Genomic DNA, 72,089 nt, shown 5'->3' with positions numbered 1-72,089 from the left:
GATGTTTTTGTAATAACATTAAAATTATTAAAATGAGATGTCATATATATAATAATTGAAACTAAATAATTGCTTAACAAAAAACATAATTTGAAAAATAATAAATTTAAAGTTAAAAAATAACCAGTGTGACATCCCAAAAATTATATATAGAATATAATACATCAGGACCCATCATTATAATAAGATTGAGCAGTTGAAGGATGTATGTAAGATTATAATATTTACAGTCATCCAAAGTGCTATAAAATTAAAACTTTATATACATAGTAGGTATCTCAAAATGATAGAAAAGGTCTAACATTAGTCCTGAGAACTAGGTGCTACAACAGAATTATAAAGTTTTTCAAAATGAAGTAAAACTCTAAGAAAGAAATCCTAAGAACTAGGTACAACATATGAACTACAAAGTTTTTCAAAATGTAAACATCTGAAGAAATTCTAAAAGAATCTAAGAGCTAGGAGCTGGGTCCTCTCCCTCCAAAGCCTGCTCCAGGAGAACATCCTCTGTCTCTGCTCACATCCAAAGTTGGATGATCATGCAAAAGGAAAAGCATACACATACAACACAAACAAGCAAGGGTGAGCTAGGTATAAAAAACATGTTATCAATCAAGTATTTCAAGCATGCAAGGACCATAACACAATACAAACTATGACCAAATGCATTTTATTGATACCAATGACCGACCACGTGATTTGACCATCCAAACTAGTATGAAATGTCGAGTTCCAGGGGTTTGTGCACTTGTAGTGGCCCTACTGCTTTGCAAAGCCATTTCCGAGGAGTTTCACCCGACCACACACAAGTGTAAGCCCTTTACCGAATAATAGGCCTCCATGTAGCACCTACTACTAGGACCTCCTGCTATTCTCACCAAATGACTCATCACTGTCTAATTGAGCCTGGATGGTCATTAGAATGTCAGGATAAACCCCATCCTGAACTCCGGTCATTCATACGGTCAATCACAACAACTACAGGACACTACCATGTAACCTCCCTTGAGGATCATGGAATTATGTCCATCAACCATACCTAGACAAAGAAAATGGCTTTGAAACCATCACCAACAGTTCCGGAAGGGTCCAAAACCCCCAGAACGACCTAAAGTACGTCTAAAACGGACATCCAGAACTCCCAGAACGTCAAAAACATCAAAAGTACTTAACCTGTCACACATAATTCGCTCAACGCACACCTTGGGGTGCGCTGAGCGAATTTTTCCTGCCACCAAGCCTTCGTAGAGCGCACAGAGTGCGCTAGGCGACTCTGCATGATCTGTAGCACCCTAAAATTGCATAATTGAGCAACTCTACCCTCCCATACCAATTATAATCATTTTGATGAACTTCTAGCACTCTTAACTTGATCTATTTGATGAATTGAACTTGTCTAAATGTTTATAACAACTATGAATTGATCTTAGAGTAATTTAGACATGAATTTAGTTCTAAAAAAAAAAACTCAAACTCTATAACTTAAGACCCCAAATTCTATTCTACCATTTTTAGGAAGTTTAGGCCAGTTTTATTGTAAGAATCCTTTTTTTTTAAAACATCTCTACTGCAAACACCAAGCCATTTTCACATTTTCACTCTCTCTCTAGAAACACCTCACTTCCATCCTCTGCCTTCTCTCTAATCTTAAGCTTTCTTGATCCAGAGAACTTGCAAATTGAAGGTGCCTTAGTGATTGCAACGCAGAGAACTTCATCTCCTACCGATCAAATTCTTCAAATTGACTGGTAAGTGTAAACCTCTTTCACTTTCATGAAATTTGAGTATTGATCATGCAATTGGGGTTGTTGCATGTATCTACAAACTTCCATCATCAAATTCTGACTTAAGTTAGACACTAAGAATTGCTCCTAAATTCCAATTTGTGATCTGTAGGCTTCCATAGAAATTCGGTGGGTGGCAAATTTGAAATTGGGTTAAGTTCTGTTAAAAACCCAGGTAAGGGAAGCTAGATTCTAAGTTCTTGATTGGAAAATAATGATATCATTGTTTGATTTTTTTTTTGGTAGAACTATTATATTTTTATGCACGTATGAATAAATTGAAGAATTACCTTACTGTTGAACCGAATGAAAAGTGCATGTGTGATATAGATGATTATGGTCTGTGTTTGGTATGAACTAATAGGTGATTAATTTTGAATTGTATGACTATGTGTGTAATGGGAATTTTATGGTTTAAGGGTGAGTATTCAGTTTCTNTAGGTTGTAAGCAAATGGCTAAGTTAACTTCAACATTAGAGTCAATTTAGGGAACTTGGGTAGTGATTTCGTGAATTTGGGGCTAGGAGTGGTTTTAGGNCATCTAGATCACTTAGATGAATCATTTTTGACTTGTNAAGAACCTTAAACNAGCCAAAAACANATTACAAGTGGTAGATTTGAGTTTGAGCTCCTAGGTGAATCATATTAGAGTTTTAGATCCAATTTCCTTGCATATCTCTTAGAGTTTTGAGTTAGGATGGTGTGTGAAACTTCAAACAAGTTAGATTCAACTTGTATTTCGAGTTAGGAGTGTCCAAAGTTCACCAAAAGGCCTAAAACAAAATTTAGGGGGTAGAGTTGCTCAATTATGCAGAAAAATCTGCATAATTCGCGCTTGGGCGCCATTTTCTGCTGTCATGTTTGTTTTTGATAGTTTGTGGGATTCCGGACTTCCGTTTTGGACGTTCTTTAGGTCGTTCTAGGGTTTTTGACCCTTCCGGAGCCATTGGTGAGGGTTTCCAAGCTATTTGAATTACCTAAGTATTGGTAATTTAAGATTATAAGGATATTTGTATTAATAAGTGATATTTTTCTGAAAATATGTAATTCTTGTTTTCTCTTCCTTTCTTGTGTGATGATCTAGGTATCTTTTCTTGTTTATTTTGTATGATTACTTCCAGTATTATGAGATTGATTCATGTTTGATTCTATAAGAAACTAAACTAATATAAAACATTCATGGTATGAAATCAAAAGTATGAAAGTAAGTAAAGTCAATGTGGAATGTAATGTGATTTAAGTACATCTCTAGGTGAGATCAAATTAAGTTATGAGAATGAATATAGGAAGCTCAATCTTGGGTGTCTCCATTTTATATGGGCCAAGAATGAGTGATTCAAGTTAAGTTCTGGAATGAATATAGGTAGCTCAGTCTTAGGGGTTGCCCTTAATGCTCTAATGACTATTCAATCTCACTTAGAGAAGATTAGTTCATGTGGTGAAGAGTAGTAGGGGGTCCTAGTCTTGGTTGTATCCATTGTATATGGTCCAAGGTGAGTGATAACGGACTAACCTTGTGTGTGGTAGGGTGAAACCCATTGGCAATGGCTTTGCAAAGCAGTAGAGGCCACCACAAGTGCATAACCCGCCATAGCTCGATATTCATTCCGGGTCCGCACGAGTCTAAGTCTAACACTATCTAATAAAACTATAACTCATAACTTATTAAAACTGTATTTCTGTGATTGCGATTACTTGTATGCCTCTTTTACTTTGTTTAAATTGTATTGGACTTGTATTCTTTTGAATTCTAGCTTACCCTTACGTGTGTGTTGTTTGTTTTGTCTGTGTTTGTTTTCTTTTGCAATGATCATCCAAATTTGGATGTGAGCAGAGATTGCAGAGGTTCCTTTGGAGCAAGTATTAGATGGAGTTGATGCCGCTGAGACTCCAGACACTGCTGAGTAGTTAAGACGTTTATGTTCATATGTATATACTTTAGTTTTCTTTTATCTCACTTCCTTTTGAAAGACTCTATGACTATATGTAGAGCTTTTACATTNCATTGTGGATGACTGTATTATATATACTTCATCTGACTCTACTCTTGACTGCTTTACTTTATTACATATGATGCATTCCACTCAATATGATTTATACACATATTTTGGGATGTTACATTTATGATCTTAATAAGTCCCAAATGACTTGTCTAGACTACTCAAACAGACTAATTATCCCCAATACCCCAACTGCACAGAATCACTCCCTCACTTCCCTTCAAACAACTTAAAATGCCTCCCTAATTGTCAAACTCCCTACTAAATTACTTATAATAGCAGAACACTTGCTCCCAACCTCACCTCACTACCCAATTGGTCACTGGAGAGGGTCCAGATGTCTGAATGCATTAGACTCACCTTCGACGCCAGCACATATGACTAGCCACAACTGACTGGACCAGGCCAGGGCTGCTTTATGATCAGGGATGTGCCAACTCAGGTTTTTAAGTCCCCTCTATCCTACCAACACAGATGCTCTCAACAAGTCCCAAATGATTTATTTAAGCTATCCCAATTGCTCTATGATGTTCTAGACTCCTACTGCCCAATTTCAATATCTCAGCTTCCCCACACAGTGATCTAAAATGCCCCAATCCCCTGTTCATACCCATAACAACAACTTTCTCAATTACTCCTCATTACACATTCCAAAATTTCAGTCAAACAATACATCCACATAAATTGGCATGTGTTTCACAATTTTATCATCAAACATTCATGGATTTCATGCTTCGTACTTACACGATAGGTACAATTGAACTCAAGCAGTACATACAATAATTATCATTCCATGCAGTTTTATACAAACGTTATTTTATAATTTCAACAGTAACTTAAATCATACCCATACACACAACAATTTACTGGACAAAAATCAGAAAGAAACAAACAAAAAGAATACCAACTTCCCTTACCTCTGGGTTGTGCTGAACAACTTACCCAAGACGTGACCCACACAGCAGTGTTCTTATAGACCCTACAAATCACCCAATATGTGATGGAATACAGCTCTTAGAGCTAGGATATACTGAGAATGAAAATAAAAATATGCAAGGCACATGCAGTCAACAATACTGAAAACCCTAGGTCCTAGAACAGTGAAAGAGAAAGGAAGAAACGCTTACCAGTCGGAACAGGAAACTGTTCAGTTCAAATTGAAGCTCTTGGTGTAGAGAGCGTTTGAGCACCTTCAATTCGAATTTTAATCGGTTCCATTGGCTGGAAAATTAGAGAAAAGGAGGAGAAAAATGTTAAAGAAAAAGGTTTTAGAGAGAGAGAGAAATCTGGTAAGTGAAGAAGAAGCTGAATTCAGGAGACCTCTTTCTAAGGTCAATGGATCTTTAGATTATGGACTGACTGTCCCAGCTTAAGGCCCAATGACCCTATTTATATTTTTCTGGTTCTTACAACCAAATTTAAAAATTATAATCACAAATCATATATTTTATTCAAACAATAACATTAAAATGTATAAAAAAATGTTACAGAGATTACATTTACCATATGCTTTAATAAATAATTTTATCAAACGCCTTAATTTTAGCCGAATCACTACTTACTAAAAACTTTTATTTTTGTTAAAAGGTACCTGGACATATGTTTCAAAAAATTTGTTAGAAAGGAATTGCGAAAAATTAGGAATTAGAGACATTAAATATGTGAAAAATAAATAATTAAAAGTAATTGATAAATGGGCAATGATGTTAAAGAATGTGAATTATGAAGGAATGATATAAATTTAATTTATAAATTATTGTGTGAGGAAAATGTTTTCAATGATAAATATCATGTGTAATTTTTGACAAAAGTTAAAATTAAAGTATGTATAAATTATTTGTAAATTCTGTTATAAAAAATAACTATTTTATTTACTAGCTTTAACTATATGAGAGAAGTGAACTTAATTATTTAATGATTTTTTTGGAAAGATTGGACAACACACAATCATATTTATCCATTCCCTAATATTTTTATTTACTCTATTTTTTTTCTTATCTTTCTTTCTCGTTAAACACGTTTTTTCCCTAAATTTGAAGTTCTTTTAATCTAGTTGAAAATCAACGTTTCAAAACTTAAAGTGTTAGGTTTTGTTTGGTAAGCTAAAATTTTAAGACGTTAAGTTTTCAAATTCTTTTAATTCGCTGGTTTTCATTTTAGTTATTTAACACGATATATATTTTTTAATTTTACGGAATGTTTTTTTTTTTTTTTTTTTGTCGTGAATAAGATGGCTACGTTCTCATTAAATATAAAGACACAAAATCACGGTTGAAATATGACATAGATGATATAATTAATATAAGGTGTAAATATTCAAATCACATGCCACACACCTATGACCTAACTATTAAATTAATTATCAAAAGTATCATGATTCATGTATGAAATAAATGTAGAAAATTATTATAGTGGATGGAATGATTTATTACTGTGGGTTGGGTCTATATATGGATATTAAAGGATATGATAGATACCTGAAAAACTTATTTACAATGAAAATAACATAATAAATATGGACATGTTTGAATTATTTAAGTTTATTTTAATTATTTAACTTTTTTTAGTTAGTTAATATGTTACTTTGAACTAATCACATAAATGTGTTTCGTATTCGTAAAAAGTTAATTATGAGTATGAAATTGATACACTATTTTTTTTTTCTTTACTTATTTTATGTATAAGATTATTTAGCACCCAATATCCATAATGAAAAAGAATATATATATATATATATATATATATATATATATATATGTATATCCTAAAACAACTTTATTCCAGGAAGGACAAAACTAATTATTTAATTTTTGTTATTGTTTTAAATTATAAGTGAAAACCAATTTTATCGTCTAATACATTAATACTAATTCGAAGCATTTACATTTCTAAAAGTTTCTCAACACGTTTTCTCAAACTTACATGTTTTTCAAATTATCTGTATTAAAATCTGTCCATATAACACATATATTATATAATTATTGCACAAATACAGACAAATATTCATATGACACATATATTATATAATTATTATACAAATACAAAGTAAGCTAATATGTTTGAAAACATAAAAGAGTTATTTTTTGAATATATATATATATATATATATATATATATATATATATATATATATATTGTTGTGTATAGATTGAAAAAATTTAATTATTTTTGTTTAATATATTTATTTTTTGCTGACAAAAGATATAGAATAAATTTGTTAATTGTAATTGGGAATATTTTTTATAAACTACTACTACTTTTTTTATATTAGAGTGGGAAGCGGATCACTTATTAAATGGAGAGTAATTTATGCGAATTAATCTAGCAGTGGATAGTTGACTAAAAAACATTTTAATAGTTATACTTCACATTGAAGTTAACATAGAAGAAATTGACAGGTAAAAGTTTCTGAAATAGATAGAAATATATTAAACTCTTTAATAAAATAACAATAAGTTATACTTAATGCTAAAAATATTTTTTTCCCTTTAACAATTGAATAAAAGTTATAAAAATTATCATTTCTCATTAATTGATTGATTGATTTTATATATGTAAAAAATTTAACAATTGAAGATATTTTTTTTAAAAAATTCTTAAGAGAATTATGACATTTATTACCTATGTCTCACTTACGTGATATTGTTTCAATGGAAATCTTTTCATGCACACACCAATACGTAATGACTTTACCAAAAACGAGATGAATAACATAAAAAATGAAAGGTTTAATAGGTTTGGAGGCCTTATATTTGGAGGTTTGTTTCAATTGAGTCCTCCAATTTTTGAAGTGATCAATTAGGTCCCTAATTTTGTCAATTTGAATCAATAAAAGCCTTTTTTGTTAAATGCAGTTAACGCCGTGAAGTTTTTGAACATGTGGCACGCTGACGCTTCCAGGTGGCATTGTTTCAATTGCATAGGTGAATTATAAAAGGGTAAAATCCCTAAATTAAAAGGGTGTCTTTGAAGGTGAAATCCCTAAATTAAAAGGGATTTCACACTTTTATAATTCACCTATGCACTTGAAACGGTGCCACCTGGAAGCGTCAGCGTGCCACATGTTCAAAAACTTCACGGTGTTAACTGCATTTAACGGAAAGACTTTTATTGATTCAAATTGACAAAATTAGGGACCTAATTGATCACTTTCAAAATTGGAGGACCCAATTGAAACAAACTCCCAAATATAGGGACCTCCGAACCTATTAAACCAAAATGAAAATATATTTTCTTCTTAAAATAAAAAGTAAAGGTATATATAGTAGAAAGAAGAAAAAAGTTTTGTAATATTAAGATCAGATAGTTTTAATTTGGGAAGGATAATGATATTTTGATACCATTTTTTGACACCATTTTGATACTGCATACGTGTCAAAATGTGGTTAGACAATTTCAAATTAAAAAAAGTTGAGAAAGGGTATATTTGGAAGAAAAAAACCAAAGTTTTTTTTAATTTAAAATCGTCTAACCATATTTTGACACGTGTACAATGTCAAAATAGTGTAAAAAAATGGTGTTAAAATATCATTTTCCATTTGGGAATGCAGAAGAGAAACATGACACATGGAAGAGTGATGATGATGATGAAAAAGCATGGAGGGTTGAGAAATTGACCAAGTCTGAATTAAAATAGTAAGTAAAAGTTGTTGAGGTTTCCAGCTCATAAGAATGGAGCATATGCATTGTGGAGGTAGTAATGAAAGTCAACATAATAACTCTCTCCATGGTTGATGCAGAAGAAGAAGAAGAAGTCACCAATGAAGACAAGAAACCTCGTAGTGTCTTCCTAGGAGAGAGGTTGCATTGAAAAGGTAAAATGTTCATAAATTAATTAGGTGTCATAGAAATTCTCATATGAGTCTTACCCAATTTTTTGAAATGAGAGGCATTCAGTCACGTCACTCTCTACCTGTAAGATTAAATTGCAAGCAGAATTATATGTTTGACTTTTGTGAGTAATATTAAAAGCCTGCAAAAACAGTTGTTTGCTGCTCCTGCTACTACTGCCATGCACACTCTCTTGTTGACCTTTGCTTCTTTATAACCTCTCAATTAATGCTTCAGATATTGCTAACTCTCAAAATTAAATACTTTCTTTCCTATTTTTTCGTATTTTATTTTATTAAAAAAATTAATAATGTTTTTCACTAAAGATCTACTTTTAAATCTGTTTTTATTTTGATTCTTATTTTAATCTCATATTTCCATTTTGTTTATATGGATTTTAAAAATTGTAGTGGGACGTCAAATTTATCTCCTCCTACAAGCTATTTTTAATATAACTGAAATCGTAAATTTTCAAGTTATTTGATAGTTATGTAACTTCTAACTGCTTCGCGCATATTAAATACTGAACTTTTAGGACTTTTTTTTGTTTGTCATTACCCGATTAATATTACACTAGGAGTGAGAAGCTAAAAGTTTATCTATTGTTCCTACAATATAATCCATCTAAAGTTTAATTAAATATCTACTTCATTTAAAATTTATTTTACTAAATTCAGATTTTTAGTATTGATATAGATTAAGAATCAAAATGAAATAACACAAATAGAAAGTTAAGATAAGTCGACCAAAATCATAGGTCAAAATAAATAAATTCATATCAAAAGTTAAAATGGATTCATCAATGTAAATTGATATGATTCAGCTTTTTAGTATTAATAATTTATATAATATATTATCTTTAATCTTTAATATTATTAAATTATAATATTATTTAATTTTTTTATATATATTTGTGTATTAAATGAAATAGTTATCTTACTTTTAAAATATATATTTAAAATTAAAATAAGATTTATAAAAACTTTAAGTTTCATTGGAATGAATTTAGATTTCCAACTTGTAAAAAAAAAAGGAAAAAAACTGTTTTATTAATTTTGAATAAAATATGAGAAATATATACAAGATAGAATCTATAATTCTCCTATTTTAATCTTATAAATATTCTATAATATTGTAATATTATTACTGTAATTATTCTATAATAATGTAACATTATTACTACAAATCACCTATAATAATAACAATATATTCTCTAAATAATCTTGAGATATGATTTATTTTCTAACACTCCCCCTGGAACATACAGATTGTATAAACAAAGCTTGGAATACATAAACAATTTGAAATATGTAATTTGTCTTCAAGAGTGTCATCGGCGCGCCATCATTCCCGCTGTTCACCACTATTGATGAACAACAAATTGCAAGAACAAATGAAGGGCCTGCAGCAACAAACTGCAGGGGCAAATAGTAATAGACCTGCAGTAACTACACTATCCTGCAGCGGCTGGAATTAAAAGGCTAATAGCCACAAACCTGTAGGGACTTAATCACCCTAAACAGCAACAAAACTTCAAGGGACTTAACTGCCCTAAACAGTAACAAGCCTTCAGGAAACATCTGTCCTCCAGAGGCAAACAACAACAGACCTGCAGGGACTATACTACCCTGCAGCGGTTGGAATTAAAAGGCTAACAGCCACAAACCTGTAGGGACTTAATCACCCTAAATAATAACAAACCTTCAAGGGACTTAACTGCCCTGAACATATGGGAGGTCTAACATCCCAATAATTATAGTATTAAACTATAATATAGTTATTACATTCTTGATATGATAGAACAGTCATAGAAACGAGGAATAAAAGTTTTCCTCAATATTCAAACCATCACTCAATTTTTAATCTTAATACATTTCAAACTTAAAACGATTAAAATAAGGATCTCGTCCATAAGAGCTAAACACTAGTCGATCCTCCATCTAACGCATTTTCCACCTACGTCCCACCACTTTCTGCTCACACCCATTGGATGATCATCGCCGAGAGAAACACACAACACAACAGTAACCACCAAACAACAGATAAAACAAGGTTGAGCTATTGCAACAAAATAACATGATATATTTAAATTAATAACATAATTTCTAACTGATAAGTCAAATCACTTAATAATACAATAAACACACCATGATCATTGTAAACTCAACCCATTCAAATAATCGTATGAATATCGAATTCTAAACAGGTTCTAAGCTTGCAGTGGTACTTTACTCAGATACATCATATCCTACTCTGTCCCCCAAAGTGGATCTTCGAATATGGATGCACCTACTTGCTAGCTCAATTATCTTATCCTACTATGTCCCCCAAAATGGATCTTCGAATATAAATACAAACACTGAAGCTACATCCTTCCTACTCTGCCCAACTTCTTAAGATGGATCTACGGTAAGGATTTCCCACTCTCCACCAAACTCTTATTATGTTCAAATACATAAATTTCACATCGAACATAATATAATACATTCAACACAAATTTCATATCCATTGAGTATTTTACAAAAATAAAATCAGCAAAATGTAATCTGTTTGATAAGAATCAGTTAAAAACACATCGAGTAGACTTCCAGGAAAGAGAGGTGTGTCACAGTGGACAACTGAACTACCAGGTCTTTCCTTAGCCAAAGTGTTCCTCAACTTGTTATTAACAAGATTCTTATTTACAGATTCAAAATAACAACATATAATATTAACGCAGAAATTCAAATAGTTATATAACAAGCACATAAGTTTTTCATTAACAATAATTGCACAAAATTTCAAGACATAAATAGTTATATAAAAAAATATATTTGATAATATAAAAACTTAGAAAGATTAGCTCTCATTACCTCTATTTCAGACTCAATCTCTTGCTCAGAATTTATTCCTCCGAAAACCCTCCAGATTCTCTACTCTACTAAAATTTTCTTCCTAACTCTTTCTTCTCTATATTTTTTTTTTCAAGATTTCTCACTTAATTCTTCCTCTCTTTGTGCAGAATGAGCTCCCCTCTCATGGCTATTTATAGTCCAAAAGTCTCACTATTTAAGTTATTTTTTTAAATATTATTTATTATTTTAATATTATTTTATTAATATTTTAATCACAACTTACAAAACCACTTGTAAATTTTATCCTTTTTAATCATGCAACTCAAAGATTCTTATCCTCTCATTATTTTTATTTTATTTTATTTATTTATTTATTTTATACATACATACATACATACATACATACATACATACATATATATATATATATATATATATATATATATATATATATATATATATTTTACTATTCACTTTTTTTTAATAAAACCTTCTAAAATAGGTTCTCCAAAATTTTGAACACCTCCTTATGAAATTACTATAATTTTCTACCTTAAATTTTAATAATTTTCTATTCAGTTATATTTTCTATACATTAAAATTATTATTACTAATAATAATAATACTAATAAAATGTACTACTATTCACTAAAATGAATATTTTTCCTGGGTTTTACAGGAGGCCTTCAGGAAACAACTGTCCTGCAGAGGCAAATAACAACAAACCTTTAGGCACTTCACTGCCCTGAGTAGCAATAGAACTTCAATGGACTTAACTGCCCTGAACATAAGGAAGGCCTTTAGAATAGAGAAGAAGATAGCGGAAGCAATAGAGGTAGGACTAGGTGTTGTTGCATCGGTGGCACAAGTGGCGAAGACGATGACCGCGAAAGTGGTCGGCTACGGTGGCCAGCGACAGTGGCTGGAGACGGTGGCTGGATGGCAATAACGGACAGATGCGAGACAAAAACCAGAGATTGTCCATTGAAATATAAAAGCACAGGTTGAAAAAGAGACTTCTAGGAGGCCGCCGGTGGCCGCCGCCACCAACAACAACAAAGACAAAGTAGAAAAGGATCAAAAAACAGAAAACATGCTCTGATACCATGTAAAAAAAGAAAACAGGTAAAAAACTGTCTTATTAATTCTGAATAAAATATGATAAATATATACAAGAGAGAATCTATAATTCTACTATTTTATCCCTATAAATATTCTATAATAATGTAACATTATTACTGTAATCACCTATAATAATAACAATATATTCTTTGAATAATCTCGAGATATAATTTATTTTCTAACACAACTTGGTCCAAATATTTAGATATTTACAACTTGATGCAAATATTTGGTTATGGATTTAAAAAAAAAATCAAACTACTTTTTTACAAGAAATAGATCTAGATCCAAGATGTAATGTACATATTTGGATCTCCATTGGACTTTAAAAAATTAATAAATTTACATTCGTAATTATAACCAAGATCACTTCAATGTCATGTAATTGGAATTTTATTTTTTTTTTAGAAGTGAATTTTACGTTTCATTTAACCTTATAAAATCAGAAATATTGTTATAATAGATTTTAACCATTGACTTTGATATCATATTAAGAAGTGCGGTTTAATGTCATGAAGTGTGATTATTTTTCTTTTTTAGGTGTTATGAAATGTAATTTAAATCTAACACAACATTACAAAACCATAAATCTCTCTGGGACATACTTTAATCAATGACTTTGATATCATGCTAAAAAGTATACTTTGATGCCATGTAATTAGATTATTTTTATTTATTTTTTTACCTGTTAAGAAATGGATTTTAAGTCTCGACCTTACGAACTCAAAATATCATTATGATAGACTCTAATAAATGATTTTGATACTATGTTAAAAAATATATTTTAAATTTAATTCAATCTCACAAAATCGACTTATAACTAAAGTTTGCACCTATTTATACATTTTTTATGTGTGTGTGTTAAACATAGGAATTTATTTTATTTCTATTGCTTAGTATAAATAGAACGATGTAAAATTACCTTCATAAATTAATTGAGTAATATACTCATCTTCAAAAAATAATGTTTGGTTTCATTCAATGATTTAAAAATTTTCACTTAAATTGCTTAAATTTTTGTAAATTTGTACTTAAATTTTAAGATAATTTCGTTTTCTGCCTAATCTACTCAATAAATTGATTTTTTTTTTCAAAAAGAAAATAAAAGTAGAAGTGTTTTAAATTGTGTAGTCTCTCTAACATTCAATATAAGAAATTTCTAACATAATAAGACAAACTAAAAATAATAATTTAATATTTGTTGTTAATACAAATACAAGTATTCATAATATTTAATAGAAAAAATAAACATTTTGTGTAAATTGTAAAATATCTTATAAAAAATACCATATATTCTTACAAACTATAAATAATTAAGTGATTTTTATTCTCTAAAAAATGAGTTAATATCTCATATTCCGTGAGAATTGAAGTTAGTGTATACACTAATTATCTAATTTCACTAGATAATTAGATATCTCATATCTCATTTTGTACTTTCTTTTACTATTTTTGAATTCTAAACTATTAAATACCAATAAAGATTTTATACCATATTAGATATTGCCTTTATGATAAATAAAATAGTGCAAAATACTCAAACTTATATTTGATACCCCAATCCCAAAAAAAACCCAATACATTTACAATTATAAATAACAAATGTTTATTAATCAAAATAGTGTAAATTTTATTTCATGATTACTATGAATAATTTAAATTTTATTAATATTATTTCCAAAAAATTTAACAACTTTTTTTGTTCTAGTTCCCTAGGAATTATCGACTTCATATTAAAATAAAGTGAAATAGTCTGAGGTAGAGATAAATGCCAAATTAATGTATTTATAAGCGTGTATTTCATATTAACATTATTCACGTGTATCAATAATATTTTGTCACATATACGAGAGTTAGGGGCGTGGTGGTATGATTCATGCAGTTTATCATTTATACGTGAAAAAGATGGTTTAGACCAATTTAATTTCTCTATATTTTATTTAATAATAATGGTTTTTCCTTTTTCTTTTTTCTTTCTTTCGGCCCGATTACTTTCACATGAAATGAAAGAATCAGTTGTTTTTTAAGTAGATAACTAACAGGTGCGAAAGAAAAATAAAATATTAAAAATAATTATTTATTATAATGGTTAATTTAGATATTAATTTATAAATTAAAATTTAATGATATTTATAATAATTTTTATATGAATAAAAGATTATAATTAATTTATGAATTATAATTTAAATTAGTTTCTGACATTAATTTTTGCTAATAAGGAATTAGACTAATTTTTAAAATTATGTAGTCAATGTTAGATATTATTTTTAACTCTAATATATATATATATATATATATATATATATATATATATATATTAATTTATAATTTTTTTATTTATAACAACAATAATTTTAAATAGGTGTTAAGGTGTGACACATGTTACTAAGGTATTAAGACGTGACATATGTTGTTAAGGTGTTAAGGTGTGACATATGTTGTTAAGGTGTGATACATGTTCTATTTTAAATTAATATAAATGACTTAACATGTCATATTGTTAAGGTTTGAGGTCCTTAATGTAACGCATGACATTGTCAATATCACATGGTAGGACAATGTCATGTGTTATTGTCAAATATTCTTGATTTCACTTTGATTTAGTTTGAACAATTTTTAAAATAGAACAATTGTCTCTCTTTTAATTAAGACTAAATTCATTATTTGAATAAATATTATACTAATTTTTATTAAAAAATCAATTTTTAAAATATTACAATTATTAAAAATGACATTTTAATTTATTACATTATTGTATATTATTCCAAATAATTTCGTAGGTATTTGTGGTAGGTAGTTTTGCAAATAACGAATGTTTTAATATCAGTTTATAAATGAATTAGATGCGAGTATCATACTATTTATATAAGTGGATATTCATATTTCCGAAAAATAAAAATAAAAATTTAATTTATATTTTATTAAATTAATTTAATTAAAATTAAAATTAATTTATGTTTTATTATGTTATATTTAATTAAAATTAAAATCAATTTATATTAATTTTATATTCTTTTTTTAATTTTTATTTTTAAAAACTTATTAAACATATATTTTTAAATATTCATAAGTTTTATAATATTCATGGATATTTTTAGGTGGATATTCCACGGATAATTTTTAAATGAATATTGAAATAAATATATTTTAATTGAATTTACAAAACCCAACGAAATAGAATCTAAATTAATATTTGAACATATGTTAATTAATCTATTTATGAGTGTATATTTTATATTAACATTACTCCCGTATTAATTATATCAATAATTTCTCTGATAAATATACACTGTGAGGTCTGTATTTGTTTGAACCAATTGTTCAATTTTGAATGGGAATTTCTTATACAAACGGAAAGAACGAACATGGAAGAACCAATTGTTGATATATATATATATATATATATATATATATATATATATATATATATATATATATATATATAATCTTTTTAAATCATTAAAGTTTTAGGAATTTTTTTTTCTAAAATGTATAATTAACTAATGTATTGTAATATTTTTTTTTTAGGACAGAGAAGAGTATTTTTATTTTACCTTAAAAATAATCACTCCTCATAAAATAAAAAAAGATGATTGGAAATACTTATTATAAGAATTTTTTTTTAACATTTATATTACTTAAATATTTTTAGTCAGTATTCCATAATTAAAAAAAAATGAAAGGGAGGGGATCACAATTACTAACCTAATTTTTGAAAAATAATCAACTACACAAGGCTATCATTCTTTTCCATATCAACATCCTAGTTTCACATTTCAGATTTCCTGACAAAAAAAAAGTTAGGTAAGAACAAATTTCAGCCTTTACTTAGATTTGATGCATCAATATACCGATGTATTGAATAAGATGCGTTAAGTGTTAGCATCTTTTAATATATGTTTATTATAAGTCTTGTGAATTGTGTATTAGATGTTTATTATCTTTATATGTATTTTTAATTTATTTGTTTTGTATATAAAATACGGATCTTCAAAAAATATTATGGAGGTTTCAAAATTTCATCTAGAAATATATATAAAAATTTGAAACAATCAAGTATGTATTATAGTTTTTAAAAAAAATACATATATAAAAATATTTATGTTTATAAAGAAAAAAAAAAGTGAAAAAATATTGGGAGGTCAAAGTCTCCTCGGTCACATAAACCACCATGCATATATAAATTTGCTTTGTCAAAAAAAAATACTTAGAATTATAAATTTATCTTCAATTTTAATTATAAATCACTTAATTTTTTTTATTGACTTTTTAGTATGATTGTACTTGATATAAAAATACAAGATGTTAAAAATCGAGACAAATTCTTGTTATATCTAAAATTTTGTGTTTTATATATATGCTTATAGAGTGAATAAATATACTTCTTTTAAAATATTAAGTTTTATGAGATAACCTTAGTGAATATATTTTGATTAATAAGTAAATATATGATTTACATAGTAAATTATAGGCTTAAATCCTTAATTGGTCCTCATGTTAAGAGAGAATTTTCAGTTTACTACCCGCTTTTAAAAATGTATATATTGGGTCTCCATGTTTTGCCATTTGTGTCAATTTAGTCCCTTTGAACCATCAATTTGTCTTGAAAATTGCAAGTGGACAAGTCATTTTGAGTTGCAGCATGTTTATTAACTGTTTGAACGTCTGGACACCATTCAATTGTTGTTACAAACTTGTTTGAAATGTCATTAATTCACTAAATTGACACAAATTGCAAAACATGGAGACTCAATATATACACTTTTAAAAGTGGATACTAAATTGAATATTTCTCCTAACATGGTGACTAATTAAAGATTTAAGCCTGAATTATATAATATAAAGAATGTTACACTAAAAATCACTATGAAATGCTTCAATTATAGATGGCATGGTAAATATATGATTTGAAAACTTGAATCTATTGAAGTTGAATACAAAGTTAATGTTTTCAAAGCTCAAATAATCTATATAATTTTTAAGTGCCTCATAAAAAATACTAATATTTGGATTGTCTTCGTCAAAATTTAAGTGGGGATGGAACTGACAACCTCTTTATTTTTTTTAACGAATATTTTTGTTTATTGCTGAGAAAACACGTGTTCTCATATTAATTTGCTATCCCTATTAAATGTCGGTTTCAGTTCTTGGTGTATTATTACTTATGAAATGCACATAATTTTCTATATTAATAACTTGTAATACTATATATTAATTTACTAAAAAAAGTAGTTGTCTCATGAATAAAGGTGGTTGAGTTTGTGTGTAAATTAATTCTCTAAAAAAAAGAAAAAAAAAGGTAGATTCTCTAATTGCGATTGTTCTTCTTGTTTCAGCACAGTATTTATTACGAGTGGTGAAGGATATAGTTATTAACGAGGAATTTTGATTTTTGGATACCTCAGGAATATGGTATCTTTTCACACTATTGTGATGCCCCATTTGAACAACTTGCTTTGTCAAAAGAAGTAAATAAAAAAAAAATATTTTTAAAATAAATATGGTTCTTATAATACAAATTATTAACGTGTTTGAAAAGTATGCTATTTTCATTTTTAAAACTATCCTATATATCCTAATTAAAGGTTTTGCTAAAAATTATTATTACGATAATTAAATGGCATGTAGACAAAATTTAGAAGCATTTTATAAATATTTTTTAACCTTCTTATGAATATTATTCATGACCTTTTTAGAAGTGCTTTTCAATTTATTCCAGTTAAATATCTAAACCATTATTAACACGGCATAAAATGTTAATCATGTTTAATTTTGTGTAAGTGTTTATTAAATAATGATTAAATTTTTTCATAAATCACTCAAAAAGAAATAAAAGAAGACAGTTTTCATAAGATAAACTTGTATGATATTCAGCAAAAGTGTAAAAAAGTTAATTTTACTTTAGGAAAAACTTTTTTTAACAACTTTTTTAACCATTTTTTGACAACGCATATGTAACAGTTTGTGATTGATCCGTTTCAAAATATTTTTTAAACATAAATTCAAATAAACTAATAAAATGATGACACGTGTCCCGTTGTCAAAAAGTGTTGTCAAAATATGATTGTCCCTTACCTTACGAGGATATTGACAATGATAGAGAGAAACAAACTTCTTACGTTATATTGATGATCCTTTTCTTATCCCGAATTCTCATAGTGGTAACAAAATCTTTGAGTCCACCATTGATGAAATATGGTAGCGCCATAAGAGTATCAAAATTTACGACGAAGAGAAAAGAAACAAAGATGCATATGTATCTGAAATGGATTCTGAAAAGATTAATGAGCGGTGGCCGTTTTTGTTTCCAGAATTGATGAGAGTCTGCAAACACAAAACCTCCATAGCTGAAAGAAAGAGAGGCAGCCATAACAGATAAAGCAGATAAGTGTCACCACCATTACAAATACGGAATGACCATTGAATCTAGCACTACTATTTCCTTGGATTCATATCACACTACAAACTTCCACTTAGGTTTGGTTTTTTGACCAAACATACGTAGCTTTCGTTTGGTTTTCCAAACACTCTGGTCGTTCAGACATGCACTGTTCCTAATTGCCAGCCAAAGCAGTTAACAAAATCTTCGATGCTACGTAGCTTATCTCTACTATCACTATTCTAACTCATTTTCATCTGTATATTTTTTGTATAAATTAATATGTATAAACTGTCATACTTGTGGATGTTATCAAGCCGTGTTTCCACTACTATTCGTAACTAAAATAAGAAAAACAATTTTGTTTTCATAAATTAAAGTTAGAAATTTTAAAACAAAGTTTCCCTGAAAAAGTTTTGTAGGGATACGTTTTTTAAAGTCTTTTGTGAGAAATTTTAAAAGGTTAAATGAGTAGTGAGTGATGATCATGTTTTAAGTTTAGTTTTAAAATTATTAGGAAAATAAATAATATTATTCTTTATCCTTCTTAATTTATTATCTTTTTAAAAATTACAAAATAGAATTTTCAAATTTGGTTCTTCACTAAGCTTCAAAATCTGGAATAGTGTGTTAAGTTGTTGAATTTCCACAATGTTCGGAATTCAAGTGTGAGTCAAAGTCTCACATTGGATAAAATGAAAAAGTAGAACAATATATAAAGATGAAAGATCCATTAACTTTGTCTTAATGTTTTGGATGGAGAGTGCTCTCAATCCCTTATATGGTATAAGGTTGGAGTCATATCTCATTGGTATTGTGTTTCTCCTTAATTAAACAAGTATTGCCTTAAAAACAATCACTTGACATAATAAGGTGATCACACTACAAGGAAATTCTATTTTTATCAAATAATATTACCATTTTATTACGTATTTAACTTAGTTTAGTTTGTTTTTAATTAAGATACTATATATAAAAGGTGTTTTCAATGAAGTTGTTTGTTTTAATTTCTTTAATTCATGGAAATTATTATATTCATTTGTGATGTATAAATACCTAATTTAGTGAACACTATTAGAATTTATAAGTCAATCGGGATATGAAGAAAGTAACAATATATATATATATATATATATATATATATATATATATATATATATATATATATATATATATATATATATATATATTTTATATATAAATCTTATTAATAGATTCTAAATCATATAAATTAAGAGAAAAAAAAATCAATGATTATTTAATTTTAATTTTATTAACTTATCTCATGTTATTGAGATATATATTTTTCAAACGTAAAATTAAATATTATAGATAGTTTGAAGAGATGATATGATAAATTCAATAAACACTAAATTTCATTAAGATAGATTTTTGGACTGGAAAACATATATTTATGTCTAACTCAACAACGTTATAAAATTAACTTGTAAATTAAGATACATATCCAATTATATATAGTTAATTAGAAAAAGTGAGATGTTCCATAGTAGGTACAAAGGTTTATTACAATTTTAGTATTATATATCACAATCGACTTACTTTACAAGATGAGTATAATGAAAATTAAAAAATTAAAAAAAAAAAAGAAAACCCTTAGCTTGTCCATAGTTGATCTTTGATTATTTTAGGTTTAATCATTCAATAAGTTTTTATTTTCGTGGGAAATCTCAATTTGGTTATGTTCTTTTTGAATTTCTCAATTGAGTCTCAATTTTCTGAAAATTGCAACAATTGGATCATTTTCGTTAAATTGGGTCCAACGACGTTAGTGTGAGTTTGACATGGCACACTGGACTTTTATCACCCCACCACGTCAGCATCTCCTTCAACCCTTCTCCAAACATAACCCTAATTCTCAAACCCTAGCTACCATGCGCCGCCATCGCCATTCTCGCCGACAACCATCCCCTCAACCTTCGTCGTGAACCTCCAAGGCCACCGCAAGCCCTTTGTCACTCTTGTCCTTCGTCAAACGCAAGCTTCTTCATCCGGCAACCATGGCAGCCCCACCATCCATCACCCTCGCCACTACAGCGTTGCCGCACTCGAACTGCAAGCCATCGTGACTTGTCCTCCTTTATCACCATCTTCGCAAGCTCTGCAACCAATCAATCGTAGCAAACAACAACAAAATCGAAACCAGAGAATTGCGATTCAGGAAATCTCGCAAGCGCCACCCAAACGCCATTGTGCCATCAACAGCGACGAGCTCCTCCTCTATTCGTGAAACCCTTCGCATCACCATCGACCTCGCACCATACCAATTAGGTCGTTGTCACCTCACAAGCTTCATTGTCGCTGCCATCCAAGCTTCGTTTATCATCAATGCGGACCTACAATTACCAAATTCCAGAAACCCTGCAGAAACCAAAATTAGAGGAATCACATCGTGCCACCACATTCTCGAAAGCCTCCTCCTTCACGAATTAGGGTTTCTGTGTTGCCATGTTTGGGGAAGAACTCGTAGTGGGTTTCATGGTTCGATTAGGTTTTTTGATTTGGGGATTTTTTGTATTAGGGCTCTATGATTTATAGGTTTGCAAGTGAAGCGAGGATTCGAAGAAGAGATGACGCTATGGAGGTTTCGTGCATGTTTGAGTGGTGCTCTGGCGAAGATGAACCGTGGTGGAGAAGTTGTGCATGGTTGACGAAGTAGAAGATGAACCATGGTGACTGCTAGTGGTGACGATGCATGGTGACTGACAGAGGAGTTGTGGTGGTCCGGTGATGGTGGCGACACAAGTAGGTTGGTAATAGGATTAAAGTTCTGGAGATGAAAGATGAAACTGATGTGGCAGGGATGATGAGGTGGTTGCCTCACATTGGTTTCCTCACCGCCATTAAGAGACCAGGTCGTGAGCCATCCACGTCAATTAAGGTGTCCCTACCCACGTCAGGTAAGAAATTCACTCCAACGTGCCACGTCAAACACACACTAATGTCGTTGGAGTCAATTTAACAAAAATGATATAATTGTTGCAATTTTCAGAAAATTGGGATCTAATTGAGAAATAAAAAAAAAACGGAATGAAATTAAGATTTGACGCGAAAATAGGACTTCGTGAATGATTAAACCATTATTTTATTTTTTTGAAAATCTGGTTTACATTAGTCCTTTTTTAGATACAAATTTGTTCAATGAATATATATATTTAAGTGCCATAAATGAAGGTCGTTGGTGGCAAAGATCCCCAACTGGAATCGAAAATCTAATTAATTTAACTCTCACGAAAGCATAATATTAGAATCATAAATTGACAGTTTTGCATGTACTTACATAAAAAAAAAAAAAAAAAAAAAAGTAAAACGTAAGGAAGACTGACAGTTAATCTTGCAGATTTGCAAGCAGATTTGACAGAGTCTTGAAAATCACTGTGATGGAGGGTTTTAAATGGGCACCTAATGGCATGGCTCTGATGTGGGACAGAGAGATTGCATTAAATAGAAGAGGTTTTGGTCCGAATTTATGTATTTATTATTGCATGGACTATAATCTAATTCCATGGCATTCTAATTAAAACTGTGTAAAAGTTGAAATGTAGTGGTGAATGAAGGAGAGGAGAGGAGACGAGCGAAGCTGAAACAGGTGAGAAAACGGTGGTGATAATTTCGTATGGGCAAGAAAGTGACTGAATTCTTAGCTGTTATATATACCTGTTGGCTCATCTAAACAAGGGTGAAGGGGAAATTGCTTCTTCTGTGAGGGGTTCAACAACCAACTACTTTTTTTTTTTTCTTGGCCAACAAATGCTGTTTAATGAACAATCAATTCTTGTATCAGTTCTTTCTCTCTCTTTCTCTCTGCTTCTGTGAGAAGAAGTTTTAATTTAAGAGAGCGAAGCCCACACGCTTTCATCCAACCAAACATAACATAAATAACTAAATAAGAAGGGTAATATTGCTAGTACTTCCCCTTCAACATCTTATTCTGTTGTCTGCCTCCATTTTTCATATGGCATTCTCCACTCCATTTAGGATACATAAATAGACAAACTTTTTTCTTTTTTCTTCTTCACCCTTCTTCTGCCTTCTCCATTATTCATCACCATTTTCTTCTCTTTCTCTTCATGCAAATGGCTGTCACGGCCAAGGCCAGATCCGCTTTGGCAATCAGTGGGAGGGTTGTCAATGAGGCAGTGAGCTTCGTCGCTTTCTGTGTGCTGGACCTCGTTGATTTTCTCCTGTGCTTTGTTTTCAAAGCTGTGGACTTGTGGATTGAGGCAGATTTCAGACCCTGCTATTGCTCTTCCACAAGGGAAGCAATCACCAGCAGCGGGAAGATCTTGGTTTCTGAGCAAGGCGGGGAATCCAAGATCGTTTCCCTCACCTCATCCAAGCTTCGGTTGGAAGATATCTCTGACACCCTTTACTCTCGACCCTCTTTGGTCTCCGAGGTTTCAAGACTAACCCTCAACGAGCTCAAGAGGTTCAAGTTGGAGGATCCTGTTCTACACTCCAGAAACCCACGTTGTTCCACATTCACCGTCAACACCACCATTGTCGAAATGCTCCAGGGCAAAATCGGAAGACAGCAACCTCACCAGATTCCTAGATGGTCTGACTGCGATTGCAAATACTGCACGAGTTGGATCTCTTCTTCATGCTCTCCTCACAACAACACCAGTTCCAAAGCCACTCTCTTTGTAAACTCCCATTGCCCAACCACAGGTACTAAATTCTGTCATCAACGTTAACCAACCATGTTTTTGATGTTCCAAACATAATCGTTTAATGTGGTTTTATATAGATGAAGCGGGAGATGACGTGGTGTTCATACACGGGTTCATTTCATCGTCACTGTTTTGGAGTGAGACAGTGTTCCCAAACCTTTCCAGCGCGGCTAAGTCCAGTTACCGGTTATTCGCGGTTGATCTTCTTGGGTTCGGGAGGAGTCCAAAGCCGAGCGAGTCAATGTACACGTTAAGAGAGCATTTAGAGATGATAGAGAGATCCGTTTTGGAGGCCCATAACGTCAAATCCTTCCACATTGTGGCCCATTCATTGGGTTGCATTTTGGCACTCGCACTTGCTGTCAAACACCCCCATTCCGTCAAGTCCCTCACCTTGCTTGCCCCAGTAATTACTGATTAATTACTAATTAATTACGATTTTTTTTTTAACTTTTCTGTGAAACTGATTTGTGAAATTAATTGAGCAGCCGTTCTACCCAGTACCCAAGGGTGAAGCGCAGGCCACACAGTACGTGATGAGAAAAGTTGCTCCGAGGCGCGTGTGGCCACCCATGGCGTTTGGCGCGTCGTTGGCGTGCTGGTACGAACACATATCAAGAGTGATTTGCTTGCTTATCTGCAAAAACCACCGTATTTGGGAATTTATAGCCAAACTCATCACTCGAAACAGGTAAACCCACTTCTTCTCTTTTTTCGTTTTCCTTCCAACTCTTATCATTCTCTTTTTAGTTGGCCTATTTTTGACCCTTTGCTTCTTCTTTTTTTCATATCACTAATTCTTTTCTTTTCTTTCAAGTATTTAAGAAAGTCATGACCTACCAAAAATAGTATTTAGTTTATTCAACTACAATTACGGCTTATTTCTATGTTAATCTTTTCTTAAATTTTTTATTTATAAATTTAAAAGGATTTACAAATTTAATTTTTCAAGATTTAATATATTTATTTCAAATTTTTAATATTTGAAGGTAAAATATATTAGTTTCTTTTAAATTTTAAACTAAAAAATATAAAAAAGTAAGTCTTTTAATGTTTATTCTTGTGTATTAATCTTTTAAAAAGCTATAATATACTTGTATAAAGTTAGTTTTTATTACAAGTTGTGAGCGAATTTCAGAAAAGTAAGTTTTATAAATGTCGACACTGACTTTTAGGATATAAATCAAGAATCAAACTAGGAGAAGAAATAATGTTTTGAAAGCCATATATTATTATTAACATTTATTGCAAATAAAAATTAAAGCGAGCCTAGTAAATTATTTCCACATTAAAAGTGTTACAAATTGGATAAATCTACACATGCTCTCATGCAAATCGTAATTAAGATTACATACCGATCATCTTATAACTACTTTAGAATGTTTTTGGTTGTTGTGTATATTGTTTGAAAGTATCTTTCTTTCATCTTACCATTTCTGTCGTCCATTTCTTTATAAAGTTAGAATTTCTATTTTTGTGCATTTAAAAAGTAACCCTGCTTAAAATATTAAGTACTTTTTATAATATCTTATTGCATTGCACTGTTTTAAAAAATTACACCATTACTCCATCAACTATATATATATATATTTGATATACATAATCATAAGTAGTAACAAAAACTGCCAAAAAACTATCTTGCTGTCATACTTTAAGCCATGAATGAGGGCAAGACTCATGTGTGGTGTGATGCCCAAGACCCTTTAAGAAGTAGAAAGGGATATATTTCAACCATGGAGTTATTTCATTAATTTCTGAGGCACACAAGCTCTTATTTATTCCAAAAAATAATTTAATTATTTTATTTTATTTTATTTCTCAAGATTAGAATGCTTATAGTGATATAATTGAATAAGAAGATTTTTATAAAATCATAATAAATGCACCGATTTCATAATTAATGCACCGTTATACTTAGTAAGTGAGATTTTTTTTTTCTGATTAGCATCAACAATAGTATGACAGACATGAGATAATTGCGAGTGTTGATTGAAACCTAGAACGTTGGTAATAACTAACAGTTGGGTTTGAGCAGTCAAACGTGTCAGAATGTAAGGACAGAAAAAGAATCAGATGGTTGCATTTAATAATGATTGGAAGAGATTGTTGATCTAACATATTAATTGATATTATTGTATCAGAATGAAGATGTTTTTGCTGGAAGGGTTCTTCAGCCATACACACAATGCAGCGTGGCATACCCTACACAATATCATATGTGGAACAGCTGCTAAAATAGGAAGCTACTTGGATGCTGTGAGAGAAAACCCAAAATGCAAAGTGACGATCTTCCATGGGAGAAAGGACGAAGTGATACCAGTAGAATGCAGCTATGAGGTCCAAAAACGGATTCCACGTGCAAAAGTTAGAGTTATCGACAACAAAGACCACATAACTATTGTTGTTGGAAGACAGAAAGCCTTTGCTAGAGAGCTTGAAGACATTTGGAACAGCACCAAACAAAACTAGATAATAATATTAATATATATATATATACATAATATTATATATGCTGCATGTCGTGTCAATGGTCTTACGACGAGTGGTAGCTACTGGATTAAATTTGTGTTTAAAGTTTCTCTGTGCCAACTCAAGTGTTGCTGTATCTTTCACTGTAACAAACAAATCTGTCTATTTAACAAGTGTGGATGTTTGGATCACAACCTTGTTCTAAACCAAAGACAACACAAATTTCAATAAAACTTATATCCAAATATATTCTACTCTTTTTTTTTCTGTCACTAATTTTTTTTTGTTATATATTGAAAATTTTATATGAATTAAAGATAAAATCAATTTATAATATAAATGAATACAAATTTTATTTTATAAATTAGTTTTAAATCTTAATATTTTGATAATTATTTTAATATAACAACATGATGTCTCATCATTTTATTAATTTTATTAAATTTATATTTAAAAAATATTTAAAACGGATTAATTACAAATTAAAATGTTATTAAAAAATAGTTGTTATAGAATTTTTTTAAATTTGGCCTAATTGAACCAAAAGTTATATGTTAAAGTATTATTTCTATGTAGTAAGGTGATTGCTTTTATTCTTCTATAATTACTAATTAACCTTCACAATAATAAATAAAGACAAACATTTTTCATCGCATTAGATTACTACTACCGACTTTTATTACTTACACTGTTGTTGCAGAGAGAAAAAGATAAAGTAGAAGGAAAAACTCATTCTGAAATTTTTTTTCTCGTACACATTCATGTGTTTTGAAATGTTTTCTTTTTTGGAATATATTTTCATGTAGGGATGTTTTTGAAAACTTGTTCCTAAAAATATTATATATTCGGAAATGTTTTTGAAAATTTTTTGTTCTATTTTTGAAAATTTTATTTATAAAATTTGTTATATATTACATATAATCAAAAGGTGATAAATGGAGCAAGTGGAATAGACTGAAATAGGTACTTCAACTCACCTACATGTCCTCGTCAGTTCTGCTTAATCTGTAAAGCTAGTACGATACTAATCAGTTTATATTTTTAAATAAAAAATTTATTAAATGTTTTAGGTTTACAAACTTTATATGAATTTTTCAAATTTATTAGTTCTTTTAAGAAAATCATATATATATATATATATATTTTGAATAAGTTTACTTGTTAGGTTCTTTTATAAACTCAAATAATTTAATAATAATAGAAAATTTATATTTAAGTAAAATTGAATGTGAATGTACTTTAGACTTTTAACTTTTTTTATTAATTTAAACAAGTCAATAAATAAAAGATTCAACTACTTTTTTATTTTAGAAAATCTACCGAGGAATCTAAGATTTTCAAATTGAATATTAGTTGGACAAGAGACATATTGATGATAGGCCAAAATATAGATTGAACTAACTTGTTTTAAATATCCTTAAATTGCAATGAACATTGAATGCAGGTTTAATCTACCAATGCTATCCATCAAATCTATGTTAGACCAAAAAAAGATATTCAAGCAGGCTTAAGTTGTTTATGCTAAATTTCAATTTTTTTTCAATTTTACCTATCTTGTTTAAGTCATAAATAAAACTAAAAATAGTGTATTTATAATTTTTCATGTGCATGTGCATATAGAAGAAGAAAAAAAAATCAATTTTATTTCTCGCAATCTTACTGATTTGAAGTATTTAGGCTCAAATGTGTTATTAAATAAGTATAATTTTCAAATAACATATATGATTTTGCCATTTGTACTCATACTTTGATAAAAAAATGTTGGGTTAAATATGCTTTTAGTCTCTCAAGTATTAGTGATTTTTGGTTTTAGTCCTTACTCAGAACATTGATGACATTTAATCCTTAGTATTGAAACATGTATCTTTAGTCCTTAAAAATGGACGGCGTCAAGTTTTTGTTGATGTGGCTAACGACCCTACCACGTCTTCTTCCAGCTTCACTGTGCACTTTCTGCCACGTTGGGCTTTTTTAACATTTGGATTAGCAATTTTCAGATTGCATGTATGTTGAGTTATCAGATTATCAATTAGGGCAAATTGGTTTTTTGCAATTGGGGAAAAGTCGTTTCTAGAAACAATACTCTAACCACTGTACTGGAAACCTTCTTCTCCAAGCATTGTTTCAAGGTGGTCGTGAAAGAAACGTTGGGTGTGAAAGGCAATGGCGCATTACATCAAGGTAAGTTGTCGTTTTTCGTTTATCATTGGTTGGTTGATTTTGGGAGTAAAGTTTTAATGTCTGAATGTAGGTCTAGAAATGGTGTTTGAAGTTTGTTTGTATCACATGGGAAAGTTTGTTAGTGATAAAGGGCTACGGTATGTTGGCGGAGAGGTACACGTGATAGTAGGACTCGATCCAGATCGTTGATCTTATTTTGAAGCAGTTGGAATTGTTAAAGAATTTAAGTATGATGCAGACTTCAAACTATGGTGGAAGGGGTCCAAGGAAAGGCTGATGAATAATCTGAGATTACTGAGTGATGACAGGGAAGCACTGAACTTGGCTAAGTATGCAGAGGAGAATGAGAACGTGGTAGAGATATATGTTCAACATGTTCCCAGTGAGGCAGTGGAAGTTTTGTTTCTTAGTTGTGATCAAGAGACACATGAAGGAAACATGGAGGGTGTGGCTGAGATTGTAGAAGAGGGTGGAATAAGTGTAGAAGAGGGTGAAATGAGTGTGAAAGAGGGTGGAATGAGTGTGGAAGAGGGTAATACAGCTGAGGAACATGAAGAGGTTCAAATAGGTGAGGAAGAGGTTGATATTGGTGAGGAAGAGGTTGAGATTGGTGAGGAAGAGGTTGAAATTGGTGAGGAAGAGGTAGATTGTGATGGTGGTGAGGAAATATGGAGGAATGTGGTTGAGGGGGAAGTAGAAGCTTCAGTTGAAGATTATCTGCATGAGAGTGAAGAAGAAAGAATGAATAATGATGATGATGGGTTTGGTGTTGAGAATGATAGGGTGGATGATGTTTGTAGAAACATTAATCCAGTTTTGGATAGGTGGAATGCAATGAAAAGAAAAAAAGAAATGTGTGACTAGAAGAGGCAATGTTGGGAAAGGTTCATTTGTAATGGATGAAGAAGTTGGAGACCATGAGATCAATGAGGAATACAACAATGATGAATTGGATTCATATTTAGAAAGTGATGAGGATGTGAGCTTGAAAAGGGGCAACTTAAAAAAGTATAGACAAGATGATATGAACAAGAATTTCATATTCGAATTGGGGATGGAATTCTGTTCATTGAATGAGTTTAAAAATGCACTAATGGAGCATAGTGTATTAAATGGAAAAGAGATTAAGTTTATGAAGAATGATCTGACCAGAGTAAGGGCAGTTTGTAAAAACAAATGTGGCTTTGTTATTATGGCTAGCAAGGTAGGAGGCAAGCAAACATTTAGGGTGAAAACCTTGGTTGGACAACACAGTTGTGGAAGAGTTTTTGGAAACAAAAGTGCAAGTGTAAATTGGATTGCACAAGTATTAGTTGATAGGTTTGTACATGTGGCTAACATGAATGTCTACCAAATCATTGATGACATTAAAAAGTCATTCAGTGTTGGTATCACTGCTTGGAAAACTGGAAAATTCAAACAAATTGCATTGGATTCTTTGGTTGGTGATGGAGAAAGACAATATGCTTGTCTATATGATTATGTGGGGAATTGCTAAGAGTGAAGTGTGGTACTTTTAAAATTAAAGTGAATCAACCTCAACCAAGTTTGCCAGCAAGATTTGGCTCTTTTTATGTGTTTAGAGGGGTGTAAACAAGGTTTTTTAGGAAGTTGCAGACCCTTCATAGGGGTGGATGGTTGTCATCTTAAGACAACATATGGTGGTCAATTGTTGATGATAGTTGGTCGAAACCCCAATGATCAATATTTCCCACTAGCTTTTACAGTGGTCGAAAATGAATATAAAGAAAGTTGGAGATGGTTTTTAACACTGCTTTTGAATGATATTGGTGGCATTGATTGTCAACGTTGGGTGTTCATTTCTAATCAACAAAAGGTATTTCAATTTGACTATTTTCCTATTTTTATTTTCTAACAATCACATCATTAATTAATGACCAATACATTTTGTATTTTATAGGGACTAATGACAGTTTTTGTTGACATCTTGGATGGAGTGGAACATAGATTGTGCTTAAGGCACTTGTATAACAATTACAAGAAGAGATTTGGTGGAGGAGTGCTGATTAGAGAGCTCGTGATGGGGGCTGCCAAGGCTACAACATTTCAAAAGGACTGGGAAAAGAAAATGGGTGAGTTGAAAACTGTTAACATTGATGCATACAATTGGTTGCTAGGTATTCCAACCAAGTGTTGGTGTAAACATGCATTTAGTACTTATCCTAGATGCGATGTTTGATAAATAATTTGTCTGAGTCCTTTAATAGTACAATTTTGTTGAGATTGTTGACAACACAATTTCTATATCAATCTAGTTTTTTATGATGACAACACATTGCTTAATAGCAAGTACATGTTATTGCTGCATTACATGTTCTTATGCTGATTAAACTGTAATATCTGTTGAACATGTGTATGTGTATGTACTATGTTACATGTTCTTGTGTTGATTGATTGATATGTTTCTGGAACATGTGTATATGCTTTAATGTGCAGTGTGCTATGCATCATCTCATATGTTTTACTGCACATATTTCAAAGCAAGAAATCACAAGCACTTTTACGAACTTATTCTTGTGCTATAAAGTTCTAATACAGTCGACTACATGACTAATAAATTCGACTAGGCTAAAACATTTGTACAGTTTTTGAGAATCAATGCTATGTGCTATTTTGAAAAGAAAAGAATTTCAAAGTGTTTGACATTATGATAGTCGACATCGTGTTTTACATATTCGACTGTATCTGTTGTTTGATTTGGAATTCTGTTATGCTCTTGCACTCTAACGACTATATTTTTAAAAGTTAGTTGAGCATTGATGACTTGGTCAACTGTATTGAATGTATTTTGTTATTTGTTGACCATAGGCTACTAAGTTGACTAAACTGTTATAACTGTATAATACAGTCAACTAAATTAGTAGCACATTCGACTGAGAATTTGACTGATTAACAGAAATCTATAAATAGACTGAACACTAGTTTGTTTAGAGACTTTTGATGATCTGACAATTTGATTTCTGTTTTAGATTTCTCTTTGGTCCAAGAATTCTCCAAGAAGACGGTGGTCATCTTTCTTGAAAGAATTCAAAGAGGAGATTCAATTGCGCATTCATTGGTTGATCAACATCTGCATAAGAAGGTGCTTCTGTGATTGATCGTGTAGGCTTGGCATCCTGTGAAGACTGCTGGAATTTTTTAAGAGGCTTGGCATCCTATGAAGACTGCTGGAATTGGACCTGTTGTGATACAGGGGGATAGTTCACTTGGAGGATTGTTCAAAGTGGTGTTGTAGATTGCAGAATAGGGTATTCTTGCTGCAAGTCTGATTGTGTTGTGCAACTATATTTTGGTTTTGGGTTAGAGAGGAGATTTATATTTTTGACGTGGAGGTCCTCTATAAATTCTTTGTTGTAAAAATCGTAACCATTATAGTACATTTGCTTCCTGGGATGGAAGGATACTGGATGTAGGCATTGTTGTCCGAACCAGTATAAAAATGTGTTTGCATTTCTCTATCCCTTAGCTTTTACATTTCAGTCGACTTTATTCTTTACGCAGTCAACTACGTAATTTTCGTTGCATACATATTCTGATTGCTTGCAATTCAAGAAATTTCAAAAAGCTTTATACTTTGATTTCAAGATTGCGAAAAGAAAGTGTTTTTGAAACAACACTAATTCACCCCCTCTTGGTGAAATAAAGAAGCCAACCTGTTTTCCAACAAATTTTACTAGCTAGAGACAAACCTATCATAACTATGATGGAATGGATAAGAACTTACATTATGAGACGGTTTGCAACACTTAGAGAGAAAGCAATGACATATCCAAGAGTTGTAATGCCTAGACCACGAAAAAGGCTTGATAGGGAAATAGAGAAGAGCGGAAATTGGATTCCAACTTGGGCAGGGGCTAAAAAATTTGAAATCACACACGAGTTTACAATGGATAAGTTTGTAGTTGACTTAAGTAACCATTCATGTAGTTGTTATAGTTGGGATTTAATAGGAATACCTTGCAGGCATGCTATTGCTGCCATAAATTACAAAGTACAAAACCCTGAAGATTATGTACATCCTTATTACAAGAAAGAAGCTTATGTCACTTGTTATGGCCTTGAAATAGTTCCAATAAATGGCCAACAAATGTGGTCTACTTCTAAAAACATCCCCTTGCTACTGCCTCCAATTTATAAAACACCCCCTGGGAGGCCTAAACAACTAAGAAGAAGAGAGGCAGATGAATATGTGAGCCATACAAAATTGTCAAAGAAGAATGCTATTATGAAGTGTAGGAGCTGCAACAAATTTGGTCATAATGTAAGAACATGTAAAAGGAGAAAGAACATCAATAAGGTACAAAATCATTCTTTTACAACTTCACTTAATTATTTTCACAGCATGGATTCTAGCGTCGCTTATTCTTTTTATAGAACACAATGGGCACTTTAAGTGCAGTAGGATCTGGTAGCAGGACGAGATATGAAGCAGAAGCACCTCCATCAACGTCACAAGGAGGAGGAACATCAAGAAGGGGGACTTCTCAACTAGGAGGACCTCCAACAACAGCACAAGCTGGACCATCATTCAGTGGAGCAAGACCTGTATCAAGTAACCAAGCTGGAAGAAGAACACCCTTAGGACTACTGGTGCACAACATATAGGGTCCCAAGCTAGTACCACTTGAAGATTTGATGTAGCAAGACCCTTATTTTAATGTATTTTGTTTTTCACACCCACTTAGGGAACAATAGTAGTGGGTAGTACTTTGATTACAGTGACTACTTTTAAATTGTAGCAGGATTTAGTTGGCAGGGACCACTTTAATTACTTTACTATTGATTGCACAATATTTTTTGTTAGTGGTAAGGGACCACTTCAATTACTTAATAGTATGGGACCACCTTATGTATCTCAGATTATAGTGTTAATTGATCTTTATTTGAATTTTGAGGATGTGTAATACATGGATTGCATTTGGGGTGCCTGTTTAATACTGCTGCAAATTAAAATTTTAAATGTTGCTTGTTGCTTTGTTCACGTGAATACTGAGTGATGACAGGAAAATTGGAGACAGAAATTCTTCTCAATTTTGATGTTTTGGGCAGGTTTGACAAAAAAAGATGAAACTCTGGTTTGTTAAATTGGGTATGGGGCTATGAGCTTAGCATTCTGCATACTTAATTTTCACATTCCAAGTCAACACGCATTGACACAAGTATTCAACCTCATTTTCTTCGTCATGCCTTCGGTTAAGTTAGCCTTCCTTATAGTTTATTTCTGGTATATTTAAATTGTTTCTCCAAATGCAACCTCTAACCCAGTTGCTCTTGTATCGGTAATACAAAAAAAAGAAACAGCTTCTACGTATATAATGTTTTGATTGCTTGTTCAAAGTAGATGTTGACCATTAAGTAAATTTGACTATGACAGTGACAGTGTCAGTCTCCTCCGAAACTTGGTCTTCATGTTGTATGATGAGATTATTTTTTCAATCTAAACGTCTTATATTATTGTTAAAGGGTTGGCATTTGAACATTTCTTTTGTTGATGCCTACTCGTAACAGGAATTTTAATTGCATATGTTATGGTAACATTAGATCAAGGAAAATTGTAATCCTTTCATGCAATTTTATCAGTCACTGTAATGCTTGGCTTGACCTTCATCAATGCTTAATTGTCCAGTGTTGTTGTTCATATCACTCTTCACAAAGTCAGGGCACACAACAATCACAGTACAACAATAATATGGACAAAAGCTCAATTTTATTCAATCATAATTCTTAATTACAATTCATCTTCAATAAAAACATAATACAAAAGAAAATGGTTAACGCCCATGACAACACAAACAAGTACAACATCATTTTCTCAACTTTCTACTCTTCTTCTAATTTCCTTTTCAACTTCTCTATCTTCTTCTTTAGATCCAGTACAACTTTATCATTTTCCAAACACAATTCAAGTTCTTCACGTTTTCCTTGAATTTCAGAAACTTCTTCATCATGCCATTCAAAGTAATTACAACTTAAATTACTCTATAATCAAAATAGCACACCATTAATAGAAAGTTCAGCACATGAACTGAAAGATTTAGTCACTTACTGCCCAGTTTCTACATCTATAAAATAGTCTGTTTTTGTTCTTCGCAGTAGTTGCCTTCAAAAGCAACAATGTTTCACCACAACCACACATTTGAGATGGTAACCGTGAAGATGATCCACAACTTTGCGACTTTGCCGAACCAATTGTCCTTCGCGTCCAACCATTTCCTGCATTGTCACCTTTCATTTCACTACAAGAAATAAATACCTTCATCACCTTTCGTGCCAACCCAAACCCTAAATCCCCAATCCTTAAATTCACACGCAGAACAACAAAACAATATGTATCAACTTACCTCCTGAAGAAGACAATCTCCAACCTTCAGATGTACGTCCTCTGCAACTTTCTTTGTCCCCAACTCAGATCACAAACAACAACCCCAAGCTTTCTTACAATGTCGTTTATAAAATATCAAGTCACCAACACACGTGCTAGAATGGTTAATCTCCTTCCAAATGTTAAAAAAGCTACGTGACAAACAATGCACAATGAAATTGGAAAAAGACGTGACAGGACTGTTAACCACATCAACAAAAACTTGACACCGTCTATTTTTAAGGACTAGTTACATGTTTCAAGGATTAAATATTGACTAAATATCAATAAATCAAAATTAAATAATTGAATCAATAGCAAATTAAAAAAAAATTGACTTTTATTTACGAGTTAATAAGTTAAAGGATTATAATATTTTATTTTTAGTATAATAAGTAAAAAAAGTCCTGATATAAAAAGTTTAATTCTATTCGATATAATCAAGATAAAGTAAGCAAGTATTTATTATTTTAGAATTATAATATATATTTATTAAAATAAAAATTGAAATGTATTTTGTATTAACAAAAGACATGCAATTATCTCATTTTTTTCACAAGTTTTCACCACATACTTGTGAGTTGAGTCAAGATAATTACTTTTAATAAATATATTTTACAATTATTAAATACAAAATACGTATTCAATTATCTTAACCTTAAATTTAAATAAAACTAACTAAATTAGTATATATATATTTTTTACTAAAATTGCATTTTTACTTATTTTAAAATAAAACATGCCGATATTTTCTAAATTTTTTTTTTCATAAAAACATCTTCCAAAGTTGAAGCTTATTAATTTTCTGTGAGATCAGTGCTTTGATGCAAGAGAAAAAGAACTTTACAAGAGAGAAATGCACAGCCTAAAAATGTTATACAACAAGAACTTTACAACAATAAATCAACAACCGTATATGAGTAACTATCCTATACATATACATTGTCCCTTACAAATCTACCACATCTACTCTTCCTTCTATACCCATACGGAGAGTGCTAAATTAGATTATCATATACCAGGCTCCCAGCGTCCAAGGGTGCTTTCCAAATTAGTATTTCCTAATCAAATCCAATTGTACATTCTTACTTCCTATTCAACCCAATCTAAAATATTAGTCACTTAAAAAATTCTACACCACCTTCTGCCTCAAGCATGAAGAAAAGATACAACTACTGCTACCAGTATTTACACAACTCAAGCTACCAAAGACTGCATGCCAACAATTCTTATTCTTGCAACACCAAACCTCAGATTTTAAGCTACTACATATTAGGCACTACCTGTCTCATCTGATGTACTTCCTGCTGGGCATACTCTGCCAACCTGGATTTCATCTTCACTGAACATGCTCTCTTCACTAGAATTGGAGAATGGACCAACATCCTCATCCGTTAGTGAGTCAGTTTTCTGTCTCCTCCTTACATCCTTCACTGCTCTTCCCTGAAGAGCAAGGCGTCTGCGTTTTCGAGCTTTACGCTTGCCTTTCGGGAACTCTTCCTTTTGCAACTCAAAGTTCTTCCCTTCCGTCTCTTTCCCAGTTCTTCCTTTTCCATATCCATTATCATCAGATTCCTCAGCCTCCAGCTTACGCCTTTTTCTATTAGAATTTGTCTGAAACATTCATTCATGTTTAGATTGAAAGTTTTCTAGACAGCACATATAGCAGCAATGTCATAGCAAGTAAACTAGGATAAAAGAAAGTCACTGCAACGAAAGACTAGATGAATAATATTTGGTTTAAATGTGTTAGCCCTGCAAATGTAGCAAATTTTTAGGGGTCATTAGGGTCGGTTCATCTGGTCAAAAACTCCTTTAGACAAGGTAGTGCCATCAACCCACCACAAAAGCACAATGAGGTGGAGGATATAGATAATCCTGAACTACAACAATGTGCAGTAGTTCCGCTTGGAATACTGTCATGTGATATTCTTAGTATAACTACAAAGGCTCCAAGACACTTTCATGACAAAAAAATACAGCAGCAAAATTAAAGTACCAGAGAAAAATGGGTGGATTCGGGTGTTTGTTCCATGAGGAACGGAAACTATTATTGGACTGCAGGGTGGAATTGGCTTGGCCAGCATGCTTAAAAAAGGTGAACAGCTTGTAACTTCTGAAATGAAGCTAGTTTCATGCTCTAATCCATCTCAGTCTTTAGCACCCGCTAAGTTGCTATACTAATGGTGTAAAAGAGGATCTTTGTGAATTGAGCATTATATCACACTATGTTTCAAGCAACGGGACCCGGTTTTGGCTAATGAAAAAGGAGGGAAAATAGAGATAATATACTGTAATAGAAGAAGAGGTAAAAAAGAATACCGAAACAATTTAGAATACACGGTCAACAAATTATAAATCACTTCCTCTCCCATCCAAATTCCCTCCATTAATGAATGGGAGACAAAAATAAGACAGGAGGGATTATGTATCCTTCAATTCCTCTCCCTTTCCCTCCAAATTTCTAAACCAAAAAAGGTAAAATAAAAAAATCCTCCTCTTCACTCCCTTAATTGCTCACTAAACAACAACCGGAAAGATAACATGCTTTGGGCAGGGTACAATTGGTGAATTTGATTATTGCTGGTACTTAGTTACAACTTTCAATTTTATAAATGGTCTGTGGCTCTTTTGAAAGATGAAGATAGAAGGATGATGAATTTCATTTGGATTGGGGATATTAATATGCAACCTCTTGTTTCTGTGAAGTGGCAATCTCTCTCTTCGAGTAAGCAAGGTGGACTACAGGTTCTCAATATATTTGAAGAAAACAAAGCTTCTGTACTCCGTTTAGCTGGGGATTTTGCTTGTAGTAATATGCCTTGGGTATTTTTAAAAAATAAATACGACAAAACTGCTCTCAATAAACTCTCTTCAGTTTTGGCCTGGCATTACCGATTGGTATGATTCTGTTTTGGGAAACACTCACTGTACAATTGGTAATGGGAAAAAGGTCAATTTCTGAAATGAAAGATGGTGCTTGAATTCTGCTATTTCAGATTATGCAGGGTCTTCCTAGTATTGAGAGGAAAAGTTTCGTCTCCACTGTGCTCATGCTTGGGATGGCAATTATTGGATGCTGCCTTTTTCTTTACAGCAGGTCCCAGGTCTTGATAAGCTCATTTGCTTGGCGTTCCCTTATTTGGAAGATTTTTATTCCTCTGGCTAAATCTCTGGTTTTGTGGAAACTCTTGCGTGATAAATTACCCATTGATAATGAATTTCAATATATATTTATTAATCTTTGTTCTACGTGTAGTGTTTGTAATTTGCAGGCTGAAAGCCCTCAACATATCTTTAATGACTGTCACGGGGTGTCAAGTTTTGGGTTGCAGAAAACTTTTCCAGGTTCGTTCTTTCGTAATAACTAGGATATTCTAAATTTCTTAAATGATGCAGTTTGCCAGTTAAAGACATTCATACTGCCGCTGTAACAAAATCATTTGGATGCTTTGGAGAATGGGGAATCATGCTAGGTTTCAACATAAATTGGAATCAAGATATGCTTTAAGCACTGTTCAATGGTATATCAGCAAGTCAGGTAATGCTTCTACAACTAGATGAGTAATGATATTACTGACTCTGCTATTTTGAAGTTTTTTATGTCAGGCTAGACCTAGGAAAGCTTCAAGAATTGAACAGGTTAATTGGTGCATGCCAAGTGTTGGGTGGGTGAAAGTGAACTCGGATGTTGTGGTCATGTTAGTGATGGTGGCATTTTTAAAGGGAGTGTTGGGGAATACATAGGTGGTTTTCTACTTATGTTGGCATAAAAAACTTTTTATATGTGCAGATTATGTCTGCTGTTTTTGCTATTGAGCTTGCTAAAAAACTGATGGTTTTAGGAGAGTGCGGCTTCAATGTGATTCCATCTTTTTCTGTCAAGTTTTTAATAATCCTCAGATGGTTCACCAAATACTTCGTGGGTGTTGGTTTAAGTGTTTTTAGTTATGTTGGTTGAAGTGTTTTTAGTTATGTTGGTTGAAGTGTTTTTAGTTATGTAGGGAGATGGACTTCAAACTTTCTCACATCTATCATATAGGCAATTGATGTGCTGATAGTCTGACCAACATAGGCATTGATAATAAACAAGATTTTGTTTTGTTTGTTGTTTTGCCTCATGTTCTTAGTATAAAATTCTTTTGCAACAGACACAATCTCCCAGACTTTAGGTTTGGGTAATCCTGTTCTCTATGGAGGTTTTTGTTTTTGCATGGGTTTGGTAAGGTCCCCCATGCTCTTTGTACATTTTTTTCTCTCTTTTTTTATGGTATTCCATGTGATGATGGTATATGATTGTTGAGTCTGGGGGTGTTATCCTCGTTGGGATGTAAAGTCTCATATCTTCAAATTGGTAGATACAGAACCACAGAGCAGGTTACACATGCCAGACATTTATACCACTTAAACATATATCACAACCTAACCAAAGTCCATGGAACAAACAGAAGGGAAATGGAGGACAAATTGCCATGATATGATCAAATAGAACTATCATATCATATATCGTCCAAAGTCAAATCTTTATGCAGAAGTAACAGAATCAAGTGCAACCAAGATTCCAATTATTCACAAATTGACTTAAGAGACTTTTTTATAAAACATCAAAGGGATGATTTGTTAAGTCACAGAATTAATTAAATCCCTGTTGACAGTTTTTGAAAATGAAATCTTCATAATTATTCAACGAGCAGTGTAGACAGTTGAAGATTGGTTACGAAAATTACATCCGTATACCTTTGGACCACGATCAACCAACCTTGCCCATTCTTGCCGGTTCCTCAAACAATCAAGAACAGCCTGGGAGTGACTTGAGTATGCGTAACGCTCTCCATTGTGTTTCCTCAAGTTATGCCAGTGCTGTGATAAAGCACAAGAAAAACAAGACACGTTGACGAACAACCCCGTTTTCAACACATGACAATAAAGAAAATTAGGAACCACAAAAGCAATACTAAGAAAGAAAGAGCCTTACCGGTAGCACAGCACTACAGAGTTCCTCATATGTCATGCGCCTGCCTTTGCTCATAATAATTTCATTGATTAAACCTGAATTTTGATAGCATTTATGTAAGAAACTATCAACAAATTGCTCAATAGACCATATTAAACTCAGACATTCAGTGTTTTCATGCCTACAAATTACAAGCTATGAAGAATCCCTTTCCCGTTTGAAATGTGCCGAAGTAAGTGATGGGTGTTTGAAACTTCTCATTAGGTGTTCGATTTAAAAAAAATATGATTTTGTTGGCTTGGACACTAAAACTGACACATGTATAATTTAGAGATTTGGGTAGACACTTCCATAGACAGACACAAATTAATATTACAACGATTACTTTTTTTATTAGTAGAAAAGTCAGTTTAAAATATATAAAATATTGAAATAATGTCTCTCACATCTTTTGTGAGGCTCATGATATATATGTGTGGTTTCTTGGTTTCCTATGTTTTAAAGACTGGTTGTGTCTAAGTGGCTACATAAAACTGCATGCTTCGTAGATTACAAGGCTGACCATGCCTAGACCTACATGCACATATAGTTTATGACTAACTATGAAAGAGTAATTTTTGCCAATAAAATCCAGGTATTTGTTGGGGAAACCCCCGCCTGCATACACAACAGGAAAAAAAGGATAGAACACACACAAAGAGACCACAAATCGAAATAGCGGGAGAAGACAAATTATCACAATTTGACACCTCTTACAAATGCCCACAAAACCATCTTAAAAGTGTTTCATTATTTCCAAGATTATAAATTCCTTAAAATGAAGATGAAAAACTCTCCCTAAATAACACACTTTGCCTAAAATCTCAATCTTCCTCTCAAAAGTTACAACGAATGCATCTCCAGGACTTACAAAACTTCTACTTGGATATGTGACCAACCCCCCTTTCAACATGGGGTGGTTCCTAAGAACCTCAATTTATAGTGGTGATGATGACTTCTGAAGACAGTTTGAGTAAGCGTTAATTAATTGTTTCTAATTTCTAAGAGTTGTGCCCCTAAAAATCACACCACACAAACTAGGAGCTACAACCTTTCACTCATTAATTTATTAATATTGAATTGAAATTGCTAACAATTCCTTTCAATTAAAATTTTCAAAACCACATCGTTAGCCTTTCCAACTTCCATTGTCGTGGGGCAAGTTTGCCATACCCTATCTGTGTTTTTGTTTTCAAATAAAGTTTTCATTGCATAAGATTTTATTTTCTTACCATAATACCTCTAATCTCAATATTCCTCTACAAGAATCAGTTGGTGGCACTTGTAATTGCACCACGTTTAGCTACCACCAATAGGACATGCCACTAGGCTTTCAAAAAAGACTTGACACATGGAGTCTAACATGGATCCAGCATCAACATCATTTTAATACTCATCTAATTGGTCACATGGTCATGCCATCATCTCGGATACCATTGTTGGGAGAAACCAAGATCAAAGGATAGAACATGCACAAACACACCACAAATAGAAATAGAAGAAATCACAAATTAACATGGATAGACACCTCTTATCTACGTCAACAAAATTATAAGTTTTTTAACAAACCTCAAAACCCTTCCACAAAATTTATCACCCTACAAATTTAAGTCTGATTCAAAAGTTATAAGAACAATTCTCTAACTCATAGGAGACTTTCTCTCATCCCTTCTAAACAACATGGGATGGTTTTTCTCATTTCAAGAATCTCTATTATAGTGGTGATGACTTTTGATACCATAGTTGGGGGACAACACACTGCACGTACAAAAAGATCAAAGGACAAAATGCAAACAAAGGCACTCTGCAAAGTAAAATTGTAAAATAACACACTACTGTGGTTCAACATGTTCTGCACACGTCCATGGAACCATCTCAAAAGTAAGATTACAAGTACTGTATCGTATCACCCAACAAATCCAAATCTCCCACTCAAAAATTACAAGAAATAAATAACATTATCTCACTCGCAAGAGACTCTCTCACATCTTTTTGGATTACTTGGAGATATGACCCACCTTCACCTAGGGACAATTCTTCTCATTCAATTTATAGTGATGGTAATGATTGTTGATACCACCGATGGAAAAAAAACCCTCAGTTTGTGTAACAAGGATCAGAAGATAAAAAACACAAAAGTATACCACAAACAGAAATAGCTGAAGAACAAAAATTAATGTGGTTTGATACTTCTCGCCTACAGCCATGAAATTGTCTCTAAAACATTTTACTATATCAAATATGTTTACATGTTTTCAAATTTGAAAATCCCTCTCCAATGCATGTATGACCTACAAAAATGAATTTTCCACTAAAAAGTTTCTAGAAATGATAAACATTCTCTCACTCACATTAGACCCTCTCACACTTCTCGTACTTGATAAATGACCCACTCTTCAACGTAGGGTGATTCTTTTCATCCCAAGAGATTCTACTGATAGTGGTTGTGATGACTTCTAAAGACTTTTTGAATAAGCACTAATTAATTACTTCTTACAATGCTGAGAGTCACCTCCCCTAGAATTAAAATTATCACGCACATAGCTAGTCATTTCCCTTATCCATTTTTCATACCTCAAAACTCACATGAATTAATGGTTGAAAATTTGGAATTGACACTCGTAATAGTATTTGTCAACGTACTTGAAAACTGAAACTGAAGTTTAGGTAATTCGATGAGTTTTAAGAGGCAAGCAATCAAAATTTGTAAAATCACCGTTTTACGGACGATCAATGTTTCATCTTATATAGTCCAGATATTAAAGAGCATAGAAACAAGACACGATTTAAAAAGCAAAATTAACACAGTAGCATTCATTATTTCCTGACAGGAAGCTACCAGGTAAGGTGTGATGAGCTGGCCTTCCAGCAGTCGCTGTATCATCATCAGAGATATTCCTAGGTGAGTTTCGCATGGATGATAGATTCTGATCCTCTGGAGGGGAGGAAGGATCACTGTTTGCTATTGCAGACGTGGAAGAAACAATGTTTTTTGCGATTGAGTTTGCTGCTGTCATAGATGCAGGGCCTTCTTCCCTCGCAGGAGCATCCTCCATATATGACATATCTTGTTTCCTCTGATCAGAAGAGGTTGGACCCTTCTCCTTCTCTACCTTTTTAGCTTCATCTTCCAGATCACGAGAACTGCCAGACCCATCTCTAGATGCATCCTTGTGTTTTCGTCTAGATACCTGTGCAAATTATAATTATAATGGAATCATCTTTATTGAAAAACATGTGAATTGTAGAAATAAAATTCATATATAAAAACATATTTATCAAATTAGTTGTTGTTTCAAATTATACCAAATAATGATCCTTTCCTCCACCTGATGTTCGCTTCATTAGCATGCTTGTAGCACTAGCAGAACTAAGCTGGGGCAAGCTACCTGCATGGCGTGCTCGGGGTACACGGGGTACACGGGGTGAACTATTCAGTTCTTGGTGCAGTAGCAGAGCGAGCTGCCAACAAAAAAACAACAGGACAAATTAATAGAGAAAAAGAAACAAGAAAGGATATTCTGTCGAGAAACTAATTTATATATTGATTAAAAAAGTAGAAGTCCAGCTCCAACCTCTTCATCACTCAACATTGAAGAATTTGATATTGGAGAAGGATTCGTTGATGGCACATGACCTTGGTTCAACTTAGAGGAAGTGGCAATGTTTGTTTGGTTAACTTTTTCAACTTTCTGTGGTGCTGAAGATGAAATCTTATTCTGCACTTGAACCTTCTGATTGTGCAATGATACATTGGACTCACTAGAGCCTGATATACTTGCAGTCTGATGTATCAAAGACTTGGAAGATACTGAAACGGAATCCCTCACATCTGAGTTTGCTTGCTTGGAGACAGAATTATGCACACTCCTGCTTGAATGCAATCCCTTTGAATTGGAATTCAAGGAGGATTTTGGTCGCTCTCTTACAGACTTCTTTGGATTGTCATCCCTGGCAACATTACTTGTACAGTTTTCATTCTTTATCTGAACACTAGAATCAGTCATCGCTCCATGCTTTGTAAAAGGATTAGCTGTTTCGGTATCTTCAGATTTGATATCATGATGACCCAATGATTTGGAGTTCATGGTTGACGAAGTTGGAGATGACTTTCCAACACATGCTAGCACTTTAGCTGGACATCCAAGTGCTTCAGATCTTGAAGGATCTTTAGCAGAATCTGAACCATCTTTGATTTCAGAAAATACCTTTTGTGTTTCCAAGGAACCTTCATAACCCTCCAGTTCTTGCTTTCTAGGACAAATATCACCAGATAATTCATTGGGCTTATTGATATAATCAGCAGGGATTACTTCTGATGAAATGTCAACACTGCCGACCTTATTTTCACATGATGGTAAACTAGGAACTGGTGCATCATTCACTTCAACATCAGATTTGTGATCAGATAGTTTTTCATTGTTTTTAAGATCACTGATAGGAGAAGGATGAAAAATTGAGGGCTTCTTAAAATTATCAATGTCGTCTTCCCTCTTCATCTTAACTTTGCATTTTGTAGAGCTTGTACGCTTGTTGCGTTCAAGATCTTGAGAAAATTGGTTATCTGCAAGTTCTGGTGCAGAACCGCAATAACCTTCTGTGTGAGGACTTGCAGCACTTCTGGCTACTAAACTATCATCTGCATTATCAGCTACTGAGCAATCCCCATCCTTGTTTATAAAAGCAAGAAATGTCATCCAAATGCAATGTTATGTCAAGTCTAAAGGTATATAGGACATGACAAAACATCCATAAAACTATGCGTGTACCTAGTAAAAATATTTTTAAGGGTGACAACAGCAAATAACCTAATGGCTCCCAAGCTGAAGTTTTAAGTGTCCCATTTTCTGGTAAGATTAAAAGATCTGAGTTCTGAAAAAGCAAATGCGTCCATGGAAAATCATATTCTTCGGGTAGAGAGAATAAAGGCCTACCACTTTCAGCCAGTACTGAAGTCAAGAGATATAAGATTTCTCAAATTTTATTTTCTTAAACCAAGAAACAAGTAGTCCCTTGATTCCTTTATAATAGCCGTTTAAGGTATTTTCACTCAATCATTTAATTTTTCTATTTTTAATCCAACTTTAAGCGTGTTACCTATTTTGCCCCTTTCAGTTTTCTTATTTCAATGTCTATATGTTATTATACTATCTCTCTTTGTTATATATGATATCTTGAAATTAAAAAAATGATACATAAAAAGGAACAACTTTTTTGTCAAAAAATCTGACAATTATAAAGGAATGGAGGGAGTAGTATGCAGTAATACACCTAGCAGGGCATCACCAATATTGATGCAACCATATTAAACATGGTATGGGCAAAAACAGAGCACCACTAATTGACACATGCTAATCACAAAACCTAAACTTGATTTGCATTCCAGCAGCGTAAGTAATGCATACCTTTTCTTTAGCTGAAGCATTTCCAACATTATTCTGCTTTAAAGCCGATGTAACAGCATCATCAGTCTTAGAAGACATCTCCACCACAGTAGGAGGTTTATGATTAGGCTTCTCTTCTGCTGGAACGTCTACAACAGAAACACCATGTCTAGTCGTGTCAGGATATAATGGTTCTGAAGAGTCCTCCGTAGTTGCTATGTTATTATTTGGCTCCTCCATGATGGTATCAACAGCCAAATAATCATCAGAAACACATTCTTGAACAACTGTCTCTTTTAAGTTTTTATTCTTTATGCTCCTAGTGTCAGCCTTTAAAATCTTTGGTCCTCTGTCCTCATAAAAGTCCACTTGTTTTGCATCACCGGTGGTTGTAAATACTAGTAACCAAAATCAAGAAGAAAAAGATAGAGTCAAAAAGCGCAGACGAAGGATGGCAAGATGCAAAAATACGACCATAGTTGTCACGGTAACATAATGAAAAAACAATAGAGATAACTTTTTCCCTGGTAACAAGTAATTCAACAGTGATACTAATAGGGAATCCTGAGCACAAGATCTCGACGAAGATATAGATATTGAAGAGAGTAAAAATCAATACAAAATGTTTTGAAAATACAGTCCACCACAACAATTGCAGACAGCTTTTTAGGGTCTTTGTTACCACAATCGCAGTAGCATCAATCCACAACATAAAGAATAGCATCAAAACCGCAACGAGCGCAGTTTAAAACCTTCAATTCCCCAAAATGACAATAGCAAATAGAAGAACAGCTTTAAAAGAAGGGAAAACAAAATAACCTGATTTAGAAGAATGCAGAGTTCTCCTCATGGGATCCACCTCTCTGTCAGAAGTAGTCCTAACCCGCTTCTTCCCGCTCCGGTCTTTCGAATTTGAAGACCTGAAATCCCCTTTGCTGCGCTTACTGTTATGAACAACAGGAGGTCTCAGCAGAGTCCTCTCCTTCTTCACCTCACTGCGGACACGAGGCGGCACATCCTCGCTTCCAAACTTGCCCGTTTCGGTTTCCTTCGCGTGACCAGATCTCGCATCAACAGAGGAAGGGTCCAATACAAGAGCCGCACCATTATTATCACCGTCTTTAGACAAATAAACAAGAGCCCCAGCCCCGTTTTTGTTATTATCTTGTGCCTGTGGTTGAGCTTCTGTTTGTGCTTGTAAACTCTCGTTAACGTTATCCATATCATCATCGTTATCGCTCCAGAAGGGAAACTCCTTGTACTGGAAATTAAACTTCTTGGGAACGTACCCGCAGGCCTTCCAGAGGTGAGGGGAGAAAATCGAGGACACGGAGGTGGCCGAAAAGATGGAAGGGTCGCCTCCAGGTGGGCCCTGGACGTGGACCCGCTCCTGGATGGGCTTATCAGTCCAGAGCCTGGGCCGAGAGGGTAGGGCCTTTTTGTTGTCCATGGAGATGGTTTTGGTGGGGAGTTCCACGAGGAACTGTGCCACCTCGGTCTCCTCCGGGTTGTTGTTGTGCCTGGCCTTGCACTTGTCGCAGGCGAAGGTGTCGTCGCCCTTCACGTACCGCGAGCAGCGCGTGTGGACCCACACGCCGCACTCGTCGCACTTCACCATCTCCTCGCCGTCATCGAAGGTCACGCCGCAGATACAATCCACCGTCCACGACCCGTCCACCCACTCATCCGGTGGGTCAGAGCTCTGAGGGCGATGCGATCGCCCCCCTTTCATTCTGCCCGCGCTGATTGAGGGCGCAGAAATGGGGAGCGAGTTCGGCCGGTGGGGGTGGCGTAATTGATTCGGCGTGCAGGAGATGAAAGGAGAAAGAAAGAATCTACGCTCTCACTGAAACTGGTAGCAGGGGACGCACATGGAGATGGCGAAGGTGAAGAAAAAGAATGAAAGGGATTTTCGGGCTGGGTATTCTGGTATGTGATAGTTGTATTTGGACCGGATTCAATTTAGCCCGACCCGTGTTTATCACCCATGCATCATCTCATTCCATTCTGCTCTCCATGACTGAAAACAAATACTCTTAAAGAATTAGAAATTGTTATATGAAAAATTAAATAAAAACTCGTGCTTAGAAATTATTTATAAAAGAAATCAAATTGAATTCAAAAGTAATTAATTATCATGTCTAAAACACTTAGAAAAACAAAATATGAATCCATAACACGAAAATTTGATTCATTTAACAAAAAGCATCTCTCTCTTTAAATATTAAACCAAAAATATGTGGAATATCATTGATTATTAAGTTTTGGAATTAAAAATAGAGATGCTGTTACACTGATTTTATTTTTTAATATACAGGTCATTATTAAAAATCATAATTAAAAGATTATAAAAACTGTATTTCAATTTGTCTTCTATATTTATTTGATGATTGAGATATTGAAAAATAAAAACTAAATAAAATTATTAGAGGAAAAAATTGTGTACGCTAGCTAGAGGAAAAAATTATGTCTTCTATACCAATAATGTTTTCTTTTAATAAATTCTCCAACTAAGAATTTACAATGCAGATGATTTATATAAATGATTAACATTGTAATAAAAATTTGGATTATTATATAAATGTGTGTTTGTTTTGGTGTATTTACTGGTATAAGAAAAATAATTGCAAGTAATCATATGTTCGTATTTGATGATTCGTGGACGATGATTTGTAGGATGGGTAAAATATTCACCTTCGCTACGAATAGATAATTTGCGAGTGAAGTTTATGGATGTCAAACACTTTTACAAAAATGTCCATATGTGTATGAAGCTGCAATACTGGTTATAGTAGGTTGGGACAACAAATTCCATGGTTTGATGAACAAATTTCACGGTGCATATTTTACTTATCTCGCATGGTGTATATAATTTTCTTACTGTGGTGTTTCATTGACATTTTTTTTCTTTAAATTTAATTTAAACTAACATATGAGAACTTAAAATACATAATATTAGAGTTTATATATGTTTTAAAATAATGAGACCGACTATTTTAATTTTAAAATAATTCGTTGATATAAATATAATTTTTTAAACTTGTCTAATTATCTAAAACATTATTAAAAAAAAAAATTCTTTGTGTTCCCTCCTTCTTCTTTTCTACAAAACCTAACTCTTCGATCATCTGATTGATGATCATGAACTGCCTAGGAGATCATAGTAATGCAATCCCCATTATCTATTGAATAGTTTCTAGTTTATAGCAAGTAAGTTTTAGTCTTTATTTCCTTTCACTCTTAAATTGAGACCATGCTTGGAAATTTCTTCTCAAATGTGTCTTTTGATCCCTTTTTCTAGTTCTTTGTTAATTTGAGGTCACAAGGATTCACTCTGATCACAATTTGGTGATTTTTAGGCATTTTTAGAGTTCATTGTGCTTGAAGCAATGATCGTGTTTAGAGCTTGGTAGTTCTTCTCAAGGTAAGGGAAGTTAGTATTTTCTTTTAATTGAGTTATGAAGTGTAAAATGGTAGTTAGTAGTATGTGAGTTGAATGTATGTTGAATGATATGCTTGAAATGAGTGTTTCGATAATAAGTGTGTTTGAATAATTGAATCTAGTTACATGATTCTGGTCAAATGTGATTATTAACTTGAAAGTTGTTGTTGTTGTGAAATTGTTGGTGATAAATTGGTTAATGTATTGAAAAGAAATTATATAGGTTGAGTTATGAACTATTTTGGTCAAAATGGGAGTTTTTGGCAGGTAATTTTTAGAAGTAAGGGTATAAAGGGATAAACAACAATGTGAGGCATATTGTAGAGTCAATTAGAACTTATTAATAGTGTGATTTGATAAAAATCCAATATATAAGTGAGTACGAGTCAATAATATGGTTTAAGAAGGTTTTTAGGCATAATTTAAGGGTTTTGGAGAGTGGGAATTTGATTTGGTATGTCTCGGGAAGGTTTGAGTGTTTTGGGGTTTATCTTTTAGTCGTTTGTGTTTGTTCAAACCCATAAGTGGTTTAGTTACGAGCTAAACTTGTAGAATTGAATTATGGTCTCTAAACTGAGTTTTTTTTTAATTTGAGTTAGAATCTTATTGTAAAAAGAGTTTAAAACTAATTTAATTTGGTTCATACACTTTTGGTTAGGTTCATTGTAGCTTAGAATTCCACCTAGGAGTGGTAGAAGTTGGTAAAAGTGATTAGGATAGATCATGAGAGGTTGAGGGTTGCAAATTTTGGTGTTGTAGAATTATGCATAGTGGCTAGGCGAGCAAAAGGGGCTTTTGTGAGTTTATGGGAGTTTTGGTAGTAAGTTCTAGTGGTTAGGCGAGACAACTTGTTGGGCTTGTGGAGCTTGTTGTTTTGGCTCTCGTTAGGCGAGTGAAAACTGCTCGTTGGGCGAGTTTATTAGGTTTATGACAGTGAGTTTCAAAGGTTAAGCGAGGTAGCTCGCTAAGCTTGTGAGTTTGTTGTTTTGGCTCTTGTTAGGCGAGCCTGTGTTCGCTGGAAATTTTGTTTCTAGCGTTGTGCGAGTGGGTATGAGTCATTTGGGTGTTTTAACTTCCTTTATCTTATGTACATAGTTTTAAATGGTGTGATGACTTATCTTATGATATGTGGTATGAGTTGGAACACACACTTGAATTGAATGAGGTGTGTAAGAGTTATAAGGAAAAATCTTAATGGTTGTATTAAAGTGTTATTGGTATGAATACACGGAGCTCGGCCTTTAGGGTTATCCTGACACTTTAATGATAATTCATTCTCAATCAGAGACGAGTGATCATGTGGTGAAAGTAGCAGGAGGTCTTAGTATAAGTGCTTCTAGTATGGCCTAAGACATGGTATATACTAACCTTGTAAGTGTGATAGGGTGAAACCCATTGGCAATGGTTCTGTAGAGCAATAAAGGCCACCATAAGTGCATGACCCACTATAGCTGCATATTCATACTAAAATTGGATAGTCCAGTCTAGGTCTTTGACATTATTAAGATGTTTGTTATGTTTTATGTTAATTGTGATGTATGCATGACATGTTAATATATTTATTATGATTAATTTTATATCACTAGCTTACTTTTGTTTGGTTATCTTGGTGTGCTTGTGTGGACGATGATCATCTAATAGGTGTGAACAGAGAAAAATGATGTGACAATAGAGCAAGCATTAGGTAGAGATGGTCCAAAAATATAATAGTTTTAGTATTTATATACTCATTAGTTATCTTTTATCTATGATGGTTATAAATAACTAATTTTATATACTTACTTTTCCTTAAATTCAATCTCTCACAGTAAATAGACTTAAGAGAAAAAGAAAACTACATTTTTTATTCATTGTTTTAAAATATATTATATACAAAAGTTAACAACTTTTTACTTTATGTACAGTGGTTATATACCCTGCATACAATATAAAAAAATGTTGTAAGCAGTAATCAAAATCGATGTACTTAATTGTTGTCTTTTCTGAATTTTTATTTATTGGAGGTAGTATTTAGGTAATACATTATATTTGTTCATATCTTTTTTATTATCATTTAATATTATTATTTTTTATATTAAGTTATATATCATAGGTTAGCTTTAAATTATACGTTCATACCATATGGAAAAAGTCTCTTTAACAATTTTTTTTTTTACAATTTTTTAACAACGCATACGTGGTAATTTATAATTTGTGATTGGTCCGTTTTAAATATTTTTTTAGAATAAATTCAAACCGATCAATAAAATGGTAACACGTGTCTTGTTGTCAAAAAATTGTTAAAAAAGAATTGTTAAAATATCATTGAAATGGACTTGTTGTGTTGTTTTATAATTCGTATTTTTTTTTGAAAATGATCAAAAGGTACTTGGAAGAACAAAAAGAATAAAAAGGTAGTTTGATATGTGTAATGGACTCATGAAAATACATCATTTAATATTACTTGTTACATGTTGATGAAAATGTGGACCTGCTTTGAAGATAACATTTGAATTTAAAAATTATATAATGTAGAAGAAGGATTTATGAAAGTAGTTGAATTAAATAATTGCTTAAGCGTGTTTCATCATTTTTAATGTAATTTTTGTATTAATTTTTATGTAAACATTTAATCTCAGATTTTACATTATCATAATAATACATAACAATAAATTCCATAACATATAATTTACATTTTCATCTTTATTTGATATTAATATATTTCCTCATATTAAATATGAGAACGACATCTTTTTTTTCCTCATCGGTTTTCGACTCTTAATATTCATAATTTTTTTTTACTTTTAATTTTTTCTCATTGGACTTATGGCCTGTTCTAATGTTAAAGTTTTTTTCCGCAACTTAATGATTTTGTTGAAAGGAAGTTGAAAGATATTTATGTCAGAAGGAAGAAAGCAAAAAACAACAGAGATATAGAAATGAGAGAAAAAAATTAGAATTGCGAGAGATGAAAAAAAATAGTGAAAATAAATATATAGAAAAGAAGATGAAATAAAAAAAATAGAAATAAAGAGTTGAGAAAAAATGAAATTCATAAAAAAATCAAGAAAAAAAAAAGAAAAAGAAGACAAATAAAAAGATGTCAAACAAAGAGGAAATAAAAAGTAATAACAAAGTTTATAATTTGAAAAATATGAGAAGAAAACCAACTAATTTGCATGATTCTTCGATGAAAATACGTAGCTTATTAATAAAAACATAGTTTGAAAATAAAATATGAAGCTCAAATACACATGATCTAAAAAAATAATGAGTAGAAGTTGGAGTAGTTCGACTAAATGTTTGTTTATGTTCATTTCAATAGTTTTAAATGTTAGAAAAAACAATGTAAGAATGTATTAAAAATGATAGTATGTTCTGAATAACAAGATTAGTTTATTTTTTTATATTAAAAGTTTAAATCTATAAATAAAATTTCAGATTGCAAGTTTTATTATCTAAAACATACTTTAATTCTAAAAATTGTCCTACTATTTAGTATTTCTTTAAGTTTTCTCATTTTTAGTTTATCAATTTGAATGTCAAATAACATCAAAGTGATCACAACAACAAAATCTTCAAGTTTGTTTGATCAGTTATTGTAAAATAGTAAATTAATTTTTGTTTTTTCTCTTAGTTTATGAGTTTTTCCCATACATGTGAGCATTACTTTGCTGCATGTGTAACTTGAATATTCTATAAGGCTCTTTGTTATCACTAGTTTTAGTGGTGTATTCTAATCGTGTTTCTATTTTTTGTAGTATATTTAGTTTCCTATGTATTTGGAGTTGTTTTAGACTTTCTAGAGCGGTTTTATTATTTATCAAGTAAGAAAAACTAATTACCATGTTTAAAGTTATTGTTGTGTTTATAATTTACGTTTCATGTTAGAATTGGTGTGAAATTAGTTGTTTGATATTGTTGGGATTGATGTTGTGTTTAGTTGAAATGCCATTGAAATATGGTTGTGTAACATTTTTTGATGTTGCTTAGAATTTTTTGATTTGAGGTTGAACGGATGAAATTAATATTTGATTAGATAAGCAAATTGGTATTCAAGTTGACAGTAAAGCATGTTTTTAGACCAATCACCGAGTTAAAAATACCGATTTGGTCTTTTGATTTGGTAGATAGTTCATCAGTTCACAGTTGCAGGATTCTACTATGGCGCTCAACACCGAATTTTACTTCTGAACAACCAATTTGTGAATGGTCTGACGTTGAATGGTGACAAAGTACTACTGAGTGTCAATTACCACTACAAGTCTAAAGCCATTTTCACTATTTTTTTTTGAGCAACAAGTAGGTCTCACTAAGCGAGCAAAAGTGCGAGAGCTATGGTGTTGAGCGTTCTCTGTTGCGAGGGATTTTATGTTAAGCGTCAATCTAGGTGCCAATGAGGTTTTGTGTTTTATAACTCCTTATCGTTTTGAAGTGATTTATTTTGGCTTGTATACATGTGTAGTATGAAATTGGTGATGCTTCATGGGCTGTAATATGAGTGTAAAGTATGTATGTTGTTTATTCATATATTATACGGTAATGGTGTTGAGTTTGTTATTGGTTATGTGCATGATATATGTGTTTGGCGTAATTCCGTGAATCTTGTACGAAGATTCTATGGTGACGTTTTAGTAGTATAAGTATTGATATAGGAATTTTGTATTCGGAGTTATCGTGATGCTTTAATAACCATTTTATCTTAAGTAAAGAAAGTTGGAGTATGTGGTGAGAGAACCTGAAGGTCATAGTATATGAGCTTTACCTTGATCTAGGATAATTAACGAAGTAACCTTTTGTAGTATGATGAAACTCACTGACAATGACTTTACATAGCAATAAAGGTAACCATAAGTGCATAACTCGTCAAAAATCTGATATCAATACATGTATTTAGATGATGAAGTCTATAATTAAAGATGACATGTCTCATGATTAGTTGATATAAATCTTTACATGTGTTAACATCTATATGAATATTGTGTAATTTGTCTTTTGGTACATTAACTTATCTTTTTATCTTTGTTATTTGTTTTTTTTATTGGAAATGATGATCTCAAGAGTGTAAACATATAAAAATGTTTTAGTTGATTCGGTGCACAATGAAAAAGATACTGAAAGCTTAGATAAAAAATATTTTGTTTTATATAATTCTATTTCACTTGAAAAATTATAATGTATGTTGGTTTGTATATATAATTGTCTATATATTCAATTCATACTTATAGGATAACTGTAATATGTAATATAGTAGTTGTACACTATAAATATAGGATATATAATTTTTTGTATATTTTTTATTCATATTTAAGATGTCTAGCACACTTTTAATATTTCACAAACTACAAGTAATCGGCTAATGAAAAGTTCATTGTAGTGGAAGATAAGTGCTACTAAAAGTTTACTAGTGTGGAAAACAAGTGATAATAAGAATTTATGTGGAATTTTGACAATTTTGCATAATTTTGCTTATACAATTTATGTGTCTATGTTACAATTTTCATCATTATAAAATATGGTGTCAATCATTATTAAATACAATATCAATATCTTTTTCAAATTTAAATACGAGGAGAGTTTCTCCTTAGTTTTTTTGTCTTGTGTAACAAAAATTGCCATTTATTTTTTCATATATTTGTTCCAGTTCTTTTCCTTCCAAGTTTAACTGTTTTGTTCCTCTCTTTTAAACCTTCGGTACCTTGGAAAGTGTGATATGGTGATAGTACATTGTTAAAAGTTACTTTGTTCAAGATAAAATAATAAATAACTTTTTTACATTTAAATATTTGAAAATATAAACATATAAACGTAAAAATTAATATACTTTTTTTTATAGAAAATAATATATTTTATTACATTAAATAAATTACAGCATTTAAATATATCAAACACTAGGAAGAAGAGAGACTAGGCTGTTCACATTTTTATGTAAACAAATTATAAAAATAAGATTTAATAACTCTGAATAATAAATTGATGTGTTATGCAAATCTTTTTTGAATAAGAAGTTATGCAATTGATTAAAATATTTTATGGTTATGTATTTTTTTAAATGATGAGATTGTTTTAGTTTAATAAATGACAAAACTTGTTTAATTAAAATGTCTAAAATATTATATAATTTTATACACACTTGACATAAATATATAACTTTTTATTTAATTATTCTGATGTTATTGTTTATTACTCAATTTGTATCTTCTATGTTTATGTATATGTATGTAATAGATCTATGGTCCTCTACATAACCAAAAACAAAAGAAACATTTAAATTATAAAAGCAAATATACTGAATAGCTTTATTGTTCAAGATATCATTATGTAATATATAAAGATTTTAATTATAAAAATATCAAACATTACATCAGATGAAAAATATTTAGGCAAAAAAAATATAAATATATCACACTTTTTTTCTTGTAAAATTTTTTCTTATTCATCATATCCATCACTTTGTAATGGGGGATATACCTAACTTGAAGTATACTTTCTCGTTGTGATGGTTTGGTATATTTTATCCCCAAAGTTATCATATTTTTCTCGTATTTATTTTCTTTCTCATTTTTTCATTCCCAAATAAGATAAAAGGGTTAACATTTTTTTATAATTATATTTAACTAATATCACCAATTAAAGATTCAGGATCATATCTTTGCTAATTCACTGTTATTTATTTCAGGTTAATAATGTAAAATAAAAACATTGAATGAAACATTGCATCAAGAATTAATGAACTTAATTGAACCCTGAGATACCCTCAACAGAAAAAAGAATTATTTATTTACCTAAAAGCAAATCCACAAATTATTTCAGTAAAAGTTTTTTTTTCCTTGAAAAAATAAGCATAATTTTTTGATTGATGAGAATTGAAAGTGGGGGAAATATAAGAAAGAGAAGAGGCAGTTGAAAAAGTTTGTGCAGTGAGTTGGATCGTTTCATTTAGTTGAGTTGCACATTACCTTCCGTGTCCTTGCTCTCCCTGCAATCTAGGGTTCCTCGAATATTCTGTATCTTGCCTTAGTCTTTAATCTTTTCTTTTTTTGTTTGATTTCTCCGTCACTGTTCATTTACTTCGATCTGTTCAATTCAGGTACTTGCCGTGTGACAATCATTTTCTTCTTTTCTTTTTTCAATCGTTATTCTGTTTGATCACACTGTTCAATTCAGCGATGATTGAAGCTTTAGCACTTACTTAATCCCGACTAATTAGGGCTTTATTGGAGATCTCCTTTGTTGCGTCCATAGAATTCGCCATGACAATCGCCGATGATTCAGTTTTTCCCATGGATAATGTGGCGAGTTGCATACAGCTTTCTCCGCAAGAGGAAAACCGGATTGTATCGGATTTGATCAAGGAATCGGAACTTTGTTTGACAGAAGGCAACTTATATTACGTCGTTTCTAACAGGTGTTAACCTTATATATTTTATTTTGTTTTAATTTTGACGAATTTATGCTACACCGTGTTGAGCGTGATGAAATTGAAAATTATGATTATTGGCGCCTGTTTTGAGTATATAGTCGATTAGTTTATGTCTCTATTATGAAGTGAATGGATGTGTTTTGTGCTAGTGCCTAAACATGCATATGGTAGTATGTTTTCTCGGATGTATCCTATCTTTTGTTTTTTCCCTCCCAACAATACTGCCAGGCTAGCTCTTTTAAAAATATTGTTATGTAGTTGCTATTGGGCCTGCAAGGGTAACCCTATTGCACAGGAGAGCTGATACAAGTTGTCAAATGTTTGTTGATTGTCGCTGGTATCACGGTATTCAGTCCTAAATAGTGGCATGGACACAAAAAATGCTGTAGCAGGATGGTTGCTATTTTGAGCCCTAACCATCATTAATAATCAAGGCTGGAGACCGGGCAGAGATTTTAGCAAAAGCTATGCATGTTTTGTTTCAAAGCTGGAGAATTAACAATTGGTCAGAGATTGTAACAGTAAAAATAGAAGTGGCAGAGAAGTGTAACAAATGTAGGATGCAGAAGTCAGAACAGAGCAGGAGCAAGGTAGGACGAGTGCAGCATATAGAAGGAGCAAGTTCAGGCTTGAGTACGAAGAAGATTATGGGACAAGGAGTTGATAACAATGAATGAGAACTGAGATTTGATGCGGCAGATATTCTACAAGTTTGCCCCTGTAAAAGGTATGAATGACACCATTTCAGGGGCTGAAACATATCCAGATGTATCTAACCCAGCAGTGTCCATGATGCCTACAGAAGACCATGATCTCGACTGTGATTACACTACCCTAGCTGTTATGCAGCAGAGGAGAGAGGAGTGGGTTGGCCCTGAAGGCATAATCACAATCATGCTACTATAACGTGCTATTAACTACATTGGTTGGTGTTATCATAATTTTTTTAAAATTGATTGAATATGACCAACAAGCCATATAAGTGTGACAACTCACATTTGGGGCCAAAGCCTTTGAGAAAAAAGATGGGTATTGGGGTAATCACCATCTTATAATTATTGTTGTTTATCTGATTGTTCAAAGAAAAGTAAGTGTCATGTTATAGCAATGGGTCCTATGGCCTGGTTGTGATAAAAGGGGCATTTTGTAACAGTTATGTAGAGTAGAGATAGCAACCTGAAATACAGAGAAATAGTGGACAAACTGCAGCCACTATGGTAAATATGTCATTCAATCCTTGTTTGGTCTCCTTTTATTTTTGTATTATCCTTAAATCCTTTCAATGGCTTCCTTAAGCTTAGTATCCTCTTGTATTTCAGTTATGACATTTTGACTATCCAACCACATTGGGAAATATGTCAAATCAATACTTGCATTTCCCTCTCCTCTATATTCTGGGACAAGGATCATTTCCTCTATTTTCAATTTCAGGTTTATACACAATGTCAAAGTTGTATCCAAACAACTTAGCTATCCAATTTTGTTGACTTCCAGCGATGACTTCCTGCTGCAATAATTGTTTTAAACTCTTATGAGTCCGTGGCCCCTAAAAATTTCCGGCTCACTAAGTAAGGACGCTGATGATTTATAGCCAAAGCAATTGACATAAACTCTTTTTCATAAGCTGATTTACTTAGGTTCCTCACTCCCAAGGCCTTGCAATATTGGGTGTTTATTTTGCATGAGTGTGGCCTCTATCTGCAAATTCGAGGCATCGCACTCCACCAATTCTTCCTCAAAACTAGGCATTGCCAATATCGGTGCTGATGTCACCCTCCTCTTTAGTTCTTCCAAAGCTGCTCGAGTCTCCTCATCCCATGTAAAAGCATCTTTCTTGGTAAGTTCTGTCAAGGGTTTGGCCACCTTCTCATAATCTCGAATAAATTTTCTATAATACTAGGTTAAGCCAAGTAACCCCTAACTCCTTTAATACTCTTGGGAATAGGTCAATCTATAACTCCTTGCACCTTTTTGGGCTCAACTATCTCCCCCTCTTTAGATACAATATGTCCAATGTATTACACTCTTTTGAGCAAACCAACATTTTTTCTTATTCGCAATGTCACTCCAACACCCTCATTGCTTCACCTAAAAACCTCATTCACTGTGCCTTAAATGTGTTTGGGGTGTTTGTTAGGCCAAAAGGCATTGCAAGATACTCTTGATGTCCTTCATTGCTTGTAAAAGTCGTCTTGGGGATGTCCTCCTTTCTCATCTGCACTTGCTAGTACTTATATTTTAAGTCTAGCTTCGGAAAAAACTTAGACCCATGAAGCTCATCCAATAACTCTTCTATTACCAAAGTTGAGAGTTACCTTATTCAATGCCCTTTAATCAACACTCATGAGCCAAGATTGATCCTTCTTTCAAACAAGAATGGTTGGGCTTGAGAACATGTTGTACCTTATAAATCCATTAACCCATAATTTGTTGACCTGCCTATTTGTTTCATCCTTCTGGTGATGTGCATACCATTAAGGAAAAACGTTCATTGACCCTTAACCGTGTAACAAGTTTGTACCATGGGACTTGGTTCCTATGGTGAAAGGCCCTTTTTCTATTGGAAAATTTGCTCAAATTTACCCAAAATCACTTCTAATCCTTCTTGCTATTGCTCATTAAGAGGCCTTAATCGATTTTCTTCTTCCTTTGGACTACAAATAGCAATAGGCATCATAAGTCCCTCTATACTCTTTGAATTTCCTCCAACCAAATATTGCAAAGTCGTTTGAGTTACACAACATTCCCCCTGTTTTGCAGCAGTACCCAAGTGTCTCCCATGTTTACTTTCATGGTATGTAACTTCCAATCCACCACCATTTCTCTCATGGTATGTAACTTCCAATCCAACACCATATCAATGTCTTCTAGATCAATTAGAAAAGCATGCAATACACAACGCAAACTACCCAACTGCATCACAAGATTACGACATATACCCATTGTCTTGATGCCCCCATCAAGGCGCACATGCTTTTCCTATCCTTCTTCTTCCATCCCATTGGTCCATTATATTTCATGAGATAAAGTTGTGTTGCTGCACTATGCACCAACACACACTAGGCCTATGAATCCTCCTTCTAGTTTTAACGTTTGTGGTTGTTTCCCTTGTGTTTGTGATGGGGATTGCAAACTGATGGAACTACACTCTCCATCAGAGGCCTCCTCCAATGACACATCACCTTTATTTTGCATGAGGTCTTCCTTGCCATCCTCCAACTCATGAGATAATGTAAGCTTTAACTATTTTTCTAGGCAAACATGTGGAGTATACACACCACCACACTTAAAACATAGGCCCTTATTCCTTTGGTCTAACAAGTATCCATAGGACCCCTTTATCTCTTGGACCACTTGTAGACCTTTCTAACATTTTTTTATTGGGCCTTGGCCTATTTGTACCTCCTGTTGACCCATATATTTTTACACCCCTATCAACATTCTGTTAAACTTTGTAAGGAAAGTCAAATTGGGCCTCATGGTCCACTGTGATCAAACATGGGTGATTTCTCCCTTGTGTATTGACTAATCTGTCCACTGCCCTTGTAACATTAATGATGCGTGATCTTGACAACGATCTCAAAGCATGTAAACTTTGCACCCTCTTGATCTCTTTGTTCAATTTATGGAGTAAATGAGCAAAATATTGTTGCTTAAGAATCTTTGAGACTTGGGCAATCTAGAATTCAAAATCCTTAATATTTGTTCAACGTTGCCAATTTGTCAAAGTGCAGTGAGCTGGTACACCTTCCCTTTGGCTAAACAACCATATCTATCCAACGAGGCTTGTTTGAATTGCTGCCATGGTCTTTCTTGTTCATCAAGGAATTGGAGAACTCTATGGATACCCCCTCCATATACAGTAGAGCCAAGTTGACCCGGACCTAATTTTTGGTAATAAACTTCTGCCTTGATTATTCACCTTGCTGGATCCTCCGCATTGAACATTGGTAGTTCCACCTTTTTTACCAATTGTCAAAATTCATCAACTGTGTCTCCTTGTAATTTCATCATGTCCCTACCACCACTATTCGGTGTCTTCTCTAGTGACTTGGTTCGTTGCTCCAACAATTTTTATTTTATTTGATCGTGGTTCCCGTTTGCTCTGTGTGAATTCCTAACAAGCTGTCCACTTTTTTGGAAAGTAGATCAAACAACTTAGACTGATTGTCGGTGTTCTCTTTACGCAATTCCTCCATTGCCTTGTGATTCTCTAGAGCTTGAAGCCGCATAGCTTCCATGGAATGTTTTATGCTGGCATTTTCTACCATATCTAGTTGTGAATCCTTTTGTTTTTTCTGGCTCTTAAGTTGAATCACCGTCTACAAAACTCTTATTCTTTTTGCCTTCTTCCTTATGGGGCATCCACTATGGCAGGTTGGACCTCGTCCAATGCAACTCTTTATCTTGTTATTGGATTCTTAATTTTGCCATAGTTTGGTCGTGATTCTAGTTTGCCTTAGATTTATTAAAGTGATTAATAGTGCTGTTGACATTTAGGTTTTGGCAATTTTTTGATATTTGAACCAAGGTTCTATGGTTGAGATGAATTGCTAGGTTATTTTTTAAATTGTGAATTGCAATGCAAAATTACTTCAAATATATAATATACATGATGTATTCAAGTAAACAATTTGAACTAAAAGCCAATAAAAAAATTTAAGCAAAGTCATCTAGAACAAAACTTTGTGGAGCCCTTTTTATTTGAAGAGTGGAAACAACGCTATTAAATAGCTAAATACAGCACATGCATGTGTGAGTGACAAATAAACGTTGAAAACAAAGTAGGATTAGTTTACAAGTGCTCTTTTGAATTACTTTTTTATTTACAAATTAAAGCTCACACGACTTCATAATTTTTCTTTTTCATGAAAATTGGTGAATAAGTAAAACACGTATGAATTGTTGAATATTGCATGAATCGGATTGATGATACAAAATTACATAGATCCATTTGAGAGTATCATAAGATACAAAGTCATCTAAATTGGATTGGATTGAAAGATTCTGCTAGCTATAATTTTAGCATTTATAATCACCACGTTGTCTGGAATTGACAACCACGGACCTTCACAATTTACATGATATCTTTCCATGTACTCAATTTATGAATGGCTTGTTCTATTTTTATATTCGTGCTTGTGTATTTTTGTATTGCATTGTAATCCTGCACAAATTTCAACAAGTTTTCTGCTGTGGTTTTATGAGCTTCATTTATTGTGTTTTTTTCAAAGACTTTTTAATTAAAAATATCTATTTTTTTTAAAGATAGTTAGATATTTCATTTTTCTTGAGAAAAAACCAAAAGCTATAGAAAAGTTTCTGCATCTTTGATTTCACTTATTATGGAGTTTGGCCAGTTTTTAAGAGATCTTTTAAGTAATAAGTGATTATTTATCACAAAAGAACTCATTCAGACTTACCTACGATGCTTTTCTTGGATGCTAGAATGAGTAGCTTCTAAAAAAAGAAATAAAACAAATATGTAATAGAAGTGTTTTTGTGCAAAGCTTATAATATATACCTATTCCTCTTGTCTTGCATGCAGCTGGTTTTCAAGGTGGCAGAGTTATGTTGGGCCTTGTGTTGGTATGCTATCAATTAACAAACAATCTTCTGATGGCCAGCATGCCAACATGACACACACAAAGATTGCGAACAGACCTGGGCCTATTGATAATTCTGATATCATTTCAAAGGAAAACAATTTTGACAGCAACAGTTTAGATATTCGTCGAATGTTGGAAGAGGGTACGGACTATGTTTTAGTCCCTGAAAAAGTGTGGGAAAGGCTGTTGGAATGGTAATTGTCAAAATAATATTTTGCTTTTTAATTTGGAGAAAATTTATGATCTAGTGATTTGTATTTTGAAGGAAGGGTCATACATGCATAAATTATATTGATCCTGTATTCTTTGAAGAGACAGTGATAAAATAATCTCTAATACATGTGATTAAGCATGCAATGGTTAATTTGTGGACAAATTGGAAGCAATTTCCTAATAGCTTATATGAGCTGGTTTTGGAATATGATAAAAGAAAAGCTCAAAACATGCTTAATTTTTAAAATTTCCCTCTTGAATCTTCGTAAGCAATGTTTTTGGTTGAACTCTTTACATGTCCAGATTTAATATTGAAAATTTGAAGATAACCTATGTACAGATTATGGAAACATCTTGACATTTTGGGATGGAAAAATGCATGACATTAATTCAACATGTCATTGGATGCAACAAAGTGCTTGATTTGTTTAATGTGTAAATAGATTTCTGTCTCATAATTGTCTAGGTACAAAGGTGGACCGGCATTACCGAGGAAGTTAATTTCTCAGGGTATTGGACGTAAGCAATACAGTGTTGAGGTTTACCCACTTAGTCTAAAGGTTACTGATGCGAGAGACAACAGCTCGCTGATTGTAAAATTAAGCAAAAAGGTACAGACTGATTTCATCACAATCTCTTTTGTTCTAGTTACGTTTGCAGTAATCACAATGCGTAAGAGAGTGCTAGATTATTTATTTATTATTATGCTCTGTATGTTGGTCTTTGATTATCACTACAAGAACTGATTATTCTATTTTCTATAAATTTTAGTATTACCATACTATATTTCAAAGTAATTGATTTTTATTTCCTGTAATTGTTGTATGTTGAATGAAGGTCATTAACTTGAATTTTCACACATGCTTTTTTGTTTTTGTTGAAGAATGCTCATAAAATTTAAAAGTGAATTTAATAGTTGTAGGTGCAAACCATACAATTAAACGAGAACAGGTACATGTTTATACTGGTGTCTTGACACATTATGCTTCTAGTCTGGATTGGTACTATATTTGGTTGTAGCATGATTTAATTTGATGATTGAATGTGAATGAGCCATGATTCTGATTTTTATTTTTTTCTATTCCTGTAATATATTTTAGGCTACCATAGGTGAACTTCATGAGTTGGTGTGCAAAATCAAACAAGTAGAACAAAAGAAGGTGCTATTCCCCCCTGTTGCTTTTAGCTTTTATTTATTTCATTTGTTATAAAATCTTACATTTCTCCTCCTGTATTTTTCCTTTTTGTTTGTTGTCAACTATTTTAGGCCTGTATCTGGGATTACTTCAATTTGAGAAAACATTTACCGCTGACAGTCTCAGAGCAGACATTGGAGGAAGCTAACTTGTTGATGGACCATGATGTGAGTGACCTTGAGTAATGTAGATCTTTAATGTGTGTTTGGTTTGGCGTTTGGAGCCTTGGATCCATGTTTTGGATGTGAAAAATGGAATCTACTGAAAGTAGCTTGGGCCTGGATGTGAATCACAAATCCACGTTTCACTTGATCCTACGCCAAACCAAGCATACACTTAATATTAATATGGCATTATTCTAAATTTATGTTTTGATACAAAGACCTAACTTTTTTCTTGGCATTGATTCTTCTATAGAAGCTTGATGCTCCTGATTCATCTCTTGCTCACAGATTCTTCTAGAAGTATTACCTGATGGAGATCACTCTTCTCATTCTGGCATGGATTCAATGGGAAATGAACTAGCTTTGGTACCATTAGAACCTTCTAGGTCATCTGTGTCAATTGCCGGGGGACCCACCATGTCAAATGGTCACTCAACTGGATCTAGTTTTAGTTTGTATCAGGGAACTTCTGTTAGTTCGTCATTGACCAATATGGATGATAAACATGATATCTATAAAGGTGAAAGGGGTGGTTTGGCAGGACTGCAGAACTTGGGCAACACCTGCTTCATGAATAGTGCTATACAATGTTTAGTCCACACTCCACCGCTTGTTGAATATTTCTTGCAGGATTACAGTGATGAAATCAACATGGAAAATCCATTAGGAATGCATGTACGCAACCATTCAAATTAGTTTATATGTATTTTTTTTTTTACTCTTCTACAGGTTATAGAAATAGGGAATAGATGAAAATTTATTTTATTTTTTTCTAAAATTTGAAAACTATATTGTTACTTCTTACAAAATGAATTAGTTTTTATTTTAGTCCTGTAAAACATTTTTCTTTGATTTTCATCTTTTCAAAATTTGATAAAAAGTATTATTTTAGGATCATAAATATTTTTAGAAATGTCGTATGTTGTCATTGTGTTACATGCACCATTGAGTGACACCTGGGATGCTTATTTGTCATTTAGTTCAACACATAAGCAGTTAATGAGTGTAATATAGTACTAGGTAGGGTTCATAAACAATCATTTCAATTTTAAGGGGACTAAAACAAACTCTTTTCTAGGGACCAAAATTGAAACTCGTTCATTTTACTGGAACTAAAAACATGTTTTAAGTCTAAAAGTAATGTATCATTTATGACTTTGCTTTGAAGGCATTTTCAACATTTAAATTAATTCTGAAATTGTTACATGTGGCTGGTATGTAGGGTGAGTTAGCACTTGCGTTTGGTGACTTGTTGAGAAAACTTTGGTCTTCAGGGCGAACTGCCATTCCACCCCGTGCATTCAAGAGCAAATTGGCTCGATTTGCTCCACAATTCAGTGGTTACAACCAGCATGATTCTCAGGTTAGTTTATGCAAATTGTCAAAGTTCCTTATTTTTGTGATTACTGTCAGGTATAAACTCAAGTGCTGTTATTACTTAATACTGGAATGCTGTCTACTTTTGCAACATTCGGCCAACTTTAGACATTCTTCCACCAATCTTTCTGTAATATGAAATCCCTTATGTCGACCATTCACTGTTTCCATGGGTAATGCGACAACATCTTTGGTCATCTGTTTCAGGCACAGTTGAGAGGGATGAGACTAACTCAGTTAATTTTTTGTTTTCTTACGTAACTTATCTTTTTCTTTTGCATAACTTGCATTGGCAGAATCCTACCTGGGAATCTGGTTTAGCGTTGAAGTTGCACATAAGAAACTTTGATGATTGCTTGAATTTCGTTCAGTGAAAGCTTTTAGTTGTTTGAACTTGTTCACAAAAATTGAACTTCAGCATTTTTATTGTTGTTGTATGTTCTCTTATTATTGGATTTATTTCTTTAGGAATTGCTTGCCTTTTTATTGGATGGTCTGCATGAAGATTTGAATCGTGTGAAACAAAAGCCTTACATTGAAATGAAGGATTCGGACGGTAGGCCAGATGAGGAGGTTGCTTCTGAGTGTTGGAAAAATCATATGGCTCGGAATGATTCATTGATTGTTGATGTATGCCAGGTGAGTATATGTCCATGTTTTTTCATTGGCACTTGCTGCATTAGAATTGATCCTCCACTAGTCGTCTTTTGCTTTAGTTAACTGTTTAAATTTCTGCCCTGTTTTCACTTTTCTTCCCTCCCCTGTTTTGACACAAGAAGTGAAGAGAAGTAGTCATGAATTATTACTCACTATATTTTATATATGTTTTACTGTATTCAATTTTAGTTTATAATTTGTTTTGTTCTCAAGTTTTTTTCCCCTTCTCAGTAAGCCTTCTCGAATTTCTATCAATTTTAACTGTATTTTCTATAGAAGCTTGAGTTTCAACTTTAATTTCATTGTGCTTACCTTTACTAAGCGTGGCATTTTTTTTTTTAATTTTTCTACAATAAAATGATCAGGGTCAATACAAGTCAACGTTGGTTTGTCCAGTATGTGAAAAAATTTCAATCACTTTCGATCCATTCATGTACTTATCATTGCCACTACCTTCCACTGTCAGTCGCACAATGGTAGTAACTGTCTTCTATTGTGATGGGAGTGGTCTTCCAATGCCATACACCGTGACAGTTCTGAAGCATGGTTCCTGTAGAGATCTTTGCCAAGCATTAGGCACTTCATGTTGCTTGAAGAATGATGAAATGCTTTTGCTTGCAGAAGTGAGTGCTTCTCATAAAAGTTACTTTTTCTTGGTTTTGATTTCAGTGATTGATGATTTATGTCTATCTCTTAGGTTTATGATCATAGGATTTATCGATATCTAGATCCAACAGAATCATTGAATTCAATAAAGGATGATGAACACATCGTGGCGTATCGAATTAAAAGTGGAGCTAGCGAAACAAAACTTGAAGTAATACACCGATGGGCAGACAAGTAAGTTTACCTCTTTTAGTGTGTTGGCACGAAGCCTTAATGCTTCATGGTTACCGAATTATGAGTTATTTTTGTCTAGGATGGGTTATAGTGTTTTGATGTGAAGTTTTTAGAGAGGAATTCTCTTAAGTGGATTTAAAATCTCACATATCAAAGACTAGAATGGATACCGAAAGCTTAAGCATTTTTGAAATTGATCGGAATTTTATAGGTTTTTTCAAAAGTAAATTGTAGGGATTTCAAATAACGTCAGTATCACCTTATCCATCTCAAAGTTTTGATTCGCCCTCTTTCTTCACTGTACGCTTCACCATCTTTGTCCCATTCTTCTTTTGGGCTTCTCTTTCTCTCCCTCATTTCTTAAGTCTCTCTTCTGCAGCTCTCTACCCCAATCTCTCCTGTGGTTATCTCTCTCATTTCCCTTTCTTCTCTTGCATGCCTCTGTCCATTTCTTTTCTGCACCTCACCCTCACTCTCCTTTAGTATCTTATGCTTGGCTCCCTTTCTTTCCTGCACATCTGTACTCTCTTTCTTCCACACTACTCTACTTCCCTTCTCCCTCTCCATTTCTCCTTTACAGGATTTTTGAAAGATAAATATTTAAAAATGAAATTTTACATATGATGGGAATTATATAACTTTATCCAGACAAAGAATAAAATACAAGGAATTTGAATTGTTTTATTCAAATAAAATGTATTTAAATTTAAAAGTCTTCAATTCAAGCAACTATATATCCATCCATTTCAAATTTGATAGAATTTTTGCAATCATCTTTCCAGACATTTCCTAACTTTTTGGTCAATGTATTCTTAGGGTTCCCTTTTAACTGAGTAATATTGTTGGTAGCTCGTTCTGTTGCAATTTTGCAAAAGAAAGTGCGTAAATAGATTTTTCCCCTTGGAAGTAATTTATTGGTTACACCACAATTTTCATTAATCTGTTAATCTCTTCCAGAGATGGGAATGAGTAATCCATAGATTTTTAATGATGATTAATATCAACTGTCTCTGGATGCGTTCATTTCCTTTATATTTTGTGGTTTTTTTTTTTTTTTTTTTTTTTTTTTTTTTTTTCTATTTTGTCCATTATTGGGCGATTTAAGTACTATGGAGTCTTGCAGGTACCATGCAAGTTAGTAAGTATTACTCAGGATATCACCACTATCTTATAGGAGTTAGTATGGTATAAATAACCATTTGTGGCTTAGCGTAGGCAATCTGCCATAGCATGATTCCTCAACTGCTTATAGACATTTCACCAAGTTGTTTTTGGTTCACCGAATTAGACAACTATGATTATATTTCAATTACTTTATTACTGTTTGATTTGATTTTTTGAATTACCTTGATGTTCATTGGACAGTATGAAGGGTGGAGAAAGGAAGCCCTTCGGAACCCCATTGGTTACTTATTTGGCAGAAGATCCTCAATTTGGAGCCAACATTGAGGCTTCTGTACGTCAATTGTTGGCACCTTTAAGAAGAGCATATTCTTCAACCAAGTCTCATGATGGTAAGGAAAATGGTTTCGTCTCAGCTGGCAGTGATGAACAACCAATCATCTCCAATACTCACTGCGAATCACAGAGTCTAACAATTGGAAGCAAAGAACAAGCGGGAACATCATGCGGGGAGTCATCTTTCCAACTTGTTTTAACTACCGAAAGTTCTGAACCCATTGGGAAGGCTTCTTTTATAAAGCCCAGCAAACTTATAAGAGTTTTTCTTGATTGGACTGAGAGAGAAAATGAATTGTATGATTCTAACTATCTGAAGGATCTCCCGGAAGTTCACAAAACTGGATTCACTTCGAAGAAAACCAGGCAAGAAGCTATTTCTTTGTTTTCTTGCTTGGAGGCATTCTTGACGGAAGAACCTCTGGGACCAGATGACATGTGGTAAGATTTGCTTCGTGTTTTTGAAATGGATTCATACTATACTACCGTGAGCTTTGCTTTGAGGGATATTGCCGCTTTACTTTTTTTTTTTTTTTTTTTCCCTTTTCAAATTAGGTACTGCCCTAGATGCAAGGAACACAGGCAAGCTACAAAGAAGCTTGACTTGTGGAAGTTGCCCGAGATTCTTGTCTTTCACTTAAAACGATTTTCATACAGTAGATACCTGAAAAACAAACTTGACACTTTCGTGAATTTTCCCATTCACAATCTTGATTTAACCAAGTATGTGAAAAGCAAAGATGGTCAGTCGTATGTGTATGACCTTTATGCAATCAGCAACCATTACGGTGGTCTAGGTGGTGGGCATTACACTGCTTATTGCAAGGTATGTTAATAACATGCACCTGCTAAATTTGTGAATTCATTCTGCCGTTTGAGACGTTTGTTTTAAATCCATTGTTCAATTGTTCTTCCAATTTTTAACAGTTGATCGAAGACAATAAATGGTGTCATTTCGATGATAGTCATGTCACTACTGTTACTGAAGCCGAAATAAAATCCTCTGCTGCATACGTGCTGTTCTATCAAAGAGTTAGAACTAAAGGGCAGATGGATGGAGAGACATCTCAGGTTCATACAGTGTAGATGCCTGGCTTGTATGCTTTTTTAGCAGTTAGCACGAAACGGAGCTCATGTCCTGAATAGTTACTTAGCAGTGCAAAACTGCTACGTAAAATGCCAAACAGAATGTTACCTTGGCATAACAACTAGCTATTAAACAACAATGTTTTAGATGAGACAGAACATTTGATATCATTGGTAGTATCAGTTCAAATTACTACATGAATGATATCATTTTTTGATAGGGAAATTTTGGCAGCCTATGATTTATTTCTTATTTTATTTCATCGGAGGTTAAAAAAGATGATCATATTGATTTCGTCATAATTGTTGTTTGACTGTTGTATTGTATGCATTCACATCGTGTGCCTTGGGCGGCACGTGTTTGTGAAAGAAATCAATGGTGCCCTCCTTCACTCGTAATGTTGTTAGGATTCTAGTACCCTTTGTCACGTGGAAGAGATGAACAGCACCTCATTATATTTATTTGTTTATTTAATTTTTTTAAATTGTCGTTTGCCTCCGTTCTTATTTATTGATTTTTTATATGTTTCTCCAAAACAAAGGAGTTTGTTACAAACCATTTTAATAAACAGCCTACACCGATAATCTTAAACTGAGGAATGATAAATTTAATGTTTCTTAGAACTATTTTGATGTAAAATATGTCTCATCTTGTTTCATTTTGTTCTTGTATTGATAAAAGCATTTCCTTGGGCCCTTGTTTAATGAAGTGATGAAAAGTAATTGGAGATGACAGACATTTTGACTTGTATTTGTTTTGTCAAAAATAGGTGAGAGCGGGCTAATATGCTCATGAAGTAAAAGTTAAATAATTTAGAAAATTAAATACAATCCTTTATAATTTCAAATTTTATAAATACGATGATTTATTGTAAGCATATTATTTATTTCCACACGGACGTGGTGAGAAAACAAGGAAAAAAGTGCCGTGTTTTTAAGTATTTTTATGTACAAAATCAGTTCTGAAAATATTCATAATAATCCGGTCTATTCTTTCACTCTTCATAATAAATAATTCAAAGAATATTAAAAATAATAAATAATAATACATAAAATTATTAATAACAAAAGAACTTATCTTCTGCTTTACATTCTTTTTTTCAGTCAAACAATCTATTTTTTCATTTGTTTGTTACTTTTTTTTCGTTCTCTTTATTTTTTTCTTTCTTTGGAGCATAATAGCTTACAAAATAAAATTTGCATGAGTGGGAGAGGAGGAGGTGGACGAGTAATAGAGTTGAAACACTACAAAACATATTTATTATGAAAGAATGTCCGACAAAAATACCAATGAAATTGCACGTATTCCTAATTTAATGTAATAATAATAATAATAAAAATAATTATAAATAACAATAATAAATTAGTCCCCAGGGGGTGGGGAGTGACAAGACAGGTCTCGTGAATTCCACAGCTAACTTTCAAATCCTTCCCAAACCCTGCAAAATTGAAACACACACAACGAAAAAGGCTTAACTTTCTTTATTTATGCTGCCAACAAAAAAGTGCCTAATGCTGATGATGCTCATTCTGTCTCTTTCCTAACCATTACCTTTTTCACACGTCTATTCTTTCCTTCAAATAATACTTATGTTACCAACAAACTTATGCAACAAATTAATCCTACACCTACTACTACTTAATGCTAACCTAATCCAATCTTAATCATCATTAGCCTAACACACCTACTTGCAAAACTATTATCCTGTCACAAATTTACAAAAATTCTCTTCTAAGTATTTCATAAGTTGCTTCATTTTATTTGAAATAACGATGTTTTAAAAATATTTTAACATTATTTATATATCATTTTATGATAGATTCAAAATTATTTCGTATCAATACGAACCATTTATAATGACATATAAATAATGTTAAAATATTATAAAAGTAATATATAAATGATGTTAAATTATTATAAAAAAAATATTGTGAAAGTATGTTATTTTTTATTTAAAATCAAATTTTAAAATTTGAATGAAAAGAAAGTGCAACAATAATTCCAACAGTATGGGACAAGTAAAGGGAATAAAATAAAATAAAAAAATGTATTAATAATCTTTTCTTTACCTTTGCTCACTTCTCACTCTCCCCCATCGCCATCACCCCCTGTCTTTCTTTCGATTCTGCGCCTAAATATCCTCAACACTTCAAAATGACGACCGTCACCAAAAACCATAACGAAGCCCCTACTAAACAACATCTCTCCTGTTCCAATATAAAATATCAAGGTTATTATTACAGTAACGGCTATATTGTCAGTAAAAACTGACTAGTTAGTTGAAAAGTTCGAAAATAAACAAGTGTCAGAATAATATATTATAAAATATTCTTAAAAGTAGGCAAACAAAGAAAAAAAAAGAAAACGATGCAAACGTCTGACTTCATCTAAAAATGTATACACCTGAACCCAGTTATGGATTTATAAACTTCAAAATAATTATATTTTTATTCCAATCACATATCAAGCATACGATAAGTTGGATAAATTAACTGTTTAATTTTTGTTTTTATAGCATTTAATTATAAAAGCCTTGTCCATTCACACAATTAACTTCTAAAGAAATTAACTTAATAACAATAGTTATAATAAGCAGAAAGCAGTAGTGGAATTAGTGTAACTAACCAGAGAGGAAGCAGAGGAAATGGACAAATATCCGGTGGAGGAGGTGGGTGGCCGCGGCGACGTGCCAGTACTTGTACTGTTATTGACGGGGTCGTTTGGAGTAGAAGCCAGAGAGAAGCCGAGGGGGTACGCAGGGGTCCCATCGGGCTTAAAAAGCCCATAGTTGCGCTCGGAAGTTGGGCCGGGCTTCATGTTCTCATTAAACAGAGCGAAAACGTATATGTTCAAATCGGAGTTGGGCCTGGACGGTGTTCCCTTCTTGCTGTTACTCATAGCCATCTTAATAAGATTCCCGTTGTACTTCTTTGCGTTCTCGAGGTTCGCACCGGCTTCGTCTTCATCCCCCTTCGAAGGCCAGCCGGTTTCCGAAATGTGAACCGGCAACTTCCCGTAGCCCAAAGAGTCCAACGCGGAATAGACCGCGTCGATCTGCGCGAATAGCATGTTATCGTAGTGGAGGTTACTGGAGGGGTCCACCATCCCCTGGTTGGGTTGGAAGAGAACGAAGTCCAAGGGAACCTGTTTGGGGTTGGCCTTGTAGGCGAAGTAAGGGTAGGCGTTGATGAGGAAGGGAGATCCGGTTTTCACTTGGAAGCTCAGGATGGGAGCCAGGCACGGAGCCAGGTCCGGACGGAATGCTCCGGCCGAAGGAGGATACGAGGTTTGGAGCACGGCTAGGGAGTGCGTGGTGGTGACGGTTATCTGTTTGTCGAGGGCGAGGTTGACGAGCGCGGTGTGCACGCTCTGCATGGCTGGGAGGAGGTTCGAAGTCAAGGAAGTGTCGTTGAAGGTGAGAACCTCGTTCCCGACGAAGATTGAGGTGATTTTAGTGGCTGGAAGGTAGGGTTGTAGGTTGGTTTTGATCCATGCCTGCGCTTTGGTTGGATCTTTCATTCTGGACAAATACTCGTTGCCCAGACCCACCATTACTTCCACTCCGGTGTTGGCGAACGCCTTAAGAACCCTCGGA

The 72,089-nt window shown here is 32.8% G+C and overlaps 4 protein-coding genes across 18 annotated transcripts in view; 2 read left to right on the top strand and 2 right to left on the bottom strand.

Annotated features, from left to right (window-relative positions):
- Positions 1-22,678: 22,678 nt before the first annotated feature.
- On the top strand, positions 22,679-26,350 carry LOC106769896 (probable lysophospholipase BODYGUARD 3). The gene is made up of 4 exons (XM_014655692.2): positions 22,679-23,638; positions 23,718-24,046; positions 24,129-24,331; positions 25,782-26,350. Exons 1-4 carry the CDS (start codon positions 23,038-23,040, stop codon positions 26,107-26,109), a joined length of 1,461 nt encoding a protein of 486 aa, XP_014511178.1. The 5' UTR covers positions 22,679-23,037; the 3' UTR covers positions 26,110-26,350.
- Positions 26,351-32,626: 6,276 nt separating this feature from the next.
- Positions 32,627-47,044, bottom strand: LOC106771920. Of its 13 annotated transcripts, none has more exons than XR_002669292.1 (11): positions 45,869-47,043; positions 45,071-45,447; positions 43,241-44,335; positions 42,972-43,127; positions 42,505-42,856; positions 39,648-39,721; positions 39,410-39,532; positions 35,956-36,286; positions 34,653-34,745; positions 34,358-34,547; positions 34,002-34,250 (listed from the first exon to the last, which is right to left on the bottom strand). XR_002669292.1 is itself a non-coding variant. In XM_022785262.1 (9 exons), the coding sequence occupies exons 1-9, from the start codon at positions 46,779-46,781 to the stop codon at positions 34,769-34,771; spliced, it is 3,477 nt and encodes a 1,158-aa protein (XP_022640983.1). In that variant the 5' UTR covers positions 46,782-47,043; the 3' UTR covers positions 34,754-34,768. The 13 variants fall into 13 exon arrangements, 7 of the variants coding, with proteins under 7 accessions (XP_022640985.1, XP_022640983.1, XP_022640984.1 ...); XR_002669293.1 differs by having other exon boundaries at positions 34,002-34,247; XR_002669290.1 differs by having other exon boundaries at positions 34,002-34,547.
- An 8,318-nt stretch (positions 47,045-55,362) lies between these two features.
- LOC106772014 (ubiquitin carboxyl-terminal hydrolase 9) lies at positions 55,363-68,955 on the top strand. 3 transcript variants are annotated; one of them, XM_014658119.2, is made up of 14 exons: positions 55,363-55,560; positions 55,716-55,878; positions 61,442-61,696; positions 62,182-62,326; positions 62,816-62,875; positions 62,983-63,078; positions 63,364-63,750; positions 64,298-64,438; positions 64,921-65,091; positions 65,475-65,732; positions 65,807-65,949; positions 67,315-67,848; positions 67,963-68,233; positions 68,335-68,955. In XM_014658119.2, exons 2-14 carry the CDS (start codon positions 55,724-55,726, stop codon positions 68,491-68,493), a joined length of 2,775 nt encoding a protein of 924 aa, XP_014513605.1. In that variant the 5' UTR covers positions 55,363-55,560; positions 55,716-55,723; the 3' UTR covers positions 68,494-68,955. The 3 variants fall into 3 exon arrangements, with proteins under 3 accessions (XP_014513605.1, XP_014513603.1, XP_014513604.1); XM_014658117.2 differs by having other exon boundaries at positions 55,681-55,878; XM_014658118.2 differs by having other exon boundaries at positions 55,638-55,878.
- Positions 68,956-69,725: 770 nt separating this feature from the next.
- Positions 69,726-72,089, bottom strand: part of LOC106770901 (glucan endo-1,3-beta-glucosidase 11) — a 2,883-nt gene continuing 519 nt past the window's right edge. The window contains exons 2-4 of the mRNA XM_014656746.2: positions 71,120-72,089; positions 70,564-70,701; positions 69,726-69,932 (exon numbers count right to left, since the gene is read on the bottom strand). The exon at positions 71,120-72,089 is cut by the window's right edge and continues 139 nt beyond it. Of these exons, the coding sequence (XP_014512232.1) occupies positions 70,636-70,701; positions 71,120-72,089 (1,036 nt within the window). The 3' untranslated portion in view covers positions 69,726-69,932; positions 70,564-70,635. The remainder of the gene's footprint in view (positions 69,933-70,563; positions 70,702-71,119) is intronic.

This window comes from Vigna radiata, chromosome 8 (genome assembly GCF_000741045.1).
Source record: "Vigna radiata var. radiata cultivar VC1973A chromosome 8, Vradiata_ver6, whole genome shotgun sequence".
Classification (NCBI taxonomy): domain Eukaryota; kingdom Viridiplantae; phylum Streptophyta; class Magnoliopsida; order Fabales; family Fabaceae; genus Vigna; species Vigna radiata.
The sequence above is the reverse complement of the archived record's forward strand: the minus strand, read 5'-3'. Positions and strand labels throughout refer to the sequence as shown.

Excerpts from the sequence above, each read along its gene's own strand:
- LOC106772014 (XM_014658119.2), top strand. The coding sequence starts at position 55,724 with ATGACAATCGCCGATGATTCAGTTTTTCCCATGGATAATGTGGCGAGT. Across the intron at positions 55,879-61,441 it reads TATTACGTCGTTTCTAACAG|CTGGTTTTCAAGGTGGCAGA; the intron begins GTGTTAACCTTA and ends TCTTGCATGCAG. Across the intron at positions 68,234-68,334 it reads ATTACACTGCTTATTGCAAG|TTGATCGAAGACAATAAATG; the intron begins GTATGTTAATAA and ends AATTTTTAACAG.
- LOC106769896 (XM_014655692.2), top strand. The coding sequence starts at position 23,038 with ATGCAAATGGCTGTCACGGCCAAGGCCAGATCCGCTTTGGCAATCAGT. Across the intron at positions 24,047-24,128 it reads CCCTCACCTTGCTTGCCCCA|CCGTTCTACCCAGTACCCAA; the intron begins GTAATTACTGAT and ends TTAATTGAGCAG. Across the intron at positions 24,332-25,781 it reads AAACTCATCACTCGAAACAG|AATGAAGATGTTTTTGCTGG; the intron begins GTAAACCCACTT and ends TTATTGTATCAG.
- LOC106771920 (XM_022785262.1), bottom strand. The coding sequence starts at position 46,781 with ATGAAAGGGGGGCGATCGCATCGCCCTCAGAGCTCTGACCCACCGGAT. Across the intron at positions 45,448-45,868 it reads TCTGCATTCTTCTAAATCAG|TATTTACAACCACCGGTGAT; the intron begins GTTATTTTGTTT and ends TTTGGTTACTAG. Across the intron at positions 44,336-45,070 it reads ATGCTTCAGCTAAAGAAAAG|GATGGGGATTGCTCAGTAGC; the intron begins GTATGCATTACT and ends TTTATAAACAAG.